Source organism: Salvelinus fontinalis, chromosome 20 (genome assembly GCF_029448725.1).
Source record: "Salvelinus fontinalis isolate EN_2023a chromosome 20, ASM2944872v1, whole genome shotgun sequence".
Lineage (NCBI taxonomy): Eukaryota > Metazoa > Chordata > Actinopteri > Salmoniformes > Salmonidae > Salvelinus > Salvelinus fontinalis.
The window spans coordinates 35545199-35613692 of NC_074684.1; the positions used below are offsets into that span (position 1 = coordinate 35545199).

The window sequence follows — 68494 nt, forward strand, 5'->3', positions numbered from 1 at the left end:
TCGTTTATTTGTTTTGTTTGTTTATTCAAGTTTAGTTTGTTTTTCCGTCGAGTTCAATAAATTATGTCATTTCACTACGCTGCGCCTTGGTTCCCTCAATACTCCTCCTCGTCTGATGAAGAGGAGGAGGACTGCCGTTACAGGGGCTTCACCATGTTTCATTGAAATGTACAGCTGTGTGTCATCCGCATAGCAGTGAAAGTTAACATTATGTTTTCGAATAACATCCCCAAGAGGTAAAATATATAGTGAAAACAATAGTGGTCCTAAAACGGAACCTTGAGGAACACCGAAATGTACAGTTGATTTGTCAGAGGACAGACCATTCACAGAGACAAACTGATATCTTTCCGACAGGTAAGATCTAAACCAGGCCAGAACTTGTCCGTGTAGACCAATTTGGGTTTCCAGTCTCTCCAAAAGAATGTGGTGATCGATGGTGTCAAAGGCAGCACTAAGGTCTAGTAGCACGAGGACAGATGCAGAGCCTCGGTCTGACGCCATTAAAAGGTCATTTACCACCTTCACAAGTGCAGTCTCAGTGCTATGATGGGGTCTAAAACCAGACTGAAGCATTTCGTATACATTGTTTGTCTTCAGAAAGGCAGTGAGTTGCTGCGCAACAGCTTTTTCAAAATTTTTTGAGAGGAATGGAAGATTCGATATAGGCCGATAGTTTTTTATATTTTCCGGGTCAAGGTTTGGCTTTTTCAAGAGAGGCTTTATCACTGCCACTTTTAGTGAGTTTGGTACACATCCGGTGGATAGAGAGCTGTTTATTATGTTCAACATAGGAGGGCCAAGCACAGGAAGCAGCTCCTTCAGCAGTTTAGTAGGAATAGGATCCAGTATGCAGCTTGAAGGTTTAGAGGCCATGATTATTTTCATCATTGTGTCAAGAGATATAGTACTAAAACACTTAAGTATCTCTCCCGATCCCAGGCCCTCGCAGAGCTGTGCAGATCCAGGACAGCTAAGCCCTGGAGGAATACGCAGATTCAAAGAGGAGTCCGTAATTTGCTTTCTAATGGTCATGATCTTTTCCTCAAAGAAGTTCATGAATTTATTACTGCTGAAGTGAAAGCCATCCTCTCTTGGGGAATGCTGCTTTTTAGTTAGCTTTGCAACAGTATCAAAAATAAATTTTGGATTGTTCTTATTTTCCTCGATTAAGTTGGAAAAGTAGGATGATCGAGCAGCAGTGAGGGCTCTTCGGTACCGCACGGTACTGTCTTTCCAAGCTAGTCGGAAGACTTCCAGTTTGGTGTGGCGCCATTTCCGTTCCAATTTCCTGGAAGCTTGCTTCAAAGCTCGGGTATTTTCTGTATACCAGGGAGCTAGTTTCTTATGACAAATGTTTTTCGTTTTTAGGGGTGCAACTGCATCTAGGGTATTGCGCAAGGTTAAATTGAGTTCCTCAGTTAAGTGGTTAACTGATTTTTGTCCTCTGACGTCCTTGGGTAGGCAGAAGGAGTCTGGAAGGGCATCAAGGAATTTTTGTGTTGTCTGAGAATTTATAGCACGACTTTTGATGCTCCTTGGTTGGGGTCTGAGCAGATTATTTGTTGCGATTGCAAACGTAATAAAATGGTGGTCCGATAGTCCAGGATTATGTGGAAAAACATTAAGATCTACAACATTTATTCCATGGGACAAAACTAGGTCCAGAGTATGACTGTGGCAGTGAGTAGGTCCAGAGACATGTTGGACAAAACCCACTGAGTCGATGATGGCTCCGAAAGACTTTTGGAGTGGGTCTGTGGACTTCTCCATGTGAATATTAAAATCACCAAAAATTAGAATATGATCTGCTATGACTACAAGGTCTGATAGGAATTCAGGAAACTCAGAGAGGAACGCTGTATATGGCCCAGGAGGCCTGTAAACAGTAGCTATAAAAAGTGATTGAGTAGGCTGCATAGATTTCATGACTAGAAGCTCAAAAGATGAAAACGTCATTTTTTTTTTGTAAATTGAAATTTGCTATCATAAATGTTAGCAACACCTCCGCCTTTGCGGGATGCACGGGGGATATGGTCACTAGTGTAACCAGGAGGTGAGGCCTCATTTAACACAGTAAATTCATCAGGCTTAAGCCATGTTTCAGTCAGGCCAATCACATCAAGATTATGATCAGTGATTAGTTCATTGACTATGACTGCCTTTGAAGTGAGGGATCTAACATTAAGTAACCCTATTTTGAGATGTGAGGTATCACGATCTCTTTCAATAATGGCAGGAATGGAGGAGGTCTTTATCCTAATAAGATTGCTAAGGCGAACACCGCCATGTTTAGTTTTGCCCAACCTAGGTCGAGGCACAGACACAGTCTCAATGGGTATGGCTGAGCTGACTACACTGACTGTGCTATTGGCAGACTCCACTAAGCTGGCAGGTTGGCTAACAGCCTGCTGCCTGGCCTGCACCCTATTTCATTGTGGGGCTAAAGGAGTTAGAGCCCTATCTATGTTGGTAGATAAGATGAGAGCACCCCTCCAGCTAGGATGGAGTCCGTCACTCCTCAGCAGGTCAGGCTTGGTCCTGTTTGTGGGTGAGTCCCAGAAAGAGGGCCAATTATCTACAAATTCTATCTTTTGGGAGGGGCAGAAAACAGTTTTCAACCAGCGATTGAGTGCTGAGACTCTGCTGTAGAGCTCGTCACTCCCCCTAACTGGGAGGGGGCCAGAGACAATTACTCGATGCCGACACATCTTTCTAGCTGATTTACACGCTGAAGCTATGTTGCACTTGGTGACCTCTGACTGTTTCATCCTAACATCGTTGGTGCCGACGTGGATAACAATATCTCTATACTCTCTACACTCGCCAGATTTAGCTTTAGCCAGCACCATCTTAAGATTAGCCTTAACCTGTTAGGCGGGCTCTCCCGACGTCGGTACAAATATGACAACATCCAGCTCATGTGCAGGGCGCGAAATTCCTAAGCTATTTTTTAAAAATATTTAACTTTCACACATTAACAAGTCCAATACAGCATTTGAAAGATAAACATCTTGTCAAACCAGCCAACATGTCCGATTTTTTAAATGTTTTACAGAGAAAACATAACATATATTTATGTTAGCTCACCACCAAATACAAAAGTGGACAGACACGTATGATTATGATTATGATGTATGAATTATGATTCAAGTAGCATGCACAAGCCAACCTAAATAACCTAAAACCAACCTAAAGAACCTAGAAAAAACTACCTCAGATGACAGTCCTATAACATGTTACACAATAAATCTATGTTTTGTTCATTAAATGTGCATATTTTAGCTATAAATCAGTTTTACATTACTGCTCCCATCATTGCTACAGCATAGCTACAGTCTGAAATCAGACGGGAGTAGCCAGAGAAAATACAGACACCAACGTCAACTACTAATTACACCTCATAAAACATTTCAGAAAAACATATGGTGGATAGCTAATGAAAGACAAATATCGTGTGAATAGAGCCAATATTTCCGATTTTTGAAGTGTTTTACAGCGAAAACACAATATATCGTTATATTAGCTTACAACATTAGCTAGCATACGGCAGCATTGATTCTAGTCAAGCGCTAGCATAGCACAGTTCGACAGATATATGAAAAAGCATCCCAAATTGGGTCCTTATCTTTGTTGATCTTCCATCAGAATGTTGTAACGGGGTCCATTGTCCAGTAAAGTCTTTAGTTGGGTTCCAGAACGAAATATTTCCCTCTTTGGTTAGCAAGCACAACGGCCGTGCGGCGCTAATCTGTCTTTCTTCAAAACATTCTTCCGTCGCATGACATCTAAAGTCCAGAATAAATTGCAATAATATAATTAAAGTATATTGAAAAAACATACTTTAGGATGATTTTGTGACATGTATCAAATAATATCGTAGGCAGAGGTCATATTCACCTTTAACGAGCGGATTCCAGGAGCCGAGTCCAGATTCTGCCTCGCGCCCGGAAAAAAAATTAAACTGCGCAGGTCTCACAAGAAGATGTGGTATTCAGTCCATGGAAGAGATATTCGACTCCTTTCAACTCTCACTTCCGCATTACACCCAGATGAAGGCGTATGATGTGTTTCTACGGTCCTAAGTGTCATGACCTTGTATAGACAAGGTCTTAAAGAGACACATCGCATTTTGGAAATCTCAATTCGGCTGGGAAAATGGCTGTAAAAATAGTTCTGTTCCACTTAGAGAAATAATTCAAACGTTTTTAGAAACTATAGACTGTTATCTATCCAATAGTAGTAAATATATGCATATTGTAAAATCAAAGATTTCTTAAGAGGCCGTTTGAAAATGTGCACATATTTTCCAGTTTTTTCAATATTCACCCTGCAGCCTGAAGAAGTTAACGTCGGTAGCCCTGCCCCCTGGTAAACAGTGTATGATCGCTGGGTGATTCGTTTTAAGTCTAATACTGCGGGTAATGGAGTCGCCAATGACTAGGGTTTTCAATTTGTCAGAGCTAATGGTGGGAGCCTTCGGCGTCTCAGACCCCGTAACGGGAGGAGTAGAGACAAGAGAAGACTCAGACTCAGACTCCGACTCGCTACACAATGGGGAAAACCGGTTGAAAGTTTCTGTCGGCTGAATGAGCGACACCGGTTGAGCATTCCAACAGCATTTCCCTCCAGAAGCCATGAGAAAGTTGTCCGGCTGCGGGGACTGTGCGGGGGGATTTATACTAACGTTACTATCTGTACTTACTGGTGGCACAGACGCTGTTTCTTCCTTTCCTACACTGAAATTACCCTTGCCTAACGATTGCGTCTGAAGCTGGGCTTGCAGCACAGCTATTTTCGCCGTAAGGCGATCGTTCTCCTGTATATTATGAGTACAGCGACTGCAATTAGAAGACATCATGTTAATGTTACTACTTAGCTTCGGCTGTTGAAGGTGTTGACGAACCATGTCCAGATAAAGCGTCCGGAGTGAAAAAGTTGAATGAGGGAAAAAAGTTGCGATGGAAAAACTAAACATTTACATTTACATTTACATTTAAGTCATTTAGCAGACGCTCTTATCCAGAGCGACTTACAAATTGGTGCATTCACCTTATGACATCCAGTGGAACAGCCACTTTACAATAGTGCATCTAAAGATATAAAGATATATATAAAAATATAAACGGTAATTAAAAACAGAAACAAAACAAAAAACGTAAAGTTGTCAGCTAGCAAAGTAAAGTAAAGTTGGCAGCAAAACGCACAGCAACAAAACGCACAGCAACACGTCTGCAGATTCAACAGGAAGTGATGAGACAAAGCACACAAAGCACACACAAACCCTTTATGGGGTATTGTGATGTCATTATGGGGTATTGTGTGTAGATTGAGGACATTTTTTAAAATTTAATCCATTTTAGAATAAGTCTGTAATGTAACAAAATGTGTAAAAAGTCAAGGCGTGTGAATATTTAGCCTTTTGTTTTAGGTTATTGTCCTGCTGAAAGGTGAATTCCTTTCCCAGTGTCTGGTGCAAGGCGGACTGACCAGATTTTCCTCTGTGTTTAGATCCATTTCTTTTTCTATCCTGAAAAACTCCCCATTCCTTAACGATTACAATCATACCCATAACATGATGCAGCCACCACTATGCTTGAAAATATGGAGAGGGGGTACTCAGTAATGTTTTTATATTGTATTTGCCCCAAACATAACTATTGTATTCGAACAAAAAGGGAATTGCTTTTCCTACATTGCATTATTACTTCAGTGCCTTGCTGCTCTTGTTTTTCTGAGAAGTATTGACATGTTGAATACACCGAGCTGTCTGTTTAAACTACTGGCACACAGCTCGGACACCCATGCATATTGTACCCCACAAGACATGCCATCAGAGGTCTCTTCACAGTCCCCAAGTCCAGAACAGACGATGGGAGGTGCACAGTACTACATAGAGACATAGCTACATGGAACTCTATTCGGATTTAATAAAAACAGATACAAATGCACGCATACACACACATAACATACGCACTTTACACATACAGTACCAGTCAAAAGTTTGGACAAACCTCATTCAAGACTCATTCAAGGGTTTTTCTGTATTTTTACTATTTTCTACATTGTAGAATAATAGGGAAGACACAAACTATGAAATAACACATATGGAATCATGTAGTAACCAAAAAAAGTGTACATCAAAATATATTTTATATTTGAGATTCTTCAATGTAGCCACCCTTTGCCTTGATGACAGCTTTGCACACTCTTGGCATTCTCACAACCAGCTTCATGAGGAATGCTTTTCCAAAAGTCTTGAAGGAGTTCTCACATATTACATCTGAAAAATGAACCAAAGCAATTTCATAAAAAAATGTAAATAGAGGAATGGAGAAGAGGGGAAAGGTGGAATATTGCATCAGTAACACACCCGAGGAGCCAAAGTCACACCTGGGGAGCCAAAGTCTGACTCTTGTCTCGCTATTTGTTTGCATGTGTCTGTCTGTGTGGCTCGTAGCATGTAATTCCCACAAAGGATTTGGAAAATAAATCAAATTGGGAAAACGAATGAATAAGTTCATTTAATTCCCTTTTCATTCCAGTCCTGTCATTATTGCTGTGGACAGAGAACGTTATGGTAATTTACCTCAACACACTCATCAATCACTTTAGACTTAATGGAGTCGAGATGAACAAATAAACTAATGTTTTTTTTTTCAATGAGCTTTTTGCTAAACAAAACTGATTTAAACCCATCTGGTCCCGTTTATTTTGCCCGGGCTTTCCAATCTGATTATTTATATCTTATAATGTTGTATTATTTTATTGTAATGGTATTCAGCCGGGGAGACTGAGCTGTAAAACATTTAAATCTGTATATTGTATTAAAGGGGAAATCTGCAGTTGCTACATACATTTTTTGACGTATAAATGAATGATACGTACCCATTGATTATTGAAGAATATCATGTAGAAATGCATCATGAGCTCAGTTCAACTGTCATACCAAAACGTAAGCTTGTTTAAATGTAAACAAACACTATAGCCTAAAAAACATGGTTAAAACTATAATTGTTATATCATAGATAGTCAGTCCTTGCATCTGTAGCTCTGTCTGAGGATTTGAGAGTGGTTACATTTCTTCAGACTCATCCCTCAGCTTTATACAAAAACACAGGTGGGTTGACCGCTTTGTTTGTTTCAATTAAGGATTCTAGATTTTTTTTTACTGTCTCTCTCTCTCTCTGTCTCTCTCTCTCTCTCCTGCTATCTGTCTCACTCACTCTCTCTCTCTCTCTCTCTCTCCTGCTATCTGTCTCTCGCTCTCTCTCTCTCTCCTGCTATCTGTCTCTCTCGCTCTCTCTCTCTCTCCCTCTGTCTCTCTCTCTCTCCTGCTATCTCTCTCTCTCCTGCTATCTGTCTCTGGTTCTCTCTTTTCTGCTTTCTCAGTCTCTGTCTCACTCTCTCTTTCCTTCTCTCTCTCTGATACACATATGTATACACACACACACACACACACACACACACACACACACACACACACACACACACACACACACACACACACACACACACACACACACACACACACACACACACACAGTCAGTAGCAAACGCGACGATCCTCTCTCGCCGTACCTGACTGCTCCACTCTACACACATACCACCCACGCCACAGCCCAGCGTACAGAGCTAGAGACAGAACGAGGAAAGAGGAGAGAGAGAGAGACTCTACACCCTCCCAGCAGCTGTTTGTGCTGCGTCTTCTTTTTCTTCTCCCGTTATCACCAGCCGACCATCCCTCCTTTTGTCTGACTCTCTCTCGCTCCTCAAGCCAATTATATCATGAACCTGCCGTGTGCTTGTTGCTAGGGGGGGAGAGAACCAAGAGGAGTGGACCAGCCGATACTTTAAGGTAATGAACACAATATTGAGTTTTGTCACTGGGGTGTGTGACAGAGAGAATGTGTATGTATGTTTATCAAATAACTACAGCAATTTTTCCAGGTGAATATGGGAGTTATGTTACTAGTGGGTGTTAGTGTGTGTGGTTTGGTTTTACTATCCTTGTGGGGACCAGAAGTCCTTGTGGGGACCAGAAGTCCTTGTGGGGACCAGAAGTCCTTGTGTGGATCAGAAGTCCTTGTGGAGTCCAGAAGTCCTCGCAAGGATACTAAAACCAGGAATAGTGGCCACATTTCACCGGTCCACACAAGGAAAGGCACTTTTTTAGGCTTAGGTGTTAGGCTCTGGGTTAGGGTTTGAATTAGGTTTAGGGGTTAGGGAAAATAGGATTTTGAATTTGAATCAATTGTTTGGTCCCCACACGGATAGTAAACGCCACATTTACAAGGTTAATAAGCTGACATATGGGATTCTTTTAAGAATGTCATACCATGGATCATTTAGATATTTGATTTTGAATTTAAGGACCCCTTTAGGTATATAAAAAAATATTTGATAAATAATTGATAAAATCCCATAGAAACACATTGAATAACACATTAATAAATGACAGTCCAAAAAAATAAATAATAAAGAATGAGGTTTTGAAGTGTTTGTCCTATTATCTAGAAGATTTAAAAAAGTAATATTTTCGTTTTTTGGACACACATTTAACACAACATTTGGCACAAAACTACCTCCATACTTCCATTCATTTCTATGGGTTACCTTGAGATGAAGGTTTAATATCTACATATATCTCCATATTTACATGTGTATGTATGGGTTACCTTCAGACGAGTCCCGTGACACTTGTGGGGGTCGTAGAGCAACACGGAGAACACACACCCTCATGTTTGTGAGAGTCTCCCCCCTTTCCATAATAGGACACCACTTTCCATGGTAGGACACCAAACCGTATGGACGCTACAGACGTTTTTTTTGTGAGAAGATTCTCGGGTGTCTCATGGTCTGACAAACACTGCTGTAGCTCGGCCACTTTCCACCGCAGATGCGGAAGGCCGACATAGTCGGATGCAGTGGATTGAGACTCAGCCCATAGTCGGATGCCGTGGATTGAGACTCAGCCCATAGTCGGATGCCGTGGATTGAGACTCAGCCCATAGTCGGATGCAGTGGATTGAGACTCGGCCCATAGTCGGATGCAGTGGATTGAGACTCGGCCCATAGTCGGATGCAGTGGATTGAGACTCGGCCCATAGTCGGATGCAGTGGATTGAGACTCGGCCCATAGTCGGATGCAGTGGATTGAGACTCAGCCCATAGTCGGATGCAGTGGATTGAGACTCGGCCCATAGTCGGATGCCGTGGATTGAGACTCAGCCCATAGTCGGATGCAGTGGATTGAGACTCAGCCCATAGTCGGATGCAGTGGATTGAGACTCAGCCCATAGTCGGATGCAGTGGATTGAGACTCAGCCCATAGTCGGATGCCGTGGATTGAGACTCGGCCCATAGTCGGATGCAGTGGATTGAGACTCGGCCCATAGTCGGATGCAGTGGATTGAGACCTGGCCCATAGTCGGATGCAGTGGATTGAGACTCGGCCCATAGTCGGATGCAGTGGATTGAGACTCAGCCCATAGTCGGATGCCGTGGATTGAGACTCAGCCCATAGTCGGATGCAGTGGATTGAGACTCAGCCCATAGTCGGATGCCGTGGATTGAGACTCAGCCCATAGTCGGATGCCGTGGATTGAGACTCGGCCCATAGTCGGATGCCGTGGATTGAGACTCAGCCCATAGTCGGATGCAGTGGATTGAGACTCGGCCCATAGTCGGATGCAGTGGATTGAGACTCGGCCCATAGTCGGATGCAGTGGATTGAGACTCGGCCCATAGTCGGATGCAGTGGATTGAGACTCAGCCCATAGTCGGATGTAGTGGATTGAGACTCGGCCCATAGTCGGATGCAGTGGATTGAGACTCGGCCCATAGTCGGATGCAGTGGATTGAGACTCAGCCCATAGTCGGAGGCAGTGGATTGAGACTCGGCCCATAGTCGGATGCAGTGGATTGAGACTCAGCCAATGATATCTTAATATGATGGATTTGGATGGGGATTTTCTTTAAATATTGTTATTTAGATTGACGCAAAGGGTGTGTCAATAGACTCTGAAGGATTAAAACAAAAACAGCTCCACGGTTAAGTTTAAGCATTCATTCCGAATGGTTAAGGTTTGGGTTAAGGTAAGGGTTAAGGTAAGGCTTAAGGTAATGGTTAAGGTAATGGTTAGGGTAAGGGTTAAGGTAAGGGTTAAGGTAAGGGTTAAGGTAAGGGTTAAGGTAAGGGTTAGGGTAAGGATTAAGGTAATGGTTAAGGTAATGGTTAAGGTAATGGTAAGGGTAAGGGTTAGGGTAAGGGTTAAGGTAATGGTTAAGGTAATGGTTAAGGTAAGGGTTAAGGTAAGGGTTAAGGTAAGGGTTAGGGTAAGGTTTAAGGTAATGGTTAAGGTAATGGTTAAGGTAATGGTTAAGGTAATGGTTAAGGTAATGGTTAAGGGTTAGGGTAAGGGTTAAGGTAATGGTTAAGGTAAGGGTTAAGGTAAGGGTTAAGGTAATGGTTAAGGTAAGGGTTAAGGTAATGGTTAAGGTAAGGGTTAAGGTAAGGGTTAAGGTAATGGTTAAGGTAAGGGTTAAGGTAAGGGTTAAGGTAAGGGTTAAGGTAAGGGTTAAGGTAAGGGTTAAGGTAATGGTTAAGGTTTGGGTTAAGGTAATGGTTAAGGTAAGGGTTAAGGTAATGGTTAAGGTAATGGTTAGGGTAAGGGTTAAGGTAATGGTTAAGGTAATGGTTAAGGTAAGGGTTAAGGTAAGGATTAAGGTAATGGTTAAGGTAATGGTAAGGGTTAGGGTAAGGGTTAAGGTAATGGTTAAGGTAAGGGTTAAGGTAAGGGTTAGGGTAATGTTTAAGGTAATGGTTAAGGTAATGGTTAAGGTAATGGTTAAGGTAATGGTTAAGGTAATGGTTAAGGTAATGGTTAAGGTAATGGTTAAGGTAATGGTTAAGGTAATGGTTAAGGGTTAGGGTAAGGGTTAGGGTAAGGGTTAAGGTAATGGTTAAGGTAATGGTTAAGGTAAGGGTTAGGGTAAGGGTTAGGGTAAGGGTTAAGGTAATGGTTAAGGTAAGGGTTAAGGTAAGGGTTAAGGTAAGGGTTAAGGTAAGGGTTAAGGTTTGGGTTAAGGTAAGGGTTAAGGTAATGGTTAAGGTTTGGGTTAAGGTAATGGTTAAGGTAAGGGTTAAGGTAATGGTTAAGGTAATGGTTAAGGTTTGGGTTAAGGTTTGGGTTAAGGTAAGGGTTAAGGTAAGGGTTAAGGTAAGGGTTAAGGTTTGGGTTAAGGTAAGGGTTAAGGTAAGGGTTAAGGTAAGGGTTAAGGTAAGGGTTAAGGTAAGGGTTAAGGTAAGGGTTAAGGTAATGGTTAAGGTTTGGGTTAAGGTTTGGGTTAAGGTAAGGGTTAAGGTAAGGGTTAAGGTAAGGGTTAAGGTAATGGTTAAGGTTTGGGTTAAGGTTTGGGTTAAGGTAAGGGTTAAGGTAAGGGTTAAGGTAATGGTTAAGGTTTGGGTTAAGGTAAGGGTTAAGGTAAGGGTTAGGGTAAGGGTTAGGGTAATGGTTAAGGTAAGGGTTAAGGTTTTGGTTAATGTAATGGCTAAGGTAATGGCTAAGGTAATGGCTAAGGTAATGGTTAAGGTAAGGGTTAAGGTTTTGGTTAATGTAATGGCTAAGGTAATGGCTAAGGTAAGGGTTAAGGTAAGGGTTAAGGTAAGGGTTAAGGTAAGGGTTAAGGTAAGGGTTAAGGTAAGGGTTAAGGTAAGGGTTAAGGTAAGGGTTAAGGTTTTGGTTAAGGTTTTGGTTAAGGTTTTGGTTAAGGTAAGGGTTAAGGTAAGGGTTAAGGTAATGGTTAAGGTAAGGGTTAATGGTTAAGGTAAGGGTTAAGGTAAGGGTTAAGGTAAGGGTTAAGGTAAGGGTTAAGGTAAGGGTTAAGGTAAGGGTTAAGGTAAGGGTTAAGGTAAGGGTTAAGGTAAGGGTTAAGGTAAGGGTTAAGGTAAGGGTTAAGGTAAGGGTTAAGGTAAGGGTTAAGGTTTTGGTTAAGGTTTTGGTTAAGGTTTTGGTTAAGGTAAGGGTTAAGGTAAGGGTTAAGGTAAGGGTTAAGGTAAGGGTTAAGGTAATGGTTAGGGTAAGGGTTAGGGTAATGGTTAAGGTAAGGGTTAAGGTAAGGGTTAAGGTTTTGGTTAATGTAATGGCTAAGGTAATGGCTAAGGTAAAGGTTAAGGTTTTGGTTAAGGTTTGGGTTAAGGTAAAGGTTAAGGTAAGGGTTAAGGTAAGGGTTAAGGTAAGGGTTAAGGTAAGGGTTAAGGTTTAAACAAAACAAAACAAAAAAATGTGCCTTCCACTGGGATTGAACCCTTGGAGTCAGTGCTTGCGGTTTATGCCCCCTCCACCCTCCCCGTCCACAACGCCCTCACCGTTTCCCATAGTGGTTAGGGTTAGGGTTAGGGTTTATGCCCCCTCCACAACGCCCTCACCGTGTCCCATAGTGGTTAGGGTTAGGGTCTATGCCCCCTCCACCCTCCCCGTCCACAACGCCTTTACCGTTTCCCATAGTGGTTAGGGTTAGGGTTAGGGTTTATGCCCCCTCCTCGTCCACAACGCCCTCACCGTTTCCCATAGTGGTTAGGGTTAGGGTTTATGCCCCCTCCACCCTCCCCGTCCACAACGCCCTCACCGTGTCCCATAGTGGTTAAGGTTAGGGTTAGGGTTTATGCCCCCTCCACAACGCCCTCACCGTGTCCCATAGTGGTTAGGGTTAGGGTTAGGGTTAGGGTTTATGCCCCCTCCACCCTCCCCGTCCACAATTCCCTCACCGTGTCCCATAGTGGTTAGGGTTAGGGTTAGGGTTTATGCCGTTTCCCATCGTGGTTTGGGTTAGGGTTAGGGTTTATGCCGTTTCCCATCGTGGTTAGGGTTAGTGGTTAGGGTTAGGGTTTGGGTTAGGGTTAGGGTTTATGCCGTTTCCCATAGTGGTTAGGGTTAGGGTTTATGCCCCCTCCACCCTCCCCGTCCACAACGCCCTCACCGTGTCCCATAGTGGTTAGGGTTAGGGTTAGGGTTTATGCCGTTTCCCATAGTGGTTAGGGTTAGGGTTAGGGTTTATGCCCCCTCCACAACGCCCTCACCGTTTCCCATAGTGGGTAGGGTTAGGGTTAGGGTTTATGCCGTTTCCCATAGTGGTTAGGGTTAGGGTTAGCGTTTATGCCCCCTCCACTCCTCCCCGTCCACAACGCCCTCACCGTGTCCCATAGTGGTTAGGGTTAGGGTTTATGCCCCCTCCACAACGCCCTCACCGTGTCCCATAGTGGTTAGGGTTAGGGTTTATGCCCCCTCCACCCTCCCCATCCACAACGCCCTCACCGTGTCCCATAGTGGTTAGGGTTAGGGTTTATGCCCCCTCCACCCTCCCCATCCACAACGCCCTCACCGTTTCCCATAGTGGTTAGGGTTAGGGTTAGGGTTTATGCCCCCTCCACTCCTCCCCGTCCACAACGCCCTCACCGTTTCCCATAGTGGCCGGGTTTGCAGTAATCTCCCAATGTCTTTCTTACCTGGATGGATGTTGAATTTGGCAGTGGATCTTGAGCGGCCTGGCTGGTATAGCTCCAGGACTGCAGCAGGGCATCCAGAAAAAGCTAAAAAGCTGCAACAGGATAGAAGTCTACAGGATAGACGTCTACATGACAGAAGGAGCTGCTACAGGATAGCAGGAGCTGCTACAGGTTAGAGCTGCTACTGGTTAGAAGGAGCTGCTACAGGTTAGACAGAGCTGCTACAGGTTAGAAGGAGCTGCTACAGGTTAGAAGGAGCTGCTACAGGTTAGAAGGAGCTGCTACAGGATAGAAGGAGCTGCTACAGGTTAGAAGGAGCTGCTACAGGTTAGAAGGAGCTGCTACAGGATAGAAGGAGCTGCTACAGGTTAGAAGGAGCTGCTACAGGATAGAAGGAGCTGCTACAGGTTAGACAGAGCTGCTACAGGTTAGAAGGAGCGGCTACAGGATAGAAGGAGCTGCTACTGGTTAGACAGAGCTGCTACAGGTTAGAAGGAGCTGCTACAGGATAGAAGGAGCTGCTACAGGATAGAAGGAGCTGCTACAGGATAGAAGGAGCTGCTACAGGTTAGAAGGAGCTGCTACGGGATAGAAGGAGCTCCTACCGGATAGAAGGAGCTCTTACGGGATAGAAGGAGCGGCTACAGGATAGGGGATCTCAGTGCTACAGTACAGTAACAGAGCACGGTCTTCATCGCTGTTTTCTAATGTGTTCGGTATTCATGTTGAATCCTGTTGACGTCTTGGTGCTTCTGAATCCTCTACAGTCATTAATATTAATGATCCAAAGGGGAAGGCAGCTCTCTCTCAGTGATTTGTTCGTGGAATATGGGGTTTGTCTGTCTCTCTCTCTCTCTCTCTCTCTCTCTCTCTCTCTTCTTTCTTTCTCAATGTCTCTCTCTCTCTCTCTCCTTTCTTTCTCAATGTCTCTCTCTCTCTCTTCATTCTTTCTTAATGTCTGTCTCTCTCTCTCTCTCTCTCTTCAGTCTTTCTCAATGTCTCTCTCTCTCTCGCTCTCTTCTTTCTTTCTCAATGTCTCTCTCTCTCTTCTTTCTTTCTCAATGTCTCTCTCTCTCTTTCTCTCTCTCTCTCTCTCTTCTTTCTTTCTCAATGTCTCTTTCTCTCTCTTTCTCTCTCTCTTCTTTCTTTCTCAATTTCTCTCTCTCTCTCTTCTTTCTTTCTCAATGTCTCTCTCTCTCTTTCTCTCTCTCTCTCTCTCTTCTTTCTTTCTCAATTTCTCTCTCTCTCTTTTCTTTCTTTCTCAATGTCTGTCTCTCTCTCTCTCTCTCGCTCTCTTCTTTCTTTCTCAATGTCTCGCTCTCTCTTTCTCGCTCTCTTCTTTCATTCTCAATGTCTGTCTCTTTTATTCTCTGTATTCACGTGTGTGTGCATGTATGTACTGTGTTCCTGCTTGCCGATCTGCTTTTATGTGACATGCAACAGAGAGTGAAAGATGAATCTAATCTAAACCAGGTGATAACCGGCAGGGAGATGAGGTTATTGATCTGCGCCTGGTGATAACTTGCAGGGAGATGAGGTTATTGATCTGAGCCAGGTGATAACCGGCAGGGAGATGAGGTTATTGATCTGAGCCAGGTGATAACCGGCAGGGAGATGAGGTTATTGATCTGAGCCAGGTGATAACTTGCAGGGAGATGAGGTTATTGATCTGCACCTGGGGATAACTTGCAGGGAGATGAGGTTATTGATCTGCGCCTGGTGATAACCGGCAGGGAGATGAGGTTATTGATCTGCGCCTGGTGATAACCTACAGGGAGATGAGGTTATTGATCTGCGCCTGGTGATAACCTACAGGGAGATGAGGTTATTGATCTGCGCCTGGTGATAACCTACAGGGAGATGAGGTTATTGATCTGCGCCTGGTGATAACCTACAGGGAGATGAGGTTATTGATCTGCACCTGGTGATAACCTACAGGGAGATGAGGTTATTGATCTGCGCCTGGAGATAACTTGCAGGGAGATGAGGTTATTGATCTGAGCCGGGTGATAATCTACAGGGAGATGCGATTATTGATCTGAGCCAGGTGATAACCGGCAGGGAGATGAGGTTATTGATCTGAGCCTACATGGAGATGAGGTTATTGATCTGAGCCTACATGGGAGATGAGGTTATTGATCTGAGCCTACATGGGAGATGAGATTATTGATCTGAGCCTACATGGGAGATGAGGTTATTGATCTGACCCTGTCAGTGTGCATTGCGCCCGGTCCGCCACAGGAGTCGCTAGTGCGCGATAGACGATAGATGACAGAGCCTGGATTCGAACCAGGATCTCTATTGGCACAGCAACCACAGTGATGCAGAGCCTTAGACCACTGCGCCACTCGGGAGGCCATTGCTTTCTCTTGGTCTAACGGTCAACACATTGCTTTATCCTGGTCTAACGGTCAACATGTTGCTTTCTCTTGGTCTAACGGTCAACATGTTGCTTTCTCCTGTTCTAACGGTCAACACGTCGCTTTCTCCTGGTCTAACGGTTAACACAGTGCTTTCTCTTGGTCTAACGGTCAACACGTTGCTTTCTCCTGGTCTAACGGTCAACACGTTGCTTTCTCTTGGTCTAACACGTTGCTTTCTCCTGGTCTAACGGTCAACACGTTGCTTTCTCCTGGTCTAACGGTCTAACACGTTGCTTTCTCTTGGTCTAACGGTTAACACGTTGCTTTCTCTTGGTTTAACGGTTAACACGTTGCTTTCTCCTGGTCTAACGGTTAACACGTTGCTTTCTCTTGGTTTAACGGTTAACACGTTGCTTTCTCTTGGTCTAACGGTCAGCACGTTGCTTTCTCCTGGTCTAACGGTCAACACGTTGCTTTCTCTTGGTCTAACGGTTAACACGTTGCTTTCTCTTGGTTTAACGGTTAACACGTTGCTTTCTCTTGGTCTAATGGTCAGCACGTTTCTTTCTCTTGGTCTAACGGTTAACACGTTGCTTTCTCTTGGTCTAACGGTTAACACGTTGCTTTCTCTTGGTCTAACGGTTAACACGTTGCTTTCTCTTGGTCTAACGGTTAACACGTTGCTTTCTCTTGGTCTAATGGTCAGCACGTTGCTTTCTCTTGGTCTAACGGTTAACACGTTGCTTTCTCTTGGTCTAACGGTTAAAACGTTGCTTTATCCTGGTCTAACGGTCAACACGTTGCTTTCTCTTGGTCTAACGGTCAACACGTTGCTTTCTCTTGGTCTAACGGTCAACACGTTGCTTTCTCTTGGTCTAATGGTCAACACGTTGCTTTCTCCTGGTCTAACGGTCAACACGTTGCTTTCTCTTGGTCTAACGGTCAACACTTTGCTTTCTCCTGGTCTAACGGTCAACACGTTGCTTTCTCTTGGTCTAACACGTTGCTTTCTCTTGGTCTAACGGTTAACACGTTGCTTTCTCTTGGTCTAACGGTTAACACGTTGCTTTCTCTTGGTCTAATGGTCAACACGTTGCTTTCTCTTGGTCTAACACGTTGCTTTCTCTTGGTCTAACGGTTAACACGTTGCTTTCTCCTGGTCTAACGGTTAACACGTTGCTTTCTCTTGGTCTAACGGTTAACACGTTGCTTTCTCTTGGTCCAACGGTCAACACGCTGCTTTCTCCTGGTGTAACGGTCAACACGTTGCTTTCTTCTGGTGTAACGGTCAACACGTTGCTTTCTCCTGGTCTAACGGTCAACACGTTGCTTTCTCTTGGTCTAACGGTCAACACGTTGCTTTCTCCTGGTCTAACAGTTAACACGTTGATTTCTCCTGGTCTATCGGTTAACACGCTGCTTTCTCCTGGTCTAACGGTCAACACGTTGCTTTCTCTTGGTCTAACGGTTAACACGCTGCTTTCTCTTGGTCTAACGGTCAACACGTTGCTTTCTCCTGGTCTAACGGTTAACACGTTGCTTTCTCCTGGTCTAATGGTCAACACGTTGCTTTCTCTTGGTCTAACACGTTGCTTTCTCTTGGTCTAACGGTTAACACGTTGCTTTCTCTTGGTCTAATGGTTAACACGTTGCTTTCTCTTGGTCTAACGGTCAACACGTTGCTTTCTCTTGGTCTAACACGTTGCTTTCTCTTGGTCTAACGGTTAACACGTTGCTTTCTCTTGGTCTAACGGTTAACACGTTGCTTTCTCTTGGTCTAATGGTCAACACGTTGCTTTCTCTTGGTCTAACGGTTAACACGTTGCTTTCTCTTGGTCTAACGGTTAACACGTTGCTTTCTCTTGGTCTAACGGTTAACACGTTGCTTTCTCTTGGTCTAACGGTTAACACGTTGCTTTCTCTTGGTCTAATGGTCAACACGTTGCTTTCTCTTGGTCTAACGGTCAACACGTTGTTTTCTCCTGGTCTAACGGTTAAAACGTTGCTTTCTCTTGGTCTAACAGTCATGCTCTAGCAACCGCTGTCTGATCTGATCCCACTGCTGTCGCCGTCTGATCTGGTTGAAGTTTGATTTAGATCCCACCTCTGCTTCCTAGAGGTCTGACAGCAGGTAGAAGTTGCAACTAATCACACTGATACCAGGTCAAAGAGTGTATCATCTCCCTCATGGTTAAGGTTAGGATTCAGGGTAGAGTAATCTGATCTTAGGTCTGTGGTTAGGGGCAACTTATACCTCTGAGTGTATGGTAGACAGAGAGCAAAGCAGCGGCTGTTTGGGTATTCACCTCATCTCTTCCTCTGCTCACGCCACAGCTCACAGACGCCAATATTGTGACAGGTGTCAGCCCGTCAGGTGCCAGCCGGCAGCAGCAGGCTGGAGAGGCGGGACACCTGGAGCTCTGGGAAAGAAGGTGGAATGGAAATGGCACTATCGGATCCTGCTGGAGGTCATTTTGCAGGGCTCTGGCAGTGCACCTCCTTGCACAAAGGCGGAGGTAGCGGTCCTGCTGCTGGGTTGTTGCCCTCGTACGGCCTCCTCCACGTCTCCTGATGTACTGGCCTGTCTCCTGGTAGCGCCTCCATGCTCTGGACACTACGCTGACAGACACAGCAAACCTTTTTGCCACAGTTCGCATTGATGTGCCATCCTGGATGAACTGCACTACCTGAGCCACTTGTGTGGGTTGTAGACTCCGTCTCATGCTACCACTAGAGTGAGAGCACCGCCAGCATTCAAAAGTGACCAAAACATCAGCCAGGAAGCACAGGAACTGAGAAGTGGTCTGTGGTCACCACCTGCAGAATCACTCCTTTATTGGGGGTGTCTTGCTAATTGCCTATAATTTCCACCTTTTGTCTATTCCATTTGCACAACAGCATGTGGAATTTATTGTCAATCAGTGTTGCTTCCTACGTGGACAGTTTGATTTCACAGAAGTGTGATTCACTTGGAGTTACATTGTGTTGTTAAGTGTTCCCTTTATTTTTTTGAGCAGTGTATATTATTATTATATATTATGATATTATTATATATGATATTAGTATATATGATATTAGTATATATGATATTATTATATATGATATTACTATATATGTTATTACATTAGTATATATGATATTATTATATATTATATTATTATATTATTATATATTATTATATTATTATTGTGAGGACATTGGTAAAATGAAAAAATGCAGAGTCAGGCGCAGAACACAGTTCTGAGTAATAATCCAACGTTTACTCCAAAATAGGTAAGATTCCAACAAGGAACAAAATACAATAATCCAAAGCACGAACAACGAGAACCCACATGACAAAACAATAACTCACAAAACAGAGAGGGAAATCAGAGGGTTAAATAAGGAACATAATTAATTGAATGGAAACCAGGTGTGTATGATCAAGACAAAACAAAACGAAAATTAAACATGGATCGGTGGTGTCTCGAAAGCCGGTGACGTCGACCGCCGCCCGAAGAAGGAGAGGGACCATCTTCCGAAGTCGTGACAGTACCCCTCCCTTGACGCGCGGCTCCAGCAGAGCACCGACACCGGCCTCGGGGACGACCCGGAGGACGAGGCGCAGGGCGATCCGGGATGGAGGCGGTAAAATTCCTGTAGTAATGATGGATCCAGGAAGTCCTCCACTGGCACCCAGCATCTCTCCTCTGGACCGTATCCCTCCCACTCCACGAGGTACTGAAGGCCTCTCGTCCGACGTCTTGAGTCCATGATGGCTTGCACAGTATACCCTGGGGCCCCCTCGATGTCCAGAGGGGGCGGAGGAACCTCCCGCACCTCAGACTTCTGGAGTGGACCAGCCACCACCAGCCTGAGGAGAAACACATGGAACGAGGGGTTAATACGGTAATCGGGGGGAGCTGTAACCTGTAACTCACGTCGTACAGTCTCTTCAGGACTTTGAATGGCCCCACAAACCGAGGACCCAGCTTCCGGCAGGGCAGGCGGAGGGGCAGGTTTAGGGTCGAGAGCCAGACCCGATCCCCCGGTGCATACACCGGGGCCTCACTGCGGTGGCGTCGGCCCTCGCCTTCTGCCGCCTGATGGCCCGTTGTAAATGCACATGAGCAGCGTCCCATGTCGCCTCGGAGTGCCGAAACCATTCATCCACCGCAGGAGCATCGATCTGTCTCTGATGCCAAGGTGCCAGGACCGGCTGATAACCTAGCACACACTGGAAAGGGGATAGATTAGTGGAAGAGTGGCGAAGGGAGTTTTGGGACGTCTCCGCCCAGAGGATGAAAACCGACCACTCCCCTGGCCGGTCCTGGCAATAGGACCACAGAAACCTACCCACATCCTGGTTTACTCTCTCCACCTGCCCGTTACTCTCGGGGTGAAAACCTGAGGTGAGGCTAACCGAGACCCCCAGGCGTTCCATAAACGCCCTCCAGACTTTAGACATGAATTGGGGACCCCGATCAAAAACTATATCCTCAGGCACCCCGTAGTGCCGGAATACGTGGGTGAACAGGGCCTCCGCAGTCTGTAGAGCCGTAGCGAGACCGGGCAAAGGAAGGAGACGGCAGGACTTAGAAAACCGATCCACAACGACCAGGATCGTGGTATTACCCCGTGACAGGGGAAGATCCGTCACGAAATCCACCGATAGGTGTGACCACGGTCGTTGTGGAACGGGAAGAGGCTGTAATTTCCCTCTGGGCAGGTGTCTAGGTACCTTGCACTGTGCGCACACCGAGCAGGAGGAAACATAAACCCTCACGTCCTTAGCTAAAGTGGGCCACCAGTACTTCCCAGCAAGACAGCAAACTGTCCGACCGATGCCAGGATGACCCGCGGAGGGTGACGTGTGGGCCCAACAGATCAAACGATCGCGGACATCAAACGGAACGTACAGACGCCCAACTGGACAGTGTGGGGGAGTGGGCTCTGCACGTCACGCCCGCTCGATGTCCGCATCCACCTCCCATACCACCGGTGCCACCAGGCAAGAAGCTGGAATTACGGGAGTGGGCTCTGCGGACCGCTCCTCCTTGTCATACATCCTGGACAGTGCGTCTGCCTTAACGTTCTGGGAACCTGGTCTGTAGGAGAGGGTGAAAGAAAAGCGGATGAAAAACATGGCCCACCTCGCCTGGCGAGGGTTCAGTCTCCTAGCTGCCCAAATGTACTCCAGATTGCGGTGGTCAGTCCAAATGAGGAAAGGGTGTTTAGCCCCCTCAAGCCAATGTCTCCACGCTTTCAGAGCCCTGACAACAGCCAACAGCTCCCGGTCCCCCACATCATAGTTTCGCTCCGCCTGGCTGAGCCTCTTCGAAAAGAAAGCGCAGGGGCAGAGTTTTAGTGGCGTACCCGAGCGCTGAGACAGCACAGCCCCTATCCCAGCCTCGGACGCGTCCACCTCAACTATGAACGCTAAGGAGGGATCAGGATGAGCCAACATGGGAGCCGAGGTAAACAGAGCCTTCAGTTGACAAAAAGCCCTGTCCGCCTCTGCTGACCACTGCAGTCGCACCGGTCCCCCCTTCAGCAAGGAGGTCATGGGAGCCGCTACCTGACCGAAACCCCGGATAAATCTCCGGTAGTAGTTGGCAAACCCTAAGAACCGCTGCACCTCCTTTACCGTGGTTGGAGTCGGCCAATTACGCACGGCTGAAATGCGGTCATTCTTCATGGACTGTTAGAAGAACAGACATTTCTCAGCCTTGACGTACAGGTCATGCTCCAACAGGCGACCAAGCACCCTGCGCACCAGAGACACATGCTCGGCGCGTGTAGCGGAGTATTTTAGAATGTCATCTTTATACACCACTACACCTTGCCCGTGCAGGTCCCTGAAAATCTCGTCTACAAAGGATTGGAAGACTGATGGAGCATTCATTAACCCGTACGGCATGACGGGTGACCATTCATAGTGCCCAGATGTAGTGCTAAATGCCGTCTTCCACTCCCCCCCCCCCCCCCCCCCCCCCTTGATACGCACCAGGTTGTAAGCGCTCCTGAGGTCCAATTTTGTTAAGAAGCCCGCCCCGTGCAATGACTCTGTCATACTGGCTATGAGAAGTAGTGGGTAACTGTATTTTATCGTGATCTGATTCAAACCTCGATAGTCAATTCACGGGCGCAAACCTCCATCCTTCTTCTTCACAAAAAAGAAACTCGAGGAGACAGGTGAGATGGAAGGCCTAATGTATCCCTGTCCCAGAGGTTCGGTGACATATGTTTCCATAGCCACCATCTCCTCCTGTGACAGAGGATACACGTGACTCCTGGGAAGTGCAGCATCTACCAGAAGATTTATCGTACAATCCCCCGGTCGATGGGGTGGTAATTGAGTCGCCTTCTTTTTACAGAAGGCGAGTGCCAAATCGGCATATTCGGGGGGGAATGTGCATGTTGGATACCTGGTTTGGACTCTCCACAGTAGTGGCACCTAAGGAAACACCTACACACCTCCCTGAGCACTGACGAGACCATCCCACGAGAGCCCTCTGTTGCCACGAAATAATCGGATCATGAGAGGCCAACCAGGGAAGGCCCAACACAACAGGAAACGCAGGAGAGTCGATCAGAAAGAGACTAATTCTCTCCCCATGATTCTCCAGCGTTATCATTCGGAGTGGAGCTGTGACCTCCCTGATTAGCCCTGACCCCAACGGACGACTATCTAAGGCATGTACAGGGAAAGGGACATCAACAGGAACAATAGGAATCCCTAAACTAAGTGCAAAGGTACGGTCAATAAAGTTCCCAGCTGCGCCTGAATCTACTAGCGCCTTATGCTGGGAATGCTGGGAAAACTCAGGAAAGGCTACATACAACCACATGTGTGCAACAGGGAGCTCTGGGTGAGGTGTGTGCCTACTCACCTGAGATGATCCACCAGTGCTCCGCCTGCCACCTCTACTCCCTGGAGAACCTCCCCAGCACCGACCAGCAGTGTGTCCTCTGCGGCCACAGTTGGTGCAGGGAACTGTCCCCCCTCTGGTCTCCCTCATAGCAGCCCCTCCCAGCTCCATCGGGGTAGGATCAGAGGTGCTGGGGGATGGAACTGACGAACCCCAATCTGGACGTCCGCGGGATGCCAACAGGTTATCCAGCCAGATGGATGGGTCCACCAGCTGGTCCAGATTAAGGGTGGTGACCCTGCAGGCTAACTCCCTACAAACGTCCTCGCATAAACTACACCTGTAGTGATTGATCAGGGCCCGCTCATTCCATCCTGTGCCGGCGGCCAGAGTTCTAAAATCCAGAGCGAACTCCTGATCGCTCCTCATCCCTTGTCTTAAATGAAACAAGCGTTCCCCCGCCGCTCTCCCCTCAGGTGGATGATCGAAAGCTGCCCGGAAGCGGCGGGTGAAATCTTCGCAATTGTCCAAAGCCGAACGCCGCCCGAAGAAGGAGAGGGACCAACTTCGGCCGAAGTTGTGACAATTATATGATTATATATGATGTTATTATATTATTATATATGATATTATATATGATATTATTATATATGATATTATTATATATGATATATGATATTATTATATATGATATTATATATTATTATATATTATATTATTATATATGATATTATGATATTAATATATATTATATTATTATATATGATATTATTGTATTATTATATATTATATTAGTATATGATTATATATTATATTATTATAAATAGCCATGCAGAGGATGCAAAGGTGGATATCTGAACTGAGTAGAATTCATTCTTGAATTGAAAGTGAAGTAATGTCTTTCCATTTGTCGATTTAGTTACTTAAGAGAAAATACCCATTTTGACTTCTCTCTCTTTCTGTCGTTGGTCTGACAACTTGGGATTGAAATAAGCGCATGTAATGCTTTGTGTCACTGTATTCTCAAAACCTCAATTCAAAACGGAATAAAACACAATACCATCGATAGCCCCACAATACCAACAGTAAAATAAACTGTTATCAGATGTATCATCACTATTCACTAGTTATACCGTATCATCACTATTCACTATAGTTATACCGTATCATCACTATTCACTATAGTTATACCGTATCATCACTATTCACTATAGTTATACCGTATCATCACTATTCACTATAGTTATACCGTATCATCACTATTCACTAGTTATACCGTATCATCACTATTCACTATAGTTGCCCTGTATCATCACTATTCACTATAGTTGCCCTGTATCATCACTATTCACTAGTTATACCGTATCATCACTATTCACTAGTTATACCGTATCATCACTATTCACTAGTTATACCGTATCATCACTATTCACTAGTTATACCGTATCATCACTATTCACTAGTTATACCGTATCATCACTATTCACCAGTTATACCGTATCATCACTATTCACTAGTTATACCGTATCATCACTATTCACCAGTTATACCGTATCATCACTATTCACTAGTTATACCGTATCATCACTATTCACTATAGTTATACCGTATCATCACTATTCACTAGTTATACCGTATCATCACTATTCACTAGTTATACCGTATCATCACTATTCACTATAGTTATACCGTATCATCACTATTCACTAGATATACCGTATCATCACTATTCACTATAGTTATACCGTTTCATCACTATTCACTAGTTATACCGTATCATCACTATTCACTAGTTATACCGTATCATCACTATTCACTATAGTTATACCGTTTCATCACTATTCACTAGTTATACCGTATCATCACTATTCACTAGTTATACCGTATCATCACTATTCACTATAGTATTCACTATAGTTGCCCTGTATCATCACTATTCACTATAGTTATACCGTATCATCACTATTCACTAGATATACCGTATCATCACTATTCACTATAGTTATACCGTTTCATCACTATTCACTAGTTATACCGTATCATCACTATTCACTAGTTATACCGTATCATCACTATTCACTATAGTATTCACTATAGTTGTCCTGTATCATCACTATTCACTAGAGAAAGAAAGAATAGAGGGGGTGAAAGAGAAGATTAGAGACAGCTATGAATCTAATGTAATATTTTCACAGCCTCCAGCGACAGAAGAAGAAAGAGAACAAGAGAAGGAAGGAGAGGGAGAGGAGAAAGAGAACGAAGGAGAAAGACTGAGAAGAGAGAGCGAAAGAGAGAGAGAGAAGACAGAGCTCACAATTGTCTACAGTATGAACCAGTCCAACCAGGACCCGAGTGGAGTGGGGACAGCAGACCGTGATGAGGACTCTCCCAACATCATCGTCTACAGAAAGGTAGGGCACGAAGGCCTTTATAACACTATGTTGTGGGAAGGTTGTATGAATGTTGTGCAGTGGAAACATGCACTGTGTACAACGGGCTTATAAGGTAGGAATGCTCTGGCTTCTTTTATTTCCTAAACAAAGTCCTTGCTGCCTAGCTCTACAGTTGAAGTCGGAAGTTTACATACACCTTAGCCAAATACATTCAAACTCAGTTTTTCACAATTCCTGACATTTAATCATAGTAAAAAATTCCCTGTATTAGGTCAGTTAGGATCACCACTTTATTTTAAGAATGTGAAATGTCAGGATAATAGAAGAGCGAGTGATTTATTTCAGCTTTTATTTCTTTCATCACATTCCCAGTGGGTCAGAACTTTACATACACTCAATTAGTATTCGGTAGCATTGCCTTTAAATTGTTTAACTTGGGTCAAACGTTTCGGGTTGCATTCCACAAGCTTCCCACAATAAGTTGGGTGAGATTTGTCCCATTCCTCCTGACAGAGCTGGTGTAACTGAGTCAGGTTTGTAGACCTCCTTGCTCACACACACTTTTTCAGTTCTGCCAACAGATTTTCTATAGGATTGAGGTCAGGGCTTTGTGATGGCCACTCCAATACCTTGACTTTGTTGTCCTTAAGCCATTTTGCCACAACTTTGGAAATATGCTTGGGGTCATTGTCCATTTGAAAGACACATTTGCGACCAAGCTTTAACTTCCTGACTGATGTCTTGAGATGTTACTTCATTATATCCACATAATTGTCCTGCCTCATGATGCCATCTATTTTGTGAAGTGCACCAGTCCCTCCTGCAGCAAAACACCCCCACAACATGATGCTGCAACCCCAATGTTTCACAATGTTTCACGGTTGGGATGGTGTTCTTCGGCTTGCAAGCCTCCCCCTTTTCCCTCCAAACATAACAATGGTCATTATGGCCAGTTTTTTTTGTTTCATCAGACCAGAGGACATTTCTCCAAAAAGTACAATCTTTGTCCCTATGTGCAGTTGCAAACCGTAGTCTGGCTTTTTTATGGCGGTTTTGGAGCAATGGCTTCTTCCTTGCTGAGCGGCCTTTCAGGTTATGTTGATATAGGACTCGTTTTACTGTGGATATAGATACTTTGTACCTGTTTCCTCCAGCATCTTCACAAGGTTCTTTGCTGTTGTTCTGGGATTGATTTGCACTTTCCGCACCAAAGCACGTTCATCTCCAGGAGACAGAACGTGTCTCCTTCCTGAGCGGTATGACGGCTGCGTGGTCCCATGGTGTTTATACTTGCGTACTATTGTTTGTACAGATGAACGTGGTACCTTCAGGAGTTTGGAGATTGCTCCCAAGGATGAACCAGACTTGTGGAGGTCTACAATTTTTGTTGGCTGATTTCTTTTGATTTTCCCATGATGCCAAGCAAAGAGGCACAGAGTTTTAAGGTAGGCGTTGAAATACATCCACAGGTACACCTCCAATTGACTCAAATTATGTCAATTAGACTATAAGAAGCTTCTAAAGCCAATACATAATTTTCTGGAATTTTCCAAGCTGTTTAAAGGCAGCGTCAACTACTGTATGTAAACTTCTGAACCACTGGATTTGTGATAAAATGAATTATAAGTGAAATAATCTGTCTGTAAACAATTGTTGGAAAAATGACTTGTGTCATGCACGAAGTAGATGTCCTAACCAACTTGCCAAAGCTATAGTTTGTTAGCAAGACATTTTTGGAGTGGTTGAAAAACGAGTTTTAATGACTCCACCCTAAGTGTATGTAAACTTCCGACTTCAACTGTATGTCCAGAAACAGACAGGTGCTGCTGTAAGCCCAAAGTGTGATTAAAACAAAGGGTAAACTCGGAACCTGGATGTGTGTGTGTCTGTCAAATCAAATAACATTTTATTGGTCACATACACGTGTTTAACAGATGTTATTGTAGCGAAATGCTTGTTCTTCTAGCTCCGACAGCGCAGTAATATTTAACAAGTAATATCTAACAGTTTCACAACATATACCCAATACACACATCTAAGTAAAGGAATGGAATTAAGACTATATAAATATATGGACGAGCAATGTCAGAGAGGCATAGACTAAGATACAGTAGAATAGTATAGAATACAGTGTACACAATGAGATGGGTAATGCAAGATATGTAAACATTATTAAAGTGACTAGTGTTCCATTTATTAAAGTGGCCAGTTATTTCAAGTCTATGTATATAGGCAGCAGCCTCTAAGGTGCAAGTGACGGCTATTTAACAGTCTGATGGCCTTGAGATCGAAGCTGTTTTTCAGTATCTCAGTCCTAGCTTTGATGCACCTGTACTGACCTTGCTTTCTGGATGATAGTGGGGTGAACAGGCAGTGCCTCGGGTGGTTGTTATCCTTGATGATCTTTTTGGCCTTCCTGTGACATCGGGTGAGGAAGGTGTACTGGAGGGAAGGTAGTTTGCCTCCAGTGATGCGTTGGGCAGACCGCACCACCCTCTGGAGAGCCCTGCGGTTGCGGGCGGTGCAGTTGCCATACCAAGCAGTGATACAGCCCGACAGGATGCTCTCAATTGTGCATCTATATAGGTTTGTGAGGGTTTTAGGTGCCAAGCCAAATTTATTCAGTCTCCTGAGGTTGAAGAGGCGCTGTTGCACCTTCTTCACCACACTGTCTATGTGGGTCGTCCATTTCAGTTTGTCAGTGATGTGTACGCCAAGGAACTTGAAGCTTTCCACCTTCTCCACTGCGGTCCCGTCGATGTGGATAAGGGGTTGCTCCCTTTAATGTTTCCTGAAGTCCACGATCATCTCCTTTGTTTTGTTGAGTGAGAGGTAATTTTCCTGTCACCACACTCCCAGAGCCTTCACCTCCTCCCTGTAGGCCGTCTCATCAGTTTTGGTAATCAAGCCTACCACTGTCTGCAAACTTGATGATTGAGTTGGAGGCGTGCTTGGCCACACAGTCATGGGTGAACAGGGAGTACAGGAGGGGGCTGAGCACACACCCTTGTGAGGCCCCGGTGTTGAGGATCAGCGAAGTGGAGGTGTTGTTCCCTGCCTTCACCACCTGAGGGCAGCCCGTCAGGAAGTCCAGGACCCAGCTGCACAGGGCGGGGTTTAGATCCAGGGCCTCTAGCTTAATGATGAGCTTGGAGGGTACTATGGTGCTGAATGCCTAGCTATATTCAATGAACAGCATTCTTACATAGGTATTCGTCGTGTCCAGATGGGATAGGGCAGCGTGCAGTGTGATGGTGATTGCATCGTCTGTGGATCTATTGGGGCGGTAAGCAAATTGAAGTGGGTCTTGGGTGACAGGTAAGGTGGAGGTGATATGATCCTTGACTAGTCTCTCAAAGCACTTCATGATGACAGAAGTGAGTGCTACGGGGCGATAGTCATTTAGTTCAGTTACTTTAGCTTTCTTGGTAACAGGAACAATGGTGGCCATCTTGAAGCACGTGGGGACAGCAGACTGGGATAGGAAGAGATTGAATATGTCCGTAAACACACCAGCTACCTGGTCTGCGCATGCTCTGGTGACGCAGCTCGGGATGCTGCCTGGGCTGGCAGCCTTGTGAATGTTAACACGCTTAAATGTCTTACTCACATCAGCCACGGAGAAGGAGAGCCCACAGTCCTTGGTAGTGGGCCGCATCGGTGGCACTGTGTCATCCTCAAAGCGGGCGAAGAAGGTGTTTAGCTTGTCCGGAAGCAAGACATCGGTGTCCGCGACGTGGCTGGTTTTCCTTTTGTAGTCCGTGATTGTTTGTAGACCCTGCCACATGAGCTGTTGAATTGTATTTGGCCATAATTGTATTCGGCCATATTCCCAGTCACCTTTCCATGGTTAAATGCGGTGGTTCACGCTTTCAGTTTTGTGCGAATGCCGCCATCTATCCACGGTTTCTGGTTAGGGAAAGTTTTAATAGTCACAGTGGGCACAACATCTCCAATGCACTTCCTGATAAACTCATTCACAGTATCAGTATATTCGTCGATATTATTGTGTGTGTGTGTGTGTGTGTGTGTGTGTGTATACAGTATGTGGTGTGTGGTGTATTTTGAGTTGGACATGTACACACACACACACACACACACACACACACACACACACACACACACACACACACACACACACACACACACACACACACACACACACACACACACACACACACACACACACACACACACACACACGCACACCCTAGGTCAACAAAGGACTGCGATAATGAGACAGTGAACAGAATCTAAAGTGTTAAGGAGAAGGTATTAGAACTCCTATGGTGTCGCCAGAGAGACCTAGGATGACCTTTTACATCTGCTAGTGGCCACCTGCTAGGGTGAAACTCTCACGAAACTCTCTGAAAACTCATGAGACATGTGGGCTTATCTGCAGACCAGGGTGTTTCTCTGTCTCTGATGCAAAGAAAATGAATCATGTATGAAACTGTCATGTATCTCCATCCACTTAGCTCTCTCTTACACACGCACACACACATTACACACACTTTTAACACACATTACACACACTTTTAACACACATTAACCACACATGATGCTATTATTGTCCCCGGTAAAAAAAGTTTTTTAAAAGTATGTGAACCCTTTGGAATTACCTGGATTTCTGCATAAATTGGTCATCAAATTTGATATCATCTTTATCTAAGTCATAACAATAGACCAACGTAGTGTGCTTAAACTAATAACACACAAATTATTGTGTTTTTATATTGAATACATTCACAGTGTAGGTTGGGAAAAGTATGTGAATCCCTAGGCTAATGACTTCTCCAAAGCTAATTGGAGCCAAGAGTCTGCTAACCGTTAGTCCAATCAATGAGATGAGATTGGAGATGTTGGTTAGAGCTGCCCTGCCCTATAAAAAACACTCACAAAATTTGAGTTCACAAGAAGCATTGCCTGATGTGACCCATGCCTCAAACAAAAGAGATCTCAGATTAAGAATTGTTGACTTGCATAAAGCTGGACATGGTTACATAAGTATCTCTAAAAGCCTTGATGTGTATCAGACCACGGAAAGACAAATTGTCTATAAATGGAGAAAGTTCAGCACTGTTGCTACTCCCCCTAGGAGTGGCCGTCCTGCAAAGATGACTGCAAGAGCACAGTGCAGAATGCTCAATGAGGTTAAGAAGAATCCTAAAGTGTCAGCTAAAGACTTACAGAAATCGAATCTATGGAACATGCTAACATCTCCGTAGACGAACGTAAAACACTAAACAAGAATGGTGTTCATGGGAGGGCACCACAGAAGAAGCCACTGCTGTCCAAAAAAAAACATTGCTGCACGTCTGAAGTTTGTGAAAATGCACCTGGATGTTCCACAGCGCTACTGGTGAAATATTCTGTAGACAGATGAAACTACAGTTGAGTTGTTTGGAAGGAACACACAACACTATGTGTGGAGAAAAAAATCACAGCACACACATCAAAACCTCATCCCAACTGTAAAGTCTGGTGGAGGGAGCATCATGTTTTGGGGCTGCTTTGATGCCTCAGGGCCTGGACAGCTTGCTATCATCAATGGAAAAATGAATTCCCAAGTTTATTAAGACATTTTGCAGGAGAATGTTAGGCTATCTGTCCACCAATTGAAGCTCAACAGAAGTTGGGTGATGCAATAGGACAACGACCCAAAACACAGAAGTAAATTAGCAACAGAATGGCTTCAACAGAAGAAAATACACCTTCTAGAGTGACCCAGTCAGAGTCCTGACCTCAACCGGATTGAGATGCTGTGGCATGACCTCGAGAGAGCAGTTCACACCAGACATCCCAAGAATATTGCTTGAACTGAAACAGTTTTGTGAAGAGGAATGGTCCAAAATTCCTCCTGACCGTTGTGCAGGTCTGATTCGCAACTACAGAAAACGTTTGGTTGAGGTTATTGCTGCCAAAGGAGGGTCAACCAGTTATTAAATCCAAGGGTTCACATACTTTTCCCACCCTGCACTGTGAATGTGTACACGGTGTGTTCAATAAAGACATGAAAACGTATAATTTAAAAACAGAGTAGAAGTACTCTGAAACACCCAAAGTGGTTCTTCAACCTGAATATGGGTGTTTTTAAGAGAGCGTTGTGAAAACCCATTTTGGGGGTTCAGTGAATGTAAAAGGCTGCATTAAAACTCAAAAAGTCCCGTGTGTGGCTCAGTTGGTAGAGCATGGCGCTTGCAACGCCAGGGTTGTGGGTTCATTTCCCAAGGGGGGACCAGGGTTCAATTCCCACCGGGGGACCAGGATGAATATGTATGAACTTTCCAATTTGTAAGTCGCTCTGGATAAGAGCGTCTGCTAAATGTAAATGTAAATGTAAAAACGGTGTTTCTCATACAATCAATGGTTTACAAATGCAAACGGTTTATAGCCTATATATTGATTGATTAAAAGAGCCTATGGAGAATATTTTCTTCTGGATTTCCACCTTTTTCAATGCTTTATTTAGACTAGATTAGAAACAGGAGATAGACGAGGAGTGAAAGTGGGACAGGCGGAAGCGGGAATTGAACCTCTGACTTCTGGGGCAGTAAGATGGAACATTTCATTGGAATTTTATTGGAATTTTACACACTCAACAGAAATTATTCTGAGGTGAATTGAAATGGACAACATATGCAAGTAATTTCAATGATTTGTTAATTTCATTTCACTAACAAATTTTAAGAATGAACCAAACTTCTTATGGCTGCAGGGGCAGTATTGAGTAGCTTGGATGAAAGGTTCACAGAGGTGCCCAGAGTAAACGGTCTGCTCCCCAGTCATAGTTGCATATTATTATTAGTATTGGATAGAAAACACTCTGAAGTTTCTAAAACGGTTTGAATTATGTCTGTGAGTATAACAGAACTCATATGGCAGGCACAAACCTGAGAAGTTCCACTTCCTGTTTGGATTTTTTCTGAGGTAGATTTTCAACCAAGCTCCCATTGACATTACAGCGAGATATGGATGAGTTTTCACTTCCTACGGCTTCCACTATATGTCAACAGCAAATAGAACTTTGTCTGATCACTCTGCTGTGAAGGGGGGCCGAAGGAGACAGGAATGAGTAACCACTGCCATGAGGTGACCACGCTTTGACCACGCGCGTTCACCTGAGAGGTAGCTCCGTTCCATCGCTCAACTGAAGCCAATGTAGTTCTCCGGTTAGAACGTTATTCAAGATGTACGTTCTAAAGATTGATTCAATACATCGTTTGACATGTTTCTACTTACTGTTACAGAACTTTTGGACATTTCGTCACGTTTTAGTGAACGCGCTTTGTGACTTTGGAATTGTTTACCAAACGCGCTAACCAAAGTAGCTAATTGGACATAAATAACAGACATTATCGAACAAAACAAGCATTTATTGTGGACCTGGGATTCCTGGGAGTGCATTCTGATGAATTTTATCAACGTTAAGGAAACATTTACCATGTAATTTCTGGTTTCTGTTGACTCCAACATGGCGGCTAATTTGACTCTTGTTCTGAGCTCCGTCTCAAATTATTGCATGGTTTGCTTTTTCCGTAAAGTTCTTTTGAAATCTGACACAGCGGTTGCATTAAGGAGAGGTATATCTATAATTCCATGTGTATAACTTGTATTATCATCTACATTTATGATGAGTATTTCTGTTGTTTTTGGAACTAGTGAATGCAACGCGCCAATGTAAACTCAGATTTTTTTATATAAATATGAACTTTATCAAACAAAACATGCATGTATTGTGTAACATGAAGTCCTATGAGTGTCATCTGATGAAGATCATCAAAGTTTAGTGATTAATTTTAGCTATATTTCTGCTTTTTGTGACTGCTATCTTTCGCTGGAAAAATGGCTGTGCTTATTGTGGTTTAGTGTGACCTAACATAATCGTTTGTAGTGCTTTCGCTGAAAAGCATATTTGAATTCGGACACTTTGATGGGATTAACAACAAGATTATCTTTAAAATGGTATAAAACACATGTATGCTTGAGGAATTTTAATTATGTGTAACGGTAATCCTCCTCCTCTTCATCAGACGAGGAGGTGTATTGAGGGAACCAAGGCGCAGCGTAGTGAAAAGACATAATTTTATTAACGAAACACGAACTTGATTAAACTAACAAAAACAACAAACGGTGTAGACAGACCTAAACGACGTACTTACATAAAACAAGAAAAACGCACGAATAGGAACATAGGCTACACAAACCGAACAAACCGTAAACAGTCCCGAGTGGTGTACAGACACAGACACGGAAGACAATCACCCACAACGAACACTGTGACAACGCCTACCTAAATATGACTCTTAATTAGAGGAACGCCAAACACCTGCCTCTAATTAAGATCCATACCAGGCAACCCAAAACCAACACAGAAACAGAAAACATAGAATGCCCACCCAAACTCACGTCCTGACCAACTAACACATATAACAAACTAACAGAAATAGGTCAGGAACGTGACATAACCCCCCCCATAAGGTGCGAACTCTGGGCGCACCAGCACAAAATCTAGGGGAGGGTCTGGGTGGGCATCTGACCACGGTGGTGGCTCAGGCTCCGGGCGAGGTCCCCACCCCACCATAATCCATCCTAGCCTCCATCTCCCCCTAAGAATGTCCACCCTCCTTTTACCCCCACAAAATCTTCTTAGTAACATCAATGATAGGGACAGCACCGGGACAGAGAGATAGATCAAGACAGAGGGATAGATCAGAATATAGAGGTAGATCAAGATAGAGAGGGAGATCATGATAGCGGGGCAACTCCGGACTGAAAGGCAGCTCCGGACAGAGAGACAGCTCTGGACTGATGGGCAGTTCTGGGTATATAGCCGTTTCAGGCTGAAGGGCAGCTCATGGCTGACTGACGAATCTGGACGCTCATGGCAGGCTGACGGCTCTCGACGCTCATGGCAGGCTGACGGCTCTCGACGCTCATGGCTGGCTGACGGCTCTCGACGCTCATGGCTGGCTGACGGCTCTCGACGCTCATGGCAGGCTGACGGCTCTCGACGCTCATGGCTGGCTGACGGCTCTCGACGCTCATGGCTGGCTGACGGCTCTCGACGCTCATGGCTGGCTGACGGCTCTCGACGCTCATGGTTGGCTGACGGCTCTCGACGCTCATGGCTGGCTGACGGCTGTCGACGCTCATGGCTGGCTGACGGCTCTCGACGCTCATGGCTGGCTGACGGCTCTCGACGCTCATGGCTGGCTGACGGCTCTCGACGCTCATGGCTGGCTGACGGCTCTCGACACTCATGGCAGGCTGACGGCTCTCGACGCTCATGGCAGGCTGACGGCTCTCGACGCTCATGGCAGGCTGACGGCTCTCGACGCTCATGGCTCTCTGACGGCTCTGGCCGCTCATGTCTGGTTGGCGGCTCTGGCAGATCCTGTCTGGTTGGCGGCTCTGGCAGATCCTGTCTGGTTGGCGGCTCTGGCAGATCCTGTCTGGTTGGCGGCTCTGGCAGATCCTGTCTGGTTGGCGGCTCTGGCAGATCCTGTCTGGTTGGCGGCTCTGGCAGATCCTGTCTGGTTGGCGGCTCTGGCAGATCCTGTCTGGTTGGCGGCTCTGGCAGATCCTGTCTGGTTGGCGGCTCTGGCAGATCCTGTCTGACGGGCGGCTCTAGCGGCTCCTGTCTGGCGGACGGCTCTAGCGGCTCCTGTCTGGCGGACGGCTCTAGCGGCTCCTGTCTGGCGGACGGCTCTGTAGGCTCATGGCAGACGGGCGGCTTTGCAGGCTCATGGCAGACGGGCGGCTTTGCAGGCTCATGGCAGACGGATGGCTCAGACGGCGCTGGGGAGACGGATGGCTCAGACGGCGCTGGGGAGACGGATGGCTCAGATGGCGCTGGGGAGACGGATGGCTCAGATGGCGCTGGGGAGACGGATGGCTCTGGCCGGATAAGGCGCACTGTAGACCTGGTGCCGGAACTGGAGGCACCGGGCTAAGGACACGCACCTTCATGCTAGTGCGGGGAGCAGGGACAGGGCACACTGGACTCTCAAAGCCCACTCTATACCTGGTGCGTGGTACCGGCACTGGTGGCACCGGGCTGAGGACAAGCACATCAGGATTAGTAGGGGGAGAAGAAACAGTGTGTACAGGGCTCTGGAGACGCACAGGAGGCTTAGTGCGTGGTGCCGGAACTGGAGGCACCGAACTGGATACACGCACTACAGGGAGAGTGCGTGGAGGAGGAACAGGGCTCAGGAGACGCACTGGTAGCCTAGTGCGTAGTGTAGGCACTGTAGGTACTAGGCTGGGGCGGGGAGGTGGCGCCGGAAATACCGGACCGTGGAGGCGTACTGGCTCTCTTGAGCATTGAGCCTGCCCAACCTTACCTGGTTGAATGCTCCCGGTCGCCCGACCAGTGCGGGGAGGTGGAATAACCCGCACCGGCCTATGTAGGCGAACCGGGGAAACCATACGTAAGGCAGGTGCCATGTATGCCGGCCCGAGGAGACGCACTGGAGACCAGACGCGTTGAGCCGGCCTCATGACACCTGGCTCAATACCCAATCTAGCCCTACCAGTGCGGGGAGGTGGAATAACCCGCACTGGGCTATGCACTCGTACAGGAGACACCGTGTGCTCTACTGCGTAACACGGCGCCTGCCCGTACTCCCGCTCTCCACGGTAAGCCTGGGAAGTGGGCGCAGGTCTCCTACCTGCCCTTGGCCCACTACCTCTTAGCCCCCCCCAAGAAATTTTTGGGTATTACTCACGGGCTTTTTGGGCTTCCGTGCAAGACGCGTTCCCTCATAACTCCGGTTCCTCTCTCTCTTTTCCTCCGCTCTCCGAACTGCCTCCAGCTGTTCCCATGGACGGTGATTTACTTTAGCCCATGGTCCTTCTCCGTTAAATACTTGCTCCCAACTCCATAAGTCCTGTATACCTCCCCGTTGCTCCAAATTACGCTGCTTGGTTCTGGATTCTTGGTGGGTGATTCTGTAACGGTAATCCTCCTCCTCTTCATCAGACGAGGAGGTGTATTGAGGGAACCAAGGCGCAGCGTAGTGAAAAGACATAATTTTATTAACGAAACACGAACTTGATTAAACTAACAAAAAAACAACAAACGGTGTAGACAGACCTAAACGACGTACTTACATAAAACAAGAAAAACGCACGAATAGGAACATAGGCTACACAAACCGAACAAACCGTAAACAGTCCTGCGTGGTGTACAAACACAGACACGGAAGACAATCACCCACAACGAACACTGTGACAACGCCTACCTAAATATGACTCTTAATTAGAGGAACACCAAACACCTGCCTCTAATTAAGAGCCATACCAGGCAACCCAAAACCAACACAGAAACAGAAAACATAGAATGCCCACCCAAACTCACGTCCTGACCAACTAACACATATAACAAACTAACAGAAATAGGTCAGGAACGTGACATTATGAGATTTCTGTTGTTTTGAATTTGGCGCCCTGCACTTTCACTGGCTGTTGTCATAACATCCCGTCACCGGGATTGCTGCCATAAGAAGTTTTTTAAATATTCCTCAAAATGCAAGTATCTATTCTGAGGATAACCAGAATAGAGAAAATGGAGTGATTGAACTCATTGGAAGTCTGATTGTAATCTCCTTACACTTCCGGGCCACATGCCTCTGTTTTTAGCAGACTGTCGGTCATTTTGATATTATGATTTTAATACACAATGTCATATGTATGTTTGAAGAAAGAAAAGTATACTTCTATATTCTATATTAATCAGCTTGTTAAGGTGTAATGGACCACGATGAACGAATATCCAAACCTGTCAGGCAAAAATTATGTTCAGTGACGTGTTATTCATGGGTGCCATTTTGTCTCTCTGTGTTTCATAAACGTCCTTCAATGTATTTCACTGGAGAAAGCATCTGAGTGTACGAAACAGAGCTCCTCTGTTTTAGTATGTGTAGCCCAACTATTTGGTTCTGTCTGGTCAAAAAGATTCTGACATTGTTGCCGCCGGTAGCATTGAATGCAAGGGAAGCCAACAAGCGTTTGGCCTCCCGTGATAAAAAAAAGTATAAAATAATAGCCAATCAGCATTGAGTTAAACTGAGTGAGCTCAGCTGTGAATGTTCCTGGCGCACCAAAAAAAAAGTGTCAAGGGAAGCCAGTTTGGGTTTGGCTTCACACCAATCACATCCGTACTGGCCAATGATTATGATTATAACAGGGATTCTAATCCAACTGTAAATGTGTACATTGTCCCCTGGCCTGAGAGGATGGAAGTTAAATATGTAGCTAGATGTAGTAACGTTAGCCTAATGTTAACTAGTTGGCCTGGCGCATCGTTGCCCATGAAAGGAAGTTAGGCTAGCGAGCAAGCATTTTAGCCAGGTAGCCTAGGATAACAAAAACTCAAAGCGTGTCCTGTTTGACAGACTCATAGACCATTCAAGGAACATGAAAGAGAGATTGATGGCATTGCTGGCATTTCTCTACAAGTAGGGTGAGTCAACGTGCTTTTTTAAAAACTTGCAAGCATCCACACAAGCACATACACAGAAATCAGAGCCATGGACAGCCATGTCATCTTTAGCTGACGTTGATTTAGCTGACGTTGATCATCAGCTGACGTTGATTTAGCTGACGTTGATCATCAGCTGATGTTGACTTAGCTGACGTTGATTTAGCTGACGTTGACTGACGTTGATTGGACTAAGTCGTTTTTTTGGAATCTTTTAGTTGTCACTGAATTAGACAAGGCAGAGGTGATTTAGATTATGTTGAAGTGATGCTGTATTAATGGAGGCAGCTCCTGTTTTCTTTGCGCACTAGTGGTAACTCTCCGTGGTTCTAAATCAATAGTTGTTTAATAGTCTGAAAATGTCAGAAACATTAACTTGCTTGATCATGTTGTAGGTCATGTAACTTCATCAAACAGACGTTGGCATGTTGCTCTCCGGTTTTGTGATGAAACAAAGGTGTGGTTGAATTTATTCTGCCACTGTGTCTTCTTATTGTGTCGGCCTAAGGACTATTTATCATGGTGTCAAGGTATATGAACAGGTTATAAGAGCAAATGCAATTTTCACAACATATAGGTTGTAATATGGCTTTTTTCCCCCCTGGCTTGATTTCCCTGGTGATTTTACCCACACACTGCCACTGGTGATGAGGCAACCCATTCCCACATTACAAACATGGTAGAAACAAACACAGCATCCTGCAATGCTTGCTGATAAACCTCTAGTTACTGCTGGTGGAGTGAGCCCTGTGCTCAACAATGCTTTCAAAATGGGTTAAACTGGCAAATGATCGGATACCACAGGGGGCTGCTGAGAGGAGGATGGCTCACAATAATGGCTGGAACAGATTAAATGGAATGGCATCAAAAAACATGGAAACCATGGACTCCCAAGTGTCACAGCGTTCTAAGGCACTGCATCTCAGTGCTAGAGGCGTCACTACAGACCCTGGTTTGATTCCAGGCTGTATCACAACCGGCCGTGATTGGGAGTCCCATAGGATGGCATACAATTTTTACATTTTTAATTTCACCTTTATTTAACCAGGTAGGCCAGTTGAGAACAAGTTCTCATTTACAACTGTGACCTGGCCAAGATAAAGCAAAGCAGTTCGACACATACAACAACACAGAGTTACACATGGAATAAACAAAAGCACAGTCAATAACACAATAGAAAAATCTATATACAGTGTGTGCAAATGGCATAAGGAGGTAAGGCAATAAATAGGCCATAAGTAGCGAAGTAATTACAATTTAGCAGATTAACACTGGAGTGATAGATGTGCAGATGATGATGTGCAAGTAGAAATACTGGTGTGCAAAAGAGCAAAAAAAGTAAATAAAAACAATATGGGGTTGAGGTAGGTAGCTGGATGGGCTATTTACAGATGGACTATGTACAGCTGCAGCGATCGATAAGCTGCTCAGATGCTGATGACTAAAGTTAGTGAGGGAGATATAAGTCTCCAACTTCAGCCATTTTTGCAATTTGCTCCAGTCATTGGCAGCAGAGAACTGGAAGGAAAGGCGACCAAATGTAGGTGTTGGCTTTGGTGATGACCAGTGAGATATACCTGCTGGAGCGCGTGCTACAGGTGGGTGTTTTTATCGTGACCAGTGAGCTGAGATAAGGCGGAGCTTTACCTAGCAAAGACTTATAGATGACCTGGAACCAGTGGGTCTGGCGACGAATATGTAGTGAGGACCAGCCAACGAGAGCGTACAGGTCACAGTGGTGGGTAGTGTATGGGGCTTCGGTGACAAAACAGATGGCACTGTGATAGACTGCATCCAGTTTGCTGAGTAGTGTTGGAGGCTATTTTGTAAATGACATCGCCGAAGTCGAGGATCGGTAGGATAGTCAGTTTTACGAGGGTATGTTTGGCAGTGTGAGTGAAGGAGACTTTGTTGCAAAATAGGAAGTTGATTCTAGATTTAATTTTGGATTGTAGATGCTTAATATGAGTCTGGAAGGAGAGTTTACAGTCTAGCCAGACACCTAGGTATTTGTAGTTGTCCACATATTCTAAGTCATAACCGTCCAGAGTAGTGATGCTGGTCGTGCATCACAAAACATGCATTAAGTTTTACTTGCAGTTGGAGGCCACGGATGGAGTGTTGTATGGCATTGAAGCTTGTTTGGAGGTTAGTTAACACAGTGTCCAAAGAAGGGCCAGAAGTATACAGAATGGTGTCGTCTGCGTAGAGTTGGATCAAGGAATCACCCGCAGCAAGAGCGACATTGTTGATATATACAGAGAAGAGAGTCGGCCTAAGAATTGTGGCACCCCCATAGAGATTGCCTGAGGCCCGGACAACAGGCCCTCCGATTTGACACACTGAACTCTATCTGAGAAGTAGTTGAACCAGGCGAGGCAGTCATTTGAGAAACCAAGGCTGTTGAGTCTGCCGAAAAGAATACGGTGATTGACAGAGTCAAAAGCCTTGGCCAGGTCGATGAAGACGGCTGCACAGTACTGTCTTTTATCGATGGTGGTTATGATATCATTTAGTACCTTGAGTGTGGCTCAGGTGCACCCATGGCCAGCTCGGAATTGGCCCAGCGTCGTCCGGGTTTGACCGGGGTAGGCCGTCATTATAAACAATAATTTATTCTTAACTGACTTGCCTAGTTAAATAAAGGTTCAATTAAAATTAATAAATGTATTTGATACCATACCACTAATACCGCTCCAGTCATTACCATGAGCCTGTCCTCCTCAATTAAGGCACCACCAACCTCCAGTGGCAGATACATAAGTCAATGTTAAATATTAAAATACCCTAGAAGATGTGATCTAATTCTGCACTAGACAGGATTCAAAACATCATAATGGTAAAAGGGAAAGGGGGATATCTAGTCAGTTGTACAACTGAAAGCATTCAACTGAAATGTGTCTTCCGCATTTAACCCAACCTCTCTGAATCAGAGAGGTGCGGGGGGCTGCCATAATCAACATCCAAGTCTTCGGCGCTTGGGGAACAGTGGGTTAACTACTTTGCTCTGGGGCAGAATGACAGATTTTTACCTTGTCAGCTTGGGGATTCAATCCAGCAACCTTTCGGTTACTGCTCTAACCAGTAGTGTGTTTAGAAGCTTTAGAGTGAGGAAACGACACAAAAACTGAAGGGATCTAATTCTGCACTGAACTAAAATAGTGGTTTCAACCATTTCCGGTAGTGCTCCCAGTCCCTGGCAAGGTGTTGCTCAACACTGGATTAAGTTGTGTTACAACACACCATGTAATGTTTCAAAACATCACAGGATGAGGTGTTTCAATAATCCAGAAAATGTTTCTTCTCCTTCAAGTTGGTGGCAGCTCAGTTGCCACTAGTTTAGGTGTTAATTTATTTTTGGTGTTCAAGAACTTAATTTCAACTGGAGTGACTGCGGTCCCAGATTTTCTGGAACCCGATTTGCCGTTGATATTGATACGTTGATATCTACGCATGTGCGTTAAGTACAGTGGCTTCTGCTCAGCGCTCCCAGTGCTTTGCTGCCGCTTCCCCCGGTTTCCACTAGTTACCACAGCCACAAAGTCAAATTAGCATTATGGTACAAATGCATTAAAAAAAGAATATGTTTTCTGATCTTAATTTCATGTTAGGCATAAAGTTAGCAGTTTGGTTAAGGTAAGGTTTTAATCAGATTTTGAGAGGAGAAACGGTAACAAGTGCTTCCCTCTCACTGACATGTATGGGGAAACTTCATATTGTACTCTAAAGATATGTTTGCCATGTTCCAACTATGCATTCCATGTCTCAAGCGTGATTTCATGTTATTTTTTTCAGGATAGGCGTTGGGCTACACGCTGCTATCATGTTGTACACAAAAGACATGATCATAAACGTTTTTTTTTGTACGTGCCAAACAGTGTATTTGGGCAAGCATATCAAACACAAGCAAGACACATGCAGGCAGTCAACATACAAGGGATTATTTTCTCATTATCATTGCAAACATTGACTAGTTTGTTTTTTCCGTCACTCTGGCTACAATATGTCAGCATCACTATTAAGATTATCATCACATAGTATGCAGTCTAAAGCAGTAGTTGACAAACGACGTCAGAAATAATATCGCGCCGGGTGATGCAAAATGAACTCGCCCATTGTCAGACTGGTGACAGATGTTGTGCCAGAAAGCCCCCCCCCCCCCCTTCTAATTTCCATAATTTTGTGGCTAGAGTCAATTACTTTCTATAGAACAAACTTCATGTCAGGATAGGCAACCAAAATGAATAATGAATGTATGTGTGTTATATTAAACATAGAGGAGGGAGTAAAATGTAGGCAAGCAATACACATTTCAGAAAAACTACTAGTCGAATAAGACATGGGAGAGAGATGACGAATTTTGGCAAAGATATTTATTTATAGACTAATAAACTTGAAACAAATAGCCAAACCGAAAAATGCAGACATTACTAATCAAATTAAATGCCGCCTAACTGATCATTGACAGCTGAAGGACACACATAGAAGATCACTGAAATGTAGGTTAAACTGACGGCGGCTTTGAAGCGCAGCAATGAAGAATTGAGTGCTGTACGCGTTCACGCAAATGGGGGGGATCTGATAGGGGGGAGATTTTCGGCACAACACCGGTCCCTATACACATACACATAGGGTCCGTTCGGCTGCCCCGAGGTGGAATAGCTAGGTAGCCTACTACCGGCGGTAGTTTCATGATCATTGAGAAGCGAAATAACAGTTAGTATGGCCTGTGTGTGGTTAAAACGCAGATCGGTTTTTTTTTAGCCTCAATGCAAAAACTCAAGTGGGGAGTTACATACATTTTCAGGAACTCAGGCTAGTGGCTATGATATGTCAACAACTATAAAGATTAGCCTACATTATCACACAAAACGCTGATTGTGTAGGTGCTGTGTCCTGCTTGTGCAACCGCAATATCCTTAACAACAGACAGAGGTTGTATAGCCTTCTATAAATATTAATACGGGTAATAAATATTCCGTAGCGTGGGAGACTGCATTTACAGCCACGGCTTAATTTTAACAGTGTGACATATTCACTATATAATGCTTATGTCCCAAATGGTACCCTGTTCCCTATATAGTGCACTATTTTCGACTAGCGTCCTAGTGTAGTATATGCAATAAGGTGCCATTTGGGAAGCATGCATAATGCTCAACAGTGTCTTCTACCATTGTCTTGGAGTCATTCTCTCTCCCACATGATTAGCTGTGGCCTGTGGAGCTAAACTCAGCAAAAAAAAAGAAACGTCCCTTTTTTCAGGACCCTGTCTTTCAAAGATAATTCGTAAAAATCCAAATAACTTCACAGATCTTCATTGTAAAGGGTTCCCATGCTTGTTCAATGAACCATAAACAATTAATGAACATGCACCTGTGGAACGGTCGTTAAGACATTAACAGCTTACAGACGGTAGGCAATTAAGGTCACAGTTATGAAAACTTAGGACACTAAAGAGGCCTTTCTACTGACTCTGAAAAACACTAAAATGAAGATGGACCAGACAGGTGTCGTGTCTTTGGCTATGCCGGATTAAGTGATATGACATGCTATTCTATAAAATCCTTTATCTGTAATTAATATTACCTGATTGAGCTAATCATGTAAATGTAATGAACAAGAAAGTCGGGGCACCACGAAATAATATTTATAGAGCAGTTATCTTCCGAATAAACTCTTAAAGACCTAGTAATATTTTACATCAATAGCAGTCAATATTAATCGTCACTTTATATCAGTCTCATCTGAAAGTTGTAAATTCTTGGTTATCTTCACGAACCCTGGCTAACAAGTTGAATCAGCAATACAAAATTGGCTTTAATTATTTATTTTCTAAATACCTAACTAATTAGACAGCATTACATATACACAGAATGAATCATACATTGATTACAAATTATGTCATAAAGGCTGGTTACACAAAGAAAAGGGGGTTGGGTTTGAGTGAAAGAGCGGGAAGACTGAAGAACACAGGGAGAAGCGATGTCTCTATCGGGCCGTAGGCAGCTACTCTATCGTAAATACAGAATCTTATGCCTTCTAAATTACCGCCCATTTGGAAAAGGAAAATGCAATACATATTTACTCTGAGCTGCGTTTCAATAGGTTGGTGGTAGATGGAAGGCCGTGTTGCCCAACAGAGTCCTTTGTCCTTTGAAGACTGTCTCTGGTGGTGAACGGGAAACGTTGTAGTGTCGTCGTTGTGTGGTAGACGGGATACTCTGTCCGTCCTTTCCTAGCCCACGTTTACAGGAGGTATCACTTCGGTAGCGAATAAGAGTTCAAAGTTCATACCATTGGCAACCAAAGCTCACGCTGAGGTTGGCTTTGTTCTGTAGTTATTATCTGAATCCTTCTGACATCAGAACGTCGTCCTAATGTACCCGGAACAGGAGGTTACATTTTCGTCAAGGGCTTATATAGTGGAGGGAGAGAAGGGTGTGTTTCATAGTTTATAACCCATGTCTCTTCACAGGGGCGGGCCACTGATTGAGCAGAGCTCTAATCTTATGAAAACCCAATTCTCTCATTTGTAAGCTAAAATTCATCTTTTCACAAATAATTTTATATTTAAACATTTGAATTGCACAACAAGTCCATGTGAATCTGATAACTAGAATGTGTAGACTTTCCCAGATACAGTTTATGTCGTCCTGACATCAGTCATAATGTCTCAGATGACAACCGAACTGACATTATATTCATTAAGTACCAACGCATACTTTCAACTGGTTCTATTACTGAAATATAGTTTATTTCCCTCCACTTGTTTGATGTTCCCAGACTCTGTTTAACAAAGCCTATTCAAGAGTCCCTCTGTAGAGTCAAGAGAGAGGGAAGGGAGAAAGGTATTTATGGGGGGATCATAAACCTTACCCACAGGCCAACGTCATGACACAGGACTGGCAAAAAGTGCTCTTCACTGACGAGTCGCGGTTTTGTCTCACCAGGGGTGATGGTCGGATTTGCGTTTATCGTCGAAGGAATGAACGTTACACCGAGGCCTGTACTCTGGAGCGGGATAGATTTGGAGGTGGAGGGTCCGTCATGGTCTGGTGCGGTGTGTCACAGCATCATCGGACTGCGCTTGTTGTCATTGCAGGCAATCTCAACGCTGTGCGTTTCAGGAAAGACATCCTCCACCCTCATGTGGTACCCTTTCCTGCAGGCTCATCCTGACATGACCCTTCAGCATGACAATGCCACCAGCCATACTGCTCGCTCTGTGCGTGATTTCCTGTAAAACAGGAATGTCAGTGTTCTGCCATGGCCAGCGAAGAGCCCGGATCTCATCCCATTGAGCACGTCTGGGACCTGTTGGATAGGAGGGTGAGGGCAAGGGCCATTCCCCCCAGAAATGTCCGGGAACTTGCAGGTGCCTGGGTGGAAGAGTGGGGTAACATCTCACAGCAATAACTGGCAAATCTGGTGCAGTCCATGAGGAGGAGATGCACTGCAGTACTTAATGCAGCTGGTGGCCACACCAGATACTGACTTTTACTTTTGATTTTGACCCCCCCCCCCCCTTTGTTCAGGGACACATTATTCCATTTCTGTTAGTCACATGTCTGTGGAATTTGTTCAGTTTATGTCTCAGTTGTTGAATCTTATGTTCATACAAATATTTACACATGTTAAGTTTGCTGAAAATAAACGCAGTTGACAGTGAGAGGAAGTTTCTTTTTTTTTCAGAGTTTAGTTTGGCAAAGTCTTCTTCAAACTCCCCCCCCCCCCCCCCCCCCCTCCCCACCCGCCCACCCATTATAACATCGACAGACTGTGTGGTCATGATGAAGTGTTAGTGTGTGTGTTCAGTCAGTCCATCCGTTTCTCACTCTCACACTGAGTGACTAAAGCACATCTAATAATAGCAGGTCATCTCAGCGGGTTAGATGAAGGAACTGTAGCATCACAACAGGAAAGTGTCTAGGAGTACAGTTCTGATTTTAATTAAGATGACAAAGACTAATTACAAAGTTTTTAAAAGAAAATCACAGATACTGTAGTATACAGTTGAAGCTGTCAGGTCTCAAACTTTCTAAAATACGTTTTGGTTATTTTTTGTTGTTGTGATTGTTGGTTATGTTTAGTGATGCTTTCATCATGCTTTCTAAGGTGAAAACTCAGTCAGACTTACAGGGCATATGATCAATGGGGCCTCGTTTTTTACATGTGTATAATAAAAGGGATAGATTTTCTCAGTGAAGGTGCAGCCAGTAAAAGAGTAGATATGTGACGAGGCTTCCACATCATAAAAGGAGACCTCTCCCTTCTCATAATCCACAAACACCCCTACCTTCTGGGGCTTCTCTCTCAGGGACAGAACGGCAACTTTCTTATTGTGGGCCTCGTACGTCTCCCCATCCCAAAACCCCACAGTCCACAATCCATTCCCCGGGGAGAATGTAAAAGACCCCTTCCTGTTGATGGATTCTTTTGCCACTCCTAAAGTCCATTCAGTCTTTTCCTTTACCTGCACCTCATAGTAGAATCTCCCTGAGGAGAAGCCCTCCTTTCCCAGGACACAGATGCCAGCATTAAACCTCTCTGGGTTGTCAGGGAGGTTCTGTGCTCCGTCTCCATACCTCACTTGTTTCCCATCACCAGACACGATAAGCCAGAGATGTGCTGTATCAGAATCAAAAGTCACATCTACTGCACACTGCCTAATTCTCTTCAGCTTGATTTCAGGCAACTTCTCCATCTCTTTATCGAGTGTCTTCCCTAGCTCAGACACAGCTCTCATCACAGTACCCACACACAGATTCTTGTTTACACTGATCTCAGACCAGTTCTTGGTAGGTGGAAGGCTGCAGAGGGATGGAGAACTCCGGAGGAGGTGGAGCTGGTCCTCAGTGTGTGACAACTGATCCAGTTCAGTGCTTTTTCTCTGTAGCTCGGTGATTTCCTGCTCCAACTCTTTGATAAACTCTTCGGCCTGCCTCTCTGCCGCTTTCTGCTTCTTCTCAATCGCCTCGATGAGCTCAGCCTGGCTTTTCTCAATGCACCGCACCAGAGCAGTGAAGACCTCCACACTATCTGCTATGCCTTTCTCTGCATCTCTCTTGCTGAGGTCCCCTGAGTGTTTGATCTCCTGAATCTTCTGTTTTCGTTCCCGTATCATCTGCTGCACTTTCCCCTTAGTCTTCTCCAGCTGAGCCTTCCTCTCTCCACACTCTTCCTCTATAGGGACAGTCTTGTGAGTCTTGTGGTCTGTCTCAGTGCAGATCTGACACACACACGTCAGGTCTATCCTGCAGAACATCTCCAGGGGTCTGCTGTGTCTCTGACACACCTTGTCTTCCAGGTTGTCCACGGGATCGATCAGCTTGTGTCTCGTCAAGGCTGCCACTCTCTGATGAGGCTCCAGGTGAGTCTCGCAGTAAGAGACCAGACACACCAGGCAAGACTTCAGGGCCTTGTGCTCACCCTCAGTACAGACATCACAGGACACTTCTCCTGGAGGTGTAGTTCAACTTCTGGGGTGATTGTTGTGACTTTAACCGGAGACAACTTCCTGAGCTGAGCAGCCATTTTGGAAGTGATCCTTACTACGCTGAGATCAGGTCTCCTGTCAAAAGGTATTTTTTACACAGTGGACACTCACAGAGGTCAGTGGTATCCCACTATCCACTGATACGGACCTTGCGGAAGCTGTGTCCACATGAGAAGGTGACTGGGTCAGTGAACTCATCCAGACGGATGAAACTGGAACTGATATATACTAATATATATATATATTATCAATCTACACACAATACCTCATAATGGCAAAGCAAAAACAGGCTTTTAGAAATGTTTGCAAATTTATTACAAATAAAAAATAGATACCTTATTTATATAAGTATTCAGACCCTTTGCGATGAGAATTGAATGGAACCACCAAGACTCTTCCTAGAACTCTCTGCATGGCCAAACTGAGCAATCGGGGCAGAAGGGCCTTGGTCAGGGAGGTGACCAAGAACCCGATTGTCACTCTGAAAGAGATCCAGAGTTCCTCTGTGGAGATGGGAGAACCTTCCATGGTAGAGTGGCCCGACGGAAGCCACTCCTCAGTAAAAGACACATGACAGCCCACTTGGAGTTTGCCAAAAGACACCTAAAGGACTCTCAGACCATAAGAAACAAGATTCTCTGGTATGATGAAACCATGATTTAACTCTTTGGCCTGAATGCCAAGTGTCACGTCTGGAGGAAACCAGGCACTGCTCATAACCTGGCCAATACCATCCCTACGGTGAAGCATGGTGGTGGCAGCATCATGCTGTGGGGATGTTTTTCAGCAGCAGGGACTGAGAGACAAGTCAGGATCGAGGGAAAGATGAACAGAGTAAAGTACAGAGAGAGCCTTGATGAAAACCTTCTCCAGAGCGCTCAGGACCTCAGACTGGGGTGACGGTTCACCTTCCAACAGGACAACAACCCTAAGCACACAACCAAGAGAACACAGGAGTGGCTTCGGAACGAGTCTGGACTTGAACGCAATCTAAGATCTCTGGCGAGGCCTGAAAATAGCTGTGCAGCGATGTTCCCATCCAACCTGATAGAGCTTTAGAGGATCTGCAGAGAAGAATGGGAGAAACTCCCCAAAATACAGGTGTGCCAAGCTTTTAGCGTTATAACCAAGAAGACTCAATGCTGTTACCACTGCCAAAGGTGCTTCAACAAAGTACTGAGTAAAGTGTCTGAAAACTTATGTAAATGTGATATTTAAAAAAAAATGTTTTTATACATTTGCAAACATGAAAAAAAAAAGTTTTTGCTTTGTCATTACGGAGTATTGTGTGTAGATGGATGAGGAAATTTAACAACTGAGTTAATTTTAGAATAAGGCTGTAACGTAACAAAATGTGGAAAAAGGGAAGGGGTCTGAATAATTTCCCGAATGCACTGTATATTGTAAGCAAATGTGGCGAGGTTCTCGCATATAAATCCTTGCACATTAAGATATTTCCTGAAGTTGAATACTCATGTAGTAGGCGGTTAACGTGCACAGGTTTAGTGTGAAATAAATTAACATATATATATATATATATATATATATATATATATATATATATATATATATATATATATATATATATATAAATCACATAAACAAACAAGTATTAGCTTAGCATAAGTGTTTGCTTCTTCTCCCTCTCTCTCCTTACCCAAGTCGTTTGTCTTCCAAGCAGAGGAAAAGAGACAGTGATTCTCCAACTTTGTTTTCCTTCTTTTGTTCAGGTTTTCCAGTTGAGTTTCACTTCAGCAAAGTGATGTCACTAAGCCCTTCCCTGCCTTGTACCATTTCCTACTAGGTTGACTTCTGCTCTTAAAGGGATAGACCCTCTGAAATTGATGGCACTTTTAAAGCTTGACTCTTTGACTCAAATATAATGGTGGGACAAGGCAAACACATCAGTCCTGTCTCAACTTAAATAGTATCATCAGAATTGACATTGGATAAAAGTGCAGACCCAGAGAGTCAACATGGCATATCATGTACTGCAATTGGAGGAACAATGGGAAAGTAATGCTGCTTTGAAATTAGATAAACTTGTAACCCCACTTTTGAGAAATGGCCCTTGAAAAGTTTTGGTTGAGTTTTTACACTTTTTTTGTTCACAACCATTCAGCATTGTTCACACCCTCTGAAGCGTTTTCTCCACCGATCTCTTTAAGGATTCACGCGAGGCCATGTGCTAAACAGAGCGAGTAAGGTAGTGTAGTAAACAATCAAAGATTTCAAGACTAAAAGTGGTGAAAGTAGTAGCCGACAATAAAGAACAACTCCAGGTGAAAATACACTTAATAAAGAACGTAAGAGCCAATCATGTTGGAGGTCAATTAAATAATCAAAACGTGCTTTTACATACCAAGTGTTGTTGTCGTTTCCACACCGCTGCTTTTGTCACATGAGATGGGAGCAGCTTTCCACCAAAGTGTTTGTGTCCTGGTAATAATATTGCATTATCCTCTGGGTGGCGTCCTGGTAATAATATTGCATTATCCTCTGGGTGGCGTCCTGGTAATAATATTGCATTATCCTCTGGGTGGCGTCCTGGTGATAATATTGCATTATCCTCTGGGTGGCATCCTGGTAATACTATTGCATTATCCTCTGGGTGGCGTCCTGGTAATACTATTGCATTATCCTCTGGGTGGCGTCCTGGTAATACTATTGCATTATCCTCTGGGTGGCGTCCTGGTAATACTATTGCATTATCCTCTGGGTGGCGTCATGGTAATACTATTGCATTATCATCTGGGTGGAGTCATGGTAATACTATTGCATTATCCTCTGGGTGGTGTCCTGGTAATACTATTGCATTATCCTCTGGGTGGTGTCCTGGTAATATTATTGCATTATCCTCTGGGTGGCGTCCTGGTAATACTATTGCGTTATCCTCTGGGTGGCGTCCTGGTAATACTATTGCATTATCCTCTGGGTGGCGTCCTGGTAATAATATTGCATTATCCTCTGGGTGGCGTCCTGGTGATAATATTGCATTATCCTCTGGGTGGCATCCTGGTAATACTATTGCATTATCCTCTGGGTGGCGTCCTGGTAATACTATTGCATTATCCTCTGGGTGGCGTCCTGGTAATACTATTGCATTATCCTCTGGGTGGCGTCCTGGTAATACTATTGCATTATCCTCTGGATGGTATCCTGGTAATACTATTGCATTATCCTCTGGGTGGCGTCCTGGTAATACTATTGCGTTATCCTCTGGGTGGCGTCCTGGTAATACTATTGCATTATCCTCTGGGTGGCGTCCTGGTGATAATATTGCATTATCCTCTGGGTGGCGTCCTGGTAATACTATTGCATTATCCTCTGGGTGGCGTCCTGGTAATACTATTGCATTATCCTCTGGATGGTATCCTGCTAATACTATTGCATTATCCTCTGGGTGGCGTCCTGGTAATACTATTGCATTATCCTCTGGGTGGCGTCCTGGTAATAATATTGCATTATCCTCTGGGTGGCGTCCTGGTGATAATATTGCATTATCCTCTGGGTGGCATCCTGGTAATACTATTGCATTATCCTCTGGGTGGCGTCCTGGTAATACTATTGCATTATCCTCTGGGTGGCGTCCTGGTAATACTATTGCATTATCCTCTGGGTGGCGTCCTGGTAATACTATTGCATTATCCTCTGGGTGGTGTCATGGTAATACTATCGCATTATCCTCTGGGTGGCGTCCTGGTAATACTATTGCATTATCCTCTGGATGGTATCCTGGTAATACTATTGCATTATCCTCTGGGTGGCGTCCTGGTAATACTATTGCGTTATCCTCTGGGTGGCGTCCTGGTAATACTATTGCATTATCCTCTGGGTGGCGTCCTGGTGATAATATTGCATTATCCTCTGGGTGGCGTCCTGGTAATACTATTGCATTATCCTCTGGGTGGCGTCCTGGTAATACTATTGCATTATCCTCTGGGTGGTATCCTGCTAATACTATTGCATTATCCTCTGGGTGGCGTCCTGGTAATACTATTGCATTATCCTCTGGGTGGCGTCCTGGTAATACTATTGCATTATCCTTTGCGTAGCTGTTGATGAAGTTCACAACTCGCTGCAAGTCCTCGTGCTTCAGGTATAACCTGTGCTTGGTGTTATGAATCTACAGGTAGCTCAAGCTAACCAGCCAGGTTCAATGTTAGCTAGGTAGCTAACAGTATGCTTTAACATGCAATGAAAACGACTTTCTGACAAAATTTGAAACGTATAAAATCTGAAATGTTTCACGGTCATGGTTGCCATTCGTTTGTAGATGTAATCCGGAGACAGGCGTTTTACACAACAGCCTTCTGTGTCGTCTTTTCGACTCTTTTCGTCCACATTTGCAATCAAAACGTCAGAATTTTTCCCACGTCACTTTCTCATACTCTTTCATCGGGCATTCCACTGATTTCAACTCAGTCAACTTCTTCCGTGATAACAACACTGTGATCTCCGTTTCTTCCCCATCACTGTCATCAGAAGACTCTACAACGTCTGGATGAATGAAAATGTTTTTACTTTAAGTCAGTGATTTCCTCGTCGTCTGATTCATTTTCAGAGTCAGAGAGAGTCAGCATGGTACGATCTTCCTCCAGAAAGCAGTCCATCACAACTTTTTCCCACGGATCTTTTTCGATAGCGCCTGCTAAATTCAGGGCAGAAATCTTCTTGAGAGTAGTAGCAACACTTTTGCAGTTCTCCATGGCTATATCTTTCATAAAGCAAATTATTATTCTTCTTCTTTGGAGTTGAACGGCGGTTGACATCCAATATGTTGCATTACCGCCCCCAACTGGACTAATATAAACCCATTATACTTTGTGATACAATTATTATTTTTTAAACAGCCTTCCAACTAACCCTACACTCATTAAAAACCCATTACCCCCTAACACTACTTTGAACCTATCTGCTCCTGCAACATGCTAACGGCCTGGGAGGTCAACACACCGTGTAAGCTCTTCTGAAGTCAAATCTCGTATGGCCAAATACTTCTCTGTAGCTGCCACCACAACATCTATTTTCTGTGATTTCCGTTCCATTTCTGAGGTACAGTTAACCATTGCTATGAACGCTAAGAAGCCAACCTTACTGAAGCATATGTCACTTGTCGGCTTTATCCCTCTGTTCTAGCACAGATCTACTACTCACAAGAATCCTCTCAGGATGCCTCACCCTTGACCCATTCTCTTCTACTTTCTTCACTGCCTCAGCATATGACACTTTCTGCGCTACACTGACTCGAGCCACCTCAACCTGCCTCTCTCGCACTAGACACTTCCAATCCCCAGCAACATGAGCACCCCTACAGTTGACACACAACTTTATCCACCAAAGCTACACAGTCCTCTATCCCATGCCCTCCTGCACACTTCCCACATCTTGGAATCTCCCTCCTACAAACTGCTGAAACATGACCATAAACGTGGCACCTGAAACACTGCAGTGGATTCGGTACAAAAGCTCTAACAGGAAAACTGATATATCCTAACATGACTTTGTCGGGTAAAGACTCTGACTCAACTCAAGGACTGACTCCTCTGTTTCACCACGCTCACCACCGGGTCTGTGTTGCACCAAATGGCAGCATCACAAACACCAGGAATGTTCAACTTCAAATGCTCCTCCTCCACATTTAACTCTACCCCAGAAATCACTCCTGGTGCCCTGAACAATGGGGCCCTGTTCCTAAGAGCAAAGCAAGAAACAGATCTTGATCCAAGTTGCATGGCACGGAGCACCCGCTCCCTCTGGTCAGAAGAAACACAAACAAATATCACAAGTCTACTACAGGTTACCTTCACTGATTCAGCTACACCCAACTCCTTTCTTACCCTCCCTGAAACCACATGGATTCGCCAAAAGGCAAAGATCCACTTTCTCCAAAAATGTCACTCCTACTGGACCAGATTCTTCTTGATCATGTCCATTGATGCCAGGCTCGGGTTCCGAGATTTTCACCACACCTTCCACCTCGCTTAACTTCATTCACTTCTATTTCACCTCCAGAACTTGGTTTGGCACTAGGCTCACTCTGTTTTCACTTGACACCAATCTTCCACATTTTTATCGCCATCTTCATCAAATCCAACCCCTGCTTTCCTTATTCTCTTCAACCTCTTCTTTCTCTTTTTCCTCCTGCATTCCTCCTCAGAAATCCACCTTTCTGTGTCCATGTCCCAATATTCCTCTTCCCCTCTGACTTTGCTTGCGGCCTGGTGGCGTCCGGACTCAACCCCATCTCATAATCATCCTGCTCACCTTGGAAACGTGTTGTCTCCAGGTGCTGACATTTTGAGAGCATGAGTCTTCTGTCCGATTGAGCGCAAAACGTTTAGTTGCAACAGAAACCGTTTACTCCCTTGTCCAAAAAAAAACTCTCGCTAGCGGAATACACATCCTTAAACAATCAGTAGATTACCTGAGCAGCTTATGTTATAGACAGAAGCCTGCGACATGGCAGACCAATCAGAACTCATCTCTCGGCATGTCCAGTCCACACATTAGCTCAGCCAATCAAATCAAATCAAATTGTATTAGTCACATGCGCCCCGAATACAACAGCTGAACCTTACAGTGAAATGCTTACTTACGAGCCACTAACCAACAATGAAGTTGAAAAAAAATACAAAAATACAAATAAGAATATGAAATAAAAGTAACAAGTAATTAAAGAACAGCTGTAAAATAACAGTAGTGAGACTATATAGAGGGGGGTACCGGTACAGAGTCAATGTGCTGGGGCACCGGTTAGTCGAGGTAATTGACGTAATATGTACAAGTAGGTGGAGTTATTAAAGTAACTAATCATAGATGATAACAGAGAGTAGCAGCGATGTAGGGGGGGGGGGGGGGGGGGGGGTGCAAATAGTCTGGGTAGCCATTTGACTAGATGTTCAGGAGTCTTATGGCTTTGGGGTTGAAGCTGTCTAGAAGCCTCTTGGACCTAGACTTTGCGCTCCGGTACCGCTTGCCGTGCGGTAGCAGAGAGAACAGTCTATGATTAGGGTGGCTAGAGCCTATGACAATTTTTAGGGCCTTCCTCTGACACCGCCTGGTATAGAGGTCCTGGATGGCAGGAAGCTTGGCCCCGGTGATGTACTGGGCCGTACGCACTACTGTAGTGCCTTGCGGTCGGAGGCTAAGAAGTTGCCATACCAGGCAGTGATGCAACCAGTCAGGATGCTCTGGATGGTGCAGCTTTAGAACCTTTTGAGGATCTGAGGACCCATGCCAAATCTTTTCAGTCTCCTGAAGGGGAGCTCGGTCCTCTTTTTCCTGTTGTCTACAATCATCTCCTTTCTCTTGATCACGTTGAGGGAGAGGTTGTTGTCCTGGCACCACACGACAGGGTCTCTGACTTATAGGCTGTCTAGTTGTTGTCGGTGATCAGGCCTTCCACTGTTGTGTCATCAGCAAACTTAATGATGGTGTTGGAGTCGTGTTTGGCCATGCAGTCATAAGTGAACATGGAGTACAGGAGGGGACTGAGCACGCACCTCTGAGGGGCCCCTGTGTTGAGGATCAGCGTGGCAGATGTGTTGTTACCTACCCTTACCACCTGGGGGCGGCCCGTCAGGAAGTCCAGGATCCAGTTGCAGGAGAAGTGTTTAGGTCCAGTGTCCTTAGCTTATTGATGAGCTTTGAGGGCACTATGGTGTTAAATGCTGAGCTGTAGTCAATGAATAGCATTCTCACGTAGGTGTTCTTTTTGTCCAGGTAGGAAAGGGCAGTGTGGAGTGCAAAAGAGATTACATAATCAGTGTATCTGTTAGGGCGGTATGCAAATTGCAGTGGGTCTAGGGCTTCTGGGATATTGGTGTTGACGTGAGCCATGACCAGCGTTTCAAAGTACTTCATGGCTACAGACGTGAGTGCTACGGGTCGGTAGTCATTTAAGCAGGTTGCCTTAGTGTTCTTGGGCACAGGCACTATGGTGGTCTGCTTAAAACATGTTGGTATTACAGACTTGGACAGGGAGAGGTTGAACATGTCAGTGAAGACATGTCCGGGTCACATACTGAGAGAGCCATTTGGTCAGCTTATGCTCACAGTACGCATCCTGGTAATCCGTCTGGCCCTGCGGCATTGTGAATGTTGACCTGTTTAAAGGTCTTACTCGCATCAGCTGCGGAGAGCATGATCACACAGTCTTCCGGAACAGCTGGTGCTCTCATGCATGTTTCAGTGTTATTTGCCTCGAAGCGAGCATAGAAGTAGTTTAGCTCGTCTGGTAGGCTCGTGTCACTGGGCAGCTCTCGGCTGTGCTTCCCTTTGTAGTCTGTAATGGTTTGCAAGCTCTGCCACATCCGATGAGCGTCAGAGCCGGTGTAGTACGATTCGATCTTCGTCCTGTATTGATGCTTTGCCTGTTTGATGGTTCGTTGGAGGGCATAGCGGGATTTCTTATAAGCTTCCGGGTTAGAGTCCCGCTCCTTGAAAGCAGCAGCTCTAGCCTTTAGCTCACTGAGGATGTTGCCTGTAATCCATGGCTTCTGATTGGGGTATATACGTACAGTCACTGTGGGGACGATGTCATCGATGCACTTATTGATGAATCCGATGACTGATGTGGTATACTCCTCAATGCCATCGGAGCAATCCCGGAACATATTCCAGTCTGTGCTAGCAAAATAGTCCTGTAGCTTAGCATCTGCTTCATCTAACCACTTTTGTATTGATCGGGTCACTGATGCTTCCTGCTTTATTTTTTGCTTGTAAGCAGGAATCAGGAGGATGGAATTATGGTCAGATTTGCCAAATGGAGTGTGAGGGAGAGCTTTGTACGTGTCTCTGTGTGTTGAGTAAAGGTGGTCCAGAGTTTTTTCCCCTCTGGTTGCACATTTAACATGCTGATAGAAATTTGGTAAGACCGATTTAAATTTCCCTGCATTTAAAGTCCCCGGCCACTAGGAGCGATGCCTCTGGGTGAGCGTTTTCCTATTTGCTTATTGTGGAATACAACTCATTGAGTGCGGACTTAGTGCCAGCGTCAGTCTGTGGTGGTATGTAGACAGCTAAGAAAAATACAGATGAAAACTCTCTTAGTAGATAGTGTGGTCTACAGCTTATCATGAGATACTCTACCTCAGGCGAGCAAAACCTCGAGACGTCCTTAGATGCACCAGCTGTTATTTACAAAAATACATTGTCCGCCGCCCCTTGTATAACCAGAGGCTGCTGTTCTATCCTGCTGGTACAGCGTATAACCAGCCAGCTGTATGTTGATAATGTCGTTGTTCGGCCACGACTCCGTGAAGCATAAGAATGTTTTGAATGTCCTGTTGGTAGTTTAATCGATTTTATTTTCCAAAGATTGCACGTTTACTTGCAGAATGGAATGCAGTGGGGGTTTATTCGATCGCCTGGGAATTCTCTGAATTCGTGGCTAGCGGGAAAGTTCTTGTCTTTTTCCTTGGCTAAACCAACTAGGTTTGTAATTTAACAAAAAAATATATATGTTTACAGATGACATAAAATTTTGTTATTAAGGCACATGAAAGTTCACATGTTGCTGAAGGCATTTCAATAAATGACACTCAAATGCCTTTCCTTTGAAGTAGTGACGTCCGTCATATGCCCAGATTTTTTAAACAGGGTCACATACTGTATACACTGAGTATACAAAACATGAAGCTCTTTTCATACTGATCCCTTATTGATGTCACCACTTTAATCAGTGTAGATGAAAGGGAGGAGACCGGTTAAAGAAGGATGAAGTGCCTTTGAACTGGGTTTGATAGTAGGTGCCCAGGTGCTCCGGTATGATAGTAGGTGCCAGGTGCACCGGTATGATAGTAGGTGCCAGGTGCACCGGTATGATAGTAGGTGCCAGGTGCACCGGTATGATAGTAGGTGCCAGGTGCACCGGTATGATAGTAGGTGCCAGGTGCATCGGTATGATAGTAGGTCCCAGGTATGATAGTAGGTCCCAGGTATGATAGTAGGTGCCAGGTGCTCCGGTATGATAGTAGGTGCCAGGTATGATAGTAGGTGCCCAGGTGCATCGGTATGATAGTAGGTGCCAGGTGCATCGGTATGATAGTAGGTGCCCAGGTGCACCGGTATGATAGTAGGTCCCAGGTATGATAGTAGGTGCCAGGTATGATAGTAGGTCCCAGGTGCATCGGTATGATAGTAGGTGCCAGGTGCATCGGTATGATAGTAGGTGCCAGGTATGATAGTAGGTGCCCAGGTGCATCGGTATGATAGTAGGTGCCAGGTGCATCGGTATGATAGTAGGTGCCCAGGTGCACCGGTATGATAGTAGGTCCCAGGTATGATAGTAGGTCCCAGGTATGATAGTAGGTCCCAGGTATGATAGTAGGTCCCAGGTATGATAGTAGGTGCCAGGTATGATAGTAGGTCCCAGGTATGATAGTAGGTGCCAGGTATGATAGTAGGTGCCAGGTGCACCGGTATGATAGTAGGTCCCAGGTATGATAGTAGGTCCCAGGTATGATAGTAGGTGCCAGGTATGATAGTAGGTCCCAGGTATGATAGTAGGTCCCAGGTATGATAGTAGGTGCCAGGTATGATAGTAGGTGCCAGGTGGACCGGTATGATAGTAGGTGCCAGGTATACCGGTATGATAGTAGGTGCCCAGGTGCACCGGTATGATAGTAGGTCCCAGGTATGATAGTAGGTCCCAGGTATGATAGTAGGTGCCAGGTGCTCCGGTATGATAGTAGGTGCCAGGTATGATAGTAGGTGCCAGGTATGATAGTAGGTCCCAGGTATGATAGTAGGTCCCAGGAATGATAGTAGGTCCCAGGTATGATAGTAGGTCCCAGGTATGATAGTAGGTGCCAGGTATGATAGTAGGTCCCAGGTATGATAGTAGGTCCCAGGTATGATAGTAGGTCCCAGGTATGATAGTAGGTCCCAGGTATGATAGTAGGTGCCAGGTGCTCCGGTATGATAGTAGGTGCCAGGTATGATAGTAGGTGCCAGGTATGATAGTAGGTCCCAGGAATGATAGTAGGTCTCAGGTATGATAGTAGGTCCCAGGTATGATAGTAGGTCCCAGGAATGATAGTAGGTCTCAGGTATGATAGTAGGTCCCAGGTATGATAGTAGGTCCCAGGTATGATAGTAGGTCCCAGGTATGATAGTAGGTCCCAGGAATGATAGTAGGTCTCAGGTATGATAGTAGGTCCCAGGTATGATAGTAGGTCCCAGGTATGATAGTAGGTCCCAGGTATGATAGTAGGTCCCAGGTATGATAGTAGGTCCCAGGAATGATAGTAGGTCTCAGGTATGATAGTAGGTCCCAGGTATGATAGTAGGTCTCAGGTATGATAGTAGGTCCCAGGAATGATAGTAGGTCCCAGGTATGATAGTAGGTCCCAGGTATGATAGTAGGTCCCAGGTGCACCGGTATGATAGTAGGTCCCAGGAATGATAGTAGGTCCCAGGTATGATAGTAGGTCCCAGGTATGATAGTAGGTCTCAGGTATGATAGTAGGTCCCAGGAATGATAGTAGGTCTCAGGTATGATAGTAGGTCCCAGGAATGATAGTAGGTCCCAGGAATGATAGTAGGTCTCAGGTTCACCGGTATGATAGTAGGTCCCAGGTATGATAGTAGGTCTCAGGTATGATAGTAGGTCCCAGGTATGATAGTAGGTCTCAGGTATGATAGTAGGTCCCAGGAATGATAGTAGGTCCCAGGAATGATAGTAGGTCTCAGGTTCACCGGTATGATAGTAGGTCCCAGGTATGATAGTAGGTCCCAGGTGCACCGGTATGATAGTAGGTCCCAGGTATGATAGTAGGTCCCAGGTATGATAGTAGGTCTCAGGTATGATAGTAGGTCCCAGGTATGATAGTAGGTGCCCAGGTGCACCGGTATGATAGTAGGTGCCAGGTTCACCGGTTTAAGTGTGTCAAGAACTGCACCGCAGCTGGGTTTTTCACTCTCAACTGTTTCCCGTGGTGATCAAGAACGGTACATCACCAAAAGGTCATCCAGCCAACTTGACACAGCTGTGGGACCAGCCAACTTGACACAGCTGTGGGACCAGCCAACTTGACGGAACTCTGGGACCAGCCAACTTGACGGAACTCTGGGACCAGCCAACTTGACTCAACTCTGGGACCAGCCAACTTGACTCAACCGTGGGACCAGCCAACTTGACGGAACTCTGGGACCAGCCAACTTGACACAGCTGTGGGACCAGCCAACTTGACACAGCTGTGGGACCAGCCAACTTGACACAGCTGTGGGACCAGCCAACTTGACACAGCTGTGGGACCAGCCAACTTGACGGAACTCTGGGACCAGCCAACTTGACACAGCTGTGGGACCAGCCAACTTGACGGAACTCTGGGACCAGCCAACTTGACACAGCTGTGGGACCAGCCAACTTGACGGAACTCTGGAACCAGCCAACTTGACACAACTGTGGGACCAGCCAACTTGACGGAACTCTGGGACCAGCCAACTTGACACAACTGTGGGACCAGCCAACTTGACGGAACTCTGGGACCAGCCAACTTGACACAACCGTGGGACCAGCCAACTTGACACAACCGTGGGACCAGCCAACTTGACACAACTGTGGGACCAGCCAACTTGACACAACTGTGGGACCAGCCAACTTGACACAACTGTGGGACCAGCCAACTTGACACAACTGTGGGACCAGCCAACTTGACTCAACTGTACAAGTAGCATCAGTGGAAGTTCATTTGCTAATTGTCAATCTAAAAATGTGTTTCGAGTGTTGGCTTTATGGTTTGTATACATATAATATTCATATTACACAATCCGTAGTTTTGGCTAACAAACTAGCAATATAAACTTTTGCTCACGGAGTGGACCCTTTTGGGCTCAGGAGCAAATCTTCCGTAATTTAACTTTCAAGTTATCCTTGGACTGTAACATCATGTTTCACCCTGAGATCTCCTGTATAATGTCAAAAACATTGTTAGTCACAAAAAACATGGCTGTTAGTTAGGATCTGTGTGCTTCTGTGTGTGTGTTTGTGTGTGTGTGTGTGTGTGTGCGTGTGCGTGTGCGTGCGTGCATGCGTGCGTCCGTATGTATGTTTGCAACAAGCTCTTACAGTCTCAAGTCAGAATTTTTTGTTACTTCTCTGTATCGTTCCAAGGTTAAGATCTGGCATTAATGCAGAATTCTTAAGGTTGGGCGTTGACTCTGAATCGTTAAGGTAAGGGTTAACATTTGGGTTAGGCTTGAATCAAAAATTTCAAAAACAACTTTCTATCGCTGGATTCAAAACATGCAACCTTTGTAACTAGAGGCCGAAGCTTACGTCCATCCACCATCCTCTTCCACAAAATCCCAGCAAAACCTACTTGAAGGTAACAGCTCTAACTGTTGCCCCTAGTGAACGGGTTCCAGGTCATCTCCCGACGTCCACAGACATGGAAGGACGTCGAATACTGACTTGCATCACAGCCTGATGGTTGTCCCAAAATATTACTTGTGATTAGAGGACAATAGAGCTAGTCTAGAACTGAGCCATGTGGGACGTGTTGTAAAGCGGCAATCATGGAATCTTGAGAATGGCTATAGATGGCTGGATGAGGTGAGAGTTGTACTGAGGATGAAGACTGAGGTGTGTGTGTGTGGAGGGGTGGTTGTGTGTGTGTGTGTGTGTGTGTGTGTGTGTGTGTGTGTGTGTGTGTGTGTGTGTGTGTGTGTGTGTGTGTGTGTGTGTGTGTGTGTGTGTGTGTGTGTGTGTGTGTGTGTGTGTGTGTGTGTGTGTGGAGGGGCGGTTGTGTGTGTGTGTGTGTATGCACACGTGTCCGTGTTCATATCTTTGTATGTGTGTGTGTGTGCATTTGTGTTCCCAGCTAAATCAATACAACTCCCCCTGGCAGACATTACAAAGGACTTCACTTCAAAGAGAAGTACAGAACGTCTCATTTCCACAAAGACAAAGACATTCATAGACAAAAGATACAACATACAGACACACTACCTCCTAAAATCCTGGAGCCATGGATAGCACAGAGAGGCCTCTGCCTGTTAGCTAAATGGCGCTAGGCCCTCGTTGGCGAGGTGTTGATATTTGGATGGGTAACACACTACCACACAATGGAGAGATACACCTGCAGGTATTATTGTGCTAATGTTTCTGATAAAACTAGGCATGACAGCACCTGTTGTTTTTCTCTAAACCAAAATACTAGTTTGGTTCACTAAAACTCTCAAACTAAACATGACAACAACCCTGTAAAGGACACCCTCCATCTTGGCTCTCTGGAAATACAATCAAACTAAACATGACAACAACCCTGTCTTCTCTAAAGGACACCCTCCATCTTGGCTCTCTGGAAATACGATCAAACTAAACATGACAACAACCCTGTCTTCTCTAAAGGACACCCTCCATCTTGGCTCTCTGGAAATATAATCAAACTAAACATGACAACAACCCTGTCTTCTCTAAAGGACACCCTCCATCTTGGCTCTCTGGAAATATAATCAAACTAAACATGACAACAACCCTGTCTTCTCTAAAGGACACCCTCCATCTTGGCTCTCTGGAAATACGATCAAACTAAACATGACAACAACCCTGTCTTCTCTAAAGGACACCCTCCATCTTGGCTCTCTGGAAATATAATCAAACTAAACATGACAACAACCCTGTCTTCTGTTGCTGTTTTGGAGAAGGGACTGAGGGTCCCCACGGTTACTGGATAGTGTGTATTTTGTATTTGTATTAATTAAGGATCCCCATTAGTTCCTGCCAAGGCAGCAGCTACTCTTCCTGGGGTTTATTATGGATCCTCATTAGTTCCTGCCAAGGCAGCAGCTACTCTTCCTGGGGTTTATTATGGATCCCCATTAGTTCCTGCCAAGGCAGCAGCTACTCTTCCTGGGGTTTATTATGGATCCCCATTAGTTCCTGCCAAGGCAGCAGCTACTCTTCCTGGGGTTTATTATGGATCCCCATTAGTTCCTGCCAAGGCAGCAGCTACTCTTCCTGGGGTTTATTATGGATCCCCATTAGTTCCTGCCAAGGCAGCTGTCACGCCCTGACCTAAGAGAGCCTTTTTATGTCTCTATTTGGTTTGGTCAGGGTGTGATTTGTGGTGGGCATTCTATGTTTTTCTTTTCTATGATTTTGTATTTCTGTGTTTTGGCCGGGTATGTTTCTCAATCAGGGACAGCTGTCTATCATTGTCTCTGATTGGGAACCATACTTAGGTAGCTCTTTTCCCTCCTTTCTTTGTGGGAAATTAACTTTGTTTGTGGCACATAGCCTTAAGCTTCACGGTTGTTTTTGTATTGTTTATTGTTTTGATTGCGTCATCCTAATAAAAGGAATATGTACGCTCACCACGCTGCGCTTTGGTCCTCTTCGTTCGACGGACGTGACAGCAGCAGCTACTCTTCCTGGGGTTTATTATGGATCCCCATTAGTTCTGCCAAGGCAGCAGCTACTCTTCCTGGGGTTTATTATGGATCCCCATTAGTTTCTGCCAAGGCAGCAGCTACTCTTCCTGGGGTTTATTATGGATCCTCATTAGTTTCTGCCAAGGCAGCAGCTACTCTTCCTGGGGTTTATTATGGATCCCCATTAGTTCCTGCCAAGGCAGCAGCTACTCTTCCTGGGGTTTATTATGGATCCTCATTAGTTTCTGCCAAGGCAGCAGCTACTCTTCCTGGGGTTTATTATGGATCCCCATTAGTTCCTGTCAAGGCAGCAGCTACTCTTCCTGGGGTTTATTATGGATCCCCATTAGTTCTGCCAAGGCAGCAGCTACTCTTCCTGGGGTTTATTATGGATCCTCATTAGTTTCTGCCAAGGCAGCAGCTACTCTTCCTGGGGTTTATTATGGATCCCCATTAGTTCCTGCCAAGGCAGCAGCTACTCTTCCTGGGGTTTATTATGGATCCCCATTAGTTCTGCCAAGGCAGCAGCTACTCTTCCTGGGGTTTATTATGGATCCCCATTAGTTCTGCCAAGGCAGCAGCTACTCTTCCTGGGGTTTATTGTGGATCCCCATTAGTTCTGCCAAAGCAGCAGCTACTCTTCCTGGGGTTTATTATGGATCCCCATTAGTTCCTGCCAAGGCAGCAGCTACTCTTCCTGGGGTTTATTATGGATCCCCATTAGTTCCTGCCAAGGCAGCTGTCACGCCCTGACCTAAGAGAGCCTTTTTATGTCTCTATTTGGTTTGGTCAGGGTGTGATTTGTGGTGGGCATTCTATGTTTTTCTTTTCTATGATTTTGTATTTCTGTGTTTTGGCCGGGTATGTTTCTCAATCAGGGACAGCTGTCTATCATTGTCTCTGATTGGGAACCATACTTAGGTAGCTCTTTTCCCTCCTTTCTTTGTGGGAAATTAACTTTGTTTGTGGCACATAGCCTTAAGCTTCACGATTGTTTTTGTATTGTTTATTGTTTTGATTGCGTCATCCTAATAAAAGGAATATGTACGCTCACCACGCTGCGCTTTGGTCCTCTTCGTTCGACGGACGTGACAGCAGCAGCTACTCTTCCTGGGGTTTATTATGGATCCCCATTAGTTCCTGCCAAGGCAGCAGCTACTCTTCCTGGGGTTTATTATGGATCCCCATTAGTTCCTGTCAAGGCAGCAGCTACTCTTCCTGGGGTTTATTATGGATCCCCATTAGTTCCTGCCAAGGCAGCAGCTACTCTTCCTGGGGTTTATTATGGATCCCCATTAGTTTCTGCCAAGGCAGCAGCTACTCTTCCTGGGGTTTATTATGGATCCCCATTAGTTCCTGCCAAGGCAGCTGTCACGCCCTGACCTAAGAGAGCCTTTTTATGTCTCTATTTGGTTTGGTCAGGGTGTGATTTGTGGTGGGCATTCTATGTTTTTCTTTTCTATGATTTTGTATTTCTGTGTTTTGGCCGGGTATTGTTCTCAATCAGGGACAGCTGTCTATCATTGTCTCTGATTGGGAACCAGACTTAGGTAGCTCTTTTCCCTCCTTTCTTTGTGGGAAATTAACTTTGTTTGTGGCACATAGCCTTAAGCTTCACGGTTGTTTTTGTATTGTTTATTGTTTTGATTGCGTCATCCTAATAAAAGGAATATGTACGCTCACCACGCTGCGCTTTGGTCCTCTTCGTTCGACGGACGTGACAGCAGCAGCTACTCTTCCTGGGGTTTATTATGGATCCCCATTAGTTCCTGCCAAGGTAGCAGCTACTCTTCCTGGGGTTTATTATGGATCCCCATTAGTTCTGCCAAGGCAGCAGCTACTCTTCCTGGGGTTTATTATGGATCCCCATTAGTTCCTGCCAAGGCAGCAGCTACTCTTCCTGGGGTTTATTATGGATCCCCATTAGTTCCTGCCAAGGCAGCAGCTACTCTTCCTGGGGTTTATTATGGATCCCCATTAGTTCCTGCCAAGGTAGCAGCTACTCTTCCTGGGGTTTATTATGGATCCCCATTAGTTCTGCCAAGGCAGCAGCTACTCTTCCTGGGGTTTATTATGGATCCCCATTAGTTCCTGCCAAGGCAGCAGCTACTCTTCCTGGGGTTTATTATGGATCCCCATTAGTTCCTGCCAAGGCAGCAGCTACTCTTCCTGGGGTTTATTATGGATCCCCATTAGTTCCTGTCAAGGCAGCAGCTACTCTTCCTGGGGTTTATTATGGATCCCCATTAGTTCTGCCAAGGCAGCAGCTACTCTTCCTGGGGTTTATTATGGATCCTCATTAGTTTCTGCCAAGGCAGCAGCTACTCTTCCTGGGGTTTATTATGGATCCCCATTAGTTCCTGCCAAGGCAGCAGCTACTCTTCCTGGGGTTTATTATGGATCCCCATTAGTTCTGCCAAGGCAGCAGCTACTCTTCCTGGGGTTTATTATGGATCCTCATTAGTTCTGCCAAGGCAGCAGCGTGAGTTTGTGGGGTTTATTATGGATCCCCATTAGTTCTGCCAAGGCAGCAGCTACTCTTCCTGGGGTTTATTGTGGATCCCCATTAGTTCTGCCAAAGCAGCAGCTACTCTTCCTGGGGTTTATTATGGATCCCCATTAGTTCCTGCCAAGGCAGCAGCTACTCTTCCTGGGGTTTATTATGGATCCCCATTAGTTCCTGCCAAGGCAGCTGTCACGCCCTGACCTAAGAGAGCCTTTTTATGTCTCTATTTGGTTTGGTCAGGGTGTGATTTGTGGTGGGCATTCTATGTTTTTCTTTTCTATGATTTTGTATTTCTGTGTTTTGGCCGGGTATGTTTCTCAATCAGGGACAGCTGTCTATCATTGTCTCTGATTGGGAACCATACTTAGGTAGCTCTTTTCCCTCCTTTCTTTGTGGGAAATTAACTTTGTTTGTGGCACATAGCCTTAAGCTTCACGATTGTTTTTGTATTGTTTATTGTTTTGATTGCGTCATCCTAATAAAAGGAATATGTACGCTCACCACGCTGCGCTTTGGTCCTCTTCGTTCGACGGACGTGACAGCAGCAGCTACTCTTCCTGGGGTTTATTATGGATCCCCATTAGTTCCTGCCAAGGCAGCAGCTACTCTTCCTGGGGTTTATTATGGATCCCCATTAGTTCCTGTCAAGGCAGCAGCTACTCTTCCTGGGGTTTATTATGGATCCCCATTAGTTCCTGCCAAGGCAGCAGCTACTCTTCCTGGGGTTTATTATGGATCCCCATTAGTTTCTGCCAAGGCAGCAGCTACTCTTCCTGGGGTTTATTATGGATCCCCATTAGTTCCTGCCAAGGCAGCAGCTACTCTTCCTGGGGTTTATTATGGATCCCCATTAGTTTCTGCCAAGGCAGCAGCTACTCTTCCTGGGGTTTATTATGGATCCCCATTAGTTCTGCCAAAGCAGCAGCTACTCTTCCTGGGGTTTATTATGGATCCTCATTAGTTCTGCCAAAGCAGCAGCTACTCTTCCTGGGGTTTATTATGGATCCCCATTAGTTCCTGCCAAGGCAGCAGCTACTCTTCCTGTGGTTTATTATGGATCCTCATTAGTTCCTGCCAAGGCAGCAGCTACTCTTCCTGGGGTTTATTATGGATCCCCATTAGTTCCTGTCAAGGCAGCAGCTACTCTTCCTGGGGTTTATTATGGATCCCCATTAGTTCTGCCAAGGCAGCAGCTACTCTTCCTGGGGTTTATTATGGATCCTCATTAGTTTCTGCCAAGGCAGCAGCTACTCTTCCTGGGGTTTATTATGGATCCCCATTAGTTCCTGCCAAGGCAGCAGCTACTCTTCCTGGGGTTTATTATGGATCCCCATTAGTTCTGCCAAGGCAGCAGCTACTCTTCCTGGGGTTTATTATGGATCCCCATTAGTTCTGCCAAAGCAGCAGCTACTCTTCCTGGGGTTTATTATGGATCCCCATTAGTTCCTGCCAAGGCAGCAGCTACTCTTCCTGGGGTTTATTATGGATCCCCATTAGTTCCTGCCAAGGCAGCTGTCACGCCCTGACCTAAGAGAGCCTTTTTATGTCTCTATTTGGTTTGGTCAGGGTGTGATTTGTGGTGGGCATTCTATGTTTTTCTTTTCTATGATTTTGTATTTCTGTGTTTTGGCCGGGTATGTTTCTCAATCAGGGACAGCTGTCTATCATTGTCTCTGATTGGGAACCATACTTAGGTAGCTCTTTTCCCTCCTTTCTTTGTGGGAAATTAACTTTGTTTGTGGCACATAGCCTTAAGCTTCACGATTGTTTTTGTATTGTTTATTGTTTTGATTGCGTCATCCTAATAAAAGGAATATGTACGCTCACCACGCTGCGCTTTGGTCCTCTTCGTTCGACGGACGTGACAGCAGCAGCTACTCTTCCTGGGGTTTATTATGGATCCCCATTAGTTCCTGCCAAGGCAGCAGCTACTCTTCCTGGGGTTTATTATGGATCCCCATTAGTTCCTGTCAAGGCAGCAGCTACTCTTCCTGGGGTTTATTATGGATCCCCATTAGTTCCTGCCAAGGCAGCAGCTACTCTTCCTGGGGTTTATTATGGATCCCCATTAGTTTCTGCCAAGGCAGCAGCTACTCTTCCTGGGGTTTATTATGGATCCCCATTAGTTCCTGCCAAGGCAGCAGCTACTCTTCCTGGGGTTTATTATGGATCCCCATTAGTTTCTGCCAAGGCAGCAGCTACTCTTCCTGGGGTTTATTATGGATCCCCATTAGTTCTGCCAAAGCAGCAGCTACTCTTCCTGGGGTTTATTATGGATCCTCATTAGTTCTGCCAAAGCAGCAGCTACTCTTCCTGGGGTTTATTATGGATCCCCATTAGTTCCTGCCAAGGCAGCAGCTACTCTTCCTGTGGTTTATTATGGACCCCCATTAGTTCCTGTCAAGGCAGCAGCTACTCTTCCTGGGGTTTATTATGGATCCCCATTAGTTCCTGTCAAGGCAGCAGCTACTCTTCCTGGGGTTTATTATGGATCCCCATTAGTTCTGCCAAGGCAGCAGCTACTCTTCCTGGGGTTTATTATGGATCCTCATTAGTTTCTGCCAAGGCAGCAGCTACTCTTCCTGGGGTTTATTATGGATCCCCATTAGTTCCTGCCAAGGCAGCAGCTACTCTTCCTGGGGTTTATTATGGATCCCCATTAGTTCTGCCAAGGCAGCAGCTACTCTTCCTGGGGTTTATTATGGATCCTCATTAGTTCTGCCAAGGCAGCAGCGTGAGTTTGTGGGGTTTATTATGGATCCTCATTAGTTCTGCCAAGGCAGCAGCTACTCTTCCTGGGGTTTATTATGGATCCTCATTAGTTCCTGCCAAGGTAGCAGCTACTCTTCCTGGGGTTTATTATGGATCCTCATTAGTTCCTGCCAAGGTAGCAGCTACTCTTCCTGGGGTTTATTATGGATCCTCATTAGTTCTGCCAAGGCAGCAGCTACTCTTCCTGGGGTTTATTATGGATCCTCATTAGTTCCTGCCAAGGCAGCAGCTACTCTTCCTGGGGTTTATTATGGATCCTCATTAGTTCCTGCCAAGGCAGCAGCTACTCTTCCTGGGGTTTATTATGGATCCTCATTAGTTCTGCCAAGGCAGCAGCGTGAGTTTGTGGGGTGTGACTGAGACAAAAAAAATCACTGTTCATATTCTGCCAGAGAGCACAGTTGAATTGTTATTGTGATTGTTATGCTGGCGAGTACACTGTCGTGACATGAATCCAAATGTGTGTGTTTGGCTGTAGAAAAGCAATGTTATTTTGGTCGTAGCGTAGCCAGCTTTGCTTCATAAAGACAGATGTTTAAAGCTAAAGCAAGGTGGGTGTTGTGTACTCAGGGTTTAGAAGTGATATAGGAGGTGCCCCAGGCGCTACGGCAGGGGTCACGGCAGGGGTCAAGGTAGTGTAGGCCACAGTGCTACATGTCAGGTTATGATTAATGAATGTGAACTTTACCCATGCACGTACACACACACACACACACCTCCCCCCGCCCGACTGATGGA

The 68494-nt window shown here is 45.1% G+C and overlaps 1 protein-coding gene and 1 pseudogene across 1 annotated transcript; both read right to left on the reverse strand.

Moving 5' to 3' along the window:
• Positions 1 to 19108: 19108 nt before the first annotated feature.
• Positions 19109 to 48816, reverse strand: LOC129817788 (uncharacterized). Its single transcript, XM_055873349.1, has 2 exons — positions 48755 to 48816; positions 19109 to 20086 (listed from the first exon to the last, which is right to left on the reverse strand). The coding sequence occupies exon 2, from the start codon at positions 20013 to 20015 to the stop codon at positions 19293 to 19295; it is 723 nt and encodes a 240-aa protein (XP_055729324.1). The 5' UTR covers positions 20016 to 20086; positions 48755 to 48816; the 3' UTR covers positions 19109 to 19292.
• On the reverse strand, positions 45379 to 51806 carry LOC129817889 (E3 ubiquitin-protein ligase TRIM39-like; annotated as a pseudogene).
• Positions 51807 to 68494: the final 16688 nt, after the last annotated feature.

Excerpts from the sequence above, each read along its gene's own strand:
- LOC129817788 (XM_055873349.1), bottom strand. The coding sequence starts at position 20,015 with ATGGTTTCGGCACTCCGAGGCGACATGGGACGCTGCTCATGTGCATTT.